Genomic DNA, 72,089 nt, shown 5'->3' on the forward strand with positions numbered 1-72,089 from the left:
GCTCAGTCAATTACTAAAAATGCTGTGGTGATGGAGAAAAGCATATTATTTTCAGCTTAACTGCATGATATAACTCTTCTTTCACTGTACCTAATCTTTTAGTTCCTGTTAAAGAAAGACTTGTATTTTTTTATCACCTTTCATAACCTGAGGGCATCCCAAAGCACCTTACAGCCAATGAAGTTCAGTGACAGTAACTGTAATACTGACCAGATCATCTGTTTTCAGAGGCTGTTTAAGAAATAAATATTGCTATTATTAGAGATATTGCCCCTCTTTGAAGCAGTGCCAAGGGATCTTTTATATCCATCTGAGAGGGCTGATGGAGCTTTGCTTTAATGTCTCAATCAAAAGATGCCACCTCCAACAGTGCAGCACTCTGTCTGTACGGTAGTGCAGGAGGGGCAGATGACTTGGTTCCAGGCCTCGGGTAGTGGCATCAGATGCCAAGTATAGGATGGCATTTTGGCTGCTGTAACTGTATAAACCTGTCAGTGCCAGTGGGAGCCTCATCTCTGACAGCACAGTGGTTAGCAGTGCTGCCTCACAGCGACAGGAGCCCAGGTTCGATTCCGAAACTGTGTGGAGTTTACACTTTCTCCCCGTGTCTGCGAGCGTTTCCTCCGGATGCTCCAGTTTCCTCCCACAGTCCAAAGATGCGCAGGTTATGTGGATTGGCCGTGCTAAATTGCCACTTAGTGTTGAGGGATGCGCAGGTTAGGTGGGGTTATGGGTCCTTGCACCAACAGCGCTGCAGTGGACAGAAGAGGAACTACAAAAACTTGCCTGCGCTCAAGTGTCAGAGTCACAGGCCAAGGTAAGCGTGAGGGGTCTCAGGGCAGGGAGGGTGGGGAAAGCCTTGGGGGATGGGTCTCAGGGCGGGGAGGGTGGGGAAAGCCTTGGGGGATGGGTCGCAGGGCGGGGAGGGTGGGGAAAGCCTTGGGGGATGGGTCTCAGGGCGGGGAGGGTGGGGAAAGCCCTGGGGGATGGGTCTCAGGGCGGGGAGGGTGGGGAAAGCCTTGGGGGATTGGTCTCAGGGCGGGGAGGGTGGGGAAAGCCCTGGGGGATGGGTCTCAGGCCGGGGAGGGTGGGGAAAGCCCTGGGGGATGGGTCTCAGGCCGGGGAAGGTGGGGAAAGCCTTGGGGGATGGATACGGGGTTTTCGGGTCCTGGGAAGAGGCCAGTTGGGGGCAGGAGGTCCCAAGATCACTGGGCCTTAAGAGGATTGTTCCCCCAGTTAGAAGGGAGCTCTGATGGAGGCACTCTCCAGTCTTCCTGCCTGAGATCCAAATTTGATTTTTTTTCCCCGGACTTTCCCCACAGAGGTTCAATGTTTCCACCAGCCTAAAAATTGAGGCGGGGGAGTAAATAACGGCCCTTAAATTACTATTAATTGGCCAGTTAAAGGCTTCAATTGAGGCAAGGGCGGGCTTCCTATCCGTGGCCTTATCCGCACGAGCGTTAAATCTCTACGAGGTCAGGGCAGGCAGGAACCCAAACGGAATCCTGTCCCTCCAATTTCATGTTCCCCCTCCCCAGCGACAAACCCATCGGTGGGGGGAGGACAGTTGTGGCCAGTATTTTATTGGCCTGGGTTCTGCCATAGGATTGTGGATTAAACTGTCAGCATTTGCCACCAGTGCTCCTCTGAAACTGACAAGCCAGCTCTCGAGACTGGCCCTGAATAACCAAACAGCAAAATCCAGAAGTTCCTGTCAGTGACTCTGTATTTTCCCACAGGGTACACGGCTGAATTTCCTCGCAGACTGCAATCAATTAGAAATCACTGCACTGATGTGTGCCACCCTTTTAAACACTTTGGGCATAATTTTGTTGAGGGGTCGGGAGCCTCGCCTGCTGATTGGAGAGACAGCAAGAAACCTGCACTGCCTCATTTTGGGAAGGAAAATCACCTGCCAATTAGGCAGTGGTAAGACAAGTGGCAGGCCTTCCCATGGAATCAAGACCCTGGGGCACAGGTCTCACTTATTGAGAGCTGCCAGCCAGACGCCAGCAGCTCTTGTATTTAGATGTGCCTGGCGAGGTTATGGCTACTGCACGAGGACAGGCACCTGGGTCCCAGGTTCATGGAGTGATCCAGGCCCCAGGTAAGTAGAGATGGGGATTGGGGGGGGGGGGGGGGAGAGGAGGAGAGATGGGGGGGAGGGGGGGTGGTTTGTGGGGTGAGGAGTGCAGGAAGGTTGGTAGCAGGGACAGGGGGGTGGGGCAGAATGGTAGCACAGTGGTTATCACTGTTGCCTCACAGCGCCAGGGTCCCAGGTTCGATTCCAGGCTTGGGTCACTGTCTGTGTGGAGTCTGCATGTTCTCCCTGTGTCTGTGTGGGTTTCCTCCGGGTGCTCCGGTTTCCTCCCACAAGTCCCAAAGGCGAGCTGTTAAGTAATTTGGACATTCCGAATGCTCCCTCTGTGTACCCCAACAGGCACTGAATGTGGCGACTTGGGGCTTTTCACAGTAACCTCCTTGCAGTGTTAACGTAAGCCTACTTGTGACAATAAAGATTATTATTATTATTTTCAGTGGGTCCCCCACCTCCTGATGTCAAGTCCCTCAATCAGGTATTGAATGTCTTTGGCTGAGGAACCCGAAATATGTCACATTGGCCACACATGGTTTTAGGTGCTGTGCACACCACATGGCGGCAGTCTGCCTGCCATAGGTTAATATCAGCAGGTGGTTATTAATTGGCCACTTAAGGGCCTCAATAGGCAGTGGGGCAGGAAAGTCAGCCATGGGACCTCCCACGCAAAGCTTAACTCTGGCAATGGTGGGGATGTGGCAGGGTTCTACGAATGCCATCACCCTACCTAAGTAAATGCCCTTCCTTCCTCCAAGCTTGTCAACAGTGAGAGCTGAAGATCCCATTCAGCCTCACTGAAAAGGTTGAACCTTGTTCAATGAGGTCTAACTGAGATTTTAACAGTGTCCTAAACATAAATGCAGCTAGTCACCCTCGCAAGCCCTGAAATCTTATATTGGTGAAATGCGAATGTTTTGCATTATAATCAAAAAAAATCCACGTTTCAAAATAACTTTTTTTTAAATATTGCTAATGATGTTTCAGCTTCCAGTTTAATCCTGTGCGTTTGTCCTAATCATTTGTTTCACTCCCACTATCATTTTATTTACACTGAGAGATATTCAGTGCTTTTAACATCCTGGTTTGCTGTCTGTGGGAATTCTCCAAAGTGGTTGGTTGCTTCCCCTGCTCAATGGCATTATTGATACTGGACAATTGACCGTCTGTTTGACTTAGCACCGGAGTCAAGCTAATGTCAGGAAAGGTAAAAACCCATGCCAACGAGACTACTAGATCAACGGAGAACAAATCGAGTTTCTCCAGAGTATCCACATAGCTGAAGTCCCTCATTGCTCTAAGTATGTATTTATAGGCGGAAATATATATACCGTTTTGAAAAAATAAAATTGCAGCACCACATTTTAGGACGCTTTCGAGAAGAGGCAGGACAATTGCACAGCAATGATTCCTTGCTTTGGGGGCAGGGGGGAGGGATCTTGTTAATATTCTTCTTTGTCATGTGAAACCTGTTATCAGGGTACCGCTTAACATTCGACTTCCTGTCATTGTCATTCTTTACATTGCACAGGACAAAGTGCGTGACAAAAGGGAGGCAGCAATCTTGCACCACTTGGTACAAGTGCTTTATCAGTATCCTTCTCCAAACCCTCCACTCCCACAAGTCTGAGGAACCAGCCGCAGCCAATTTACTGGCATATCAAGTGGCCTTAGCTATGAATAACTTGAGCTGAAAGTGTAGAGAACACCAATGTTATCTGATGCAGTGGAGGCCATTCCTTCAATGTAAAATATTCCTTGTATTGTTGTGTCAACGTTTTGAATTACGGCACTGACACAGGAATGCTCCCAACCCCAGCCAGGTGTACACAGAACAATTCAATTATTTAGTGCCATAGTCCCATATCCTATAAGCATCATCAATAATTAACTAAATAAATAAATACAGAAACCACAATGGGAGTTTCAACTCCAGCAAGTGACCCAGCGACTTTGTCACTTGCTGATTATCAAGTCAGTAGTGTAACAATAATCCAACTCTTGCCTCTGTATTCTTTAATTTGTTCCGGCCATCCTTTCCTTCTTTACAGTGGAGCAGCCCATTGACATTAACCCGCAATGCGCTGGAATTAATCCCCTGTTTACTGAAATTAAGGCCTGAAGTTTCGGTAGGATGTGCACACACAGCGGGCAGGACCTGAAGCAGTTCCCGGTCCCCCACAAGATCAATTAGCAATCGCAAAGTGGAAGCCAGCGTGAAACACGTCTTCAGATAGGATCAGCGGAGGTGAGAGTGTGGTAGGCGTGCATCCAATATTGGCCCAGCATAAAGTTTAAAGGCAGGTGGCAGAGGCTGCTGAATACAATAGAGGAGAAACAGAGAGGATTGCATCATTGGAAGAAAACGTGGCGAGTCTGATTAGCAAGTTTGCGAATGATACTAAGATTGCAGGAGTTTGCGGATGGTGATGAAGATTGTCAGAGAATACAGCAGGGTATAAATAGGCTGACCAATTCTGGTCACCACACTACCAGAAGGACGTGGAGGCTTTGGAGAGAGTACAGAAAAGGTTAACCAGGATGTTGCCTGGTATGGAGGGTATTAGTGATGAGGAGAGATTGAATAAACTGGGATTGTTCTCCCTAGAGAGACAGAGGCTGAGGGGCGACCTGATAGAAGTTTATAAAATTATTAGGGGTATAGATGGGGTGAACATTTGGAGGCTTTTTCCCAGAGTGGAATTTAAAATTACATGGGACACAAGTTCAAGGTGAGGGGGGGGGGGAAGGTTCAGTGGAGATGTGCGGGGGAAGTTTTTTTTACACAGAGGGTGGTGGTGGCCTGGAATGCACTGCTAATTGAAGTGGTTGAGGTAGATATGTTACCGACCTTTAAGACTTATCTGGATAGATACATGAACAGACAGGATATCGAAGGATACAGGCTGTTGGTCTAGATAGGACACGTGATCGGCGCAGGCTTGGAGGACCGAAGGGCCTGTTCCTGTGCTGTACTGCCCTTTGTTTATATTACAGCAACACCAGGAAGACACTGCCAGCAGAAGGGCACTTCAGGTGGGCAGCACACCCCCCCCCCCCAACCCCCACATACCACCACCCCCCGGTTTTCTGATGAGCACCTGCTTGCCCTTGTGGAGGTGGTGAGAGTCAAGAGGGACATTCTCGTGCTAAGGGATGGAAGGAGGAGGCAACTCCACTCACCATGGAGGCATGGGCACAGGTGGCAGCTGAGGTTAGCAGGCACAACCTGGTCCGACACATGTCTATCCAGTGCGCTCAGCAAGGGTGAATTCTAAGTTAGCATCGTCCAGTTTGGGGAATTGAGGAAGGGACCCATCTATAGCTGCAATAGTGTAGGATTCAGGGAGTCTCAGAACGCAATTCTGCCCATGTGTGTTTAAGGCTGGAGAGAAGAGCTGGAGCTCTGAGTCCACCAAAGGACCAGGTATGCAAAGGGGTGGGGAACGTCCACATGGTCTGTGGGATTGATGGCAGGGAGGGGGGAATGCGACAGCATGATATGGGGGTGGGGGTTGAGTCCTCAATGGAGCTCTGCACCTACTTACAGGAGAAATGTAACCATAGTAACACTGAGAGAGCTGCCACTGGAGGTGGAGTGGCTAATCTGGCAATCCTCACCAGCCATGAGCTGGGAGCCTTGGAGCTCACGTGTGAGTGAGGAAGGAGGTCAGCAGGACCTGGAGAGAGGAAGGTAAGAGCCCAGTGGGCAGAAGAGAGACAGGTGGAGACAGAAAAGGATGTATGGGCGTCTTATCTGTCAAGAGAACTTCAGTGTTGCACCAATCACTGAGCCACTGGGATGTCAGTGATACCAATCACACTACGCCACATATCATGGATGTTGACTCTGTGCAGTATGACTAATGGGTCTAACCGTTTGTTTTCATCCCTCAGATGATCCACCTCCAGAGCCAGCCAGAAGCCCGATGATCCTCCATTGACACAGGAGCAGATACCCATGGAAGATGTATCCATAGCACACCCTCTCTCTCAGCGGCAAGAACCAACGCAGATATTGCCGTGTCGGCGGGCAATGGTGCATTAGCTCAGTTGGTAGTGCATAGTGGTGAGGCCACATCATGCTCACTGGAGCAGATATTGGAGACAGGGAGTGCTCAGGGTGCTGGCAGTTGGAGGAGTGCTGGAGACCAGGACCATACTGAGAGTCCAAGGCAGATGATGAACCTCTGGAGTCGTCAATCAAATGGCAAATGCTGCATGTCCAGCAGGATGTGTGGGGAGATCTGGCAGAGATCCCTGAGGGTCTGAGCACAATGGTATTTGCCATGGAGGAGTCCATGCAAAGCATGAGCTCCGCATTGACCCTGAGCTACAAGTGCACAGCCTTATCCATTGAGAGTGGCAACTCTGATGAACAGGCAGCACCAGAGATAGATTGAATGGTTTAGACTTCAGGAGGTCACTGCCAGTACAGGAGACGGATGCGGCACCCAGCCTCTTAGAGGTGTGCCCACCCTTCAATAATGAGCTTGGAGATCCAGGCACATCTCACAATGGCAAATGAGGGCGGCACGTGGTGCAGTGGTTAGTAATGGGACTACGGCGCTGAGAGCCCAGGTTCGAATCCCGGCCCTGGGTCACTGTCCGTGTGGCGTTTGCACATTCTCCCAGTGTTTGCGTGGGTTTCACCCCCACAACCCAAAGATGTGCAGGGTAGGCGGATTGGCCACACTAAATTACCCCTTAATTGGAAAAAAAAATAATTGGATACTCTAAATTTAAAAAGAAAACAATGGCAAACTGTTACCCCTCAGTATCTCACAGTACCCCAGATGAGGGCAGCAACTCCTCTACCTCTCTGGCAGATACCACGCCATCCTCCGAGTCCATGATGACTTAACAGTGCCCAGTCTTATCGCTGAGCTAAGCCTCTCAGGCGGAACCTGCTGAAGCCCCAGTGGCCAGAGGATCACCGCCAAGGACCTTGGAGCCAACAAGTCAGCACACTCAGCAATTTTCCTCTAATGCCATTGTCAGTGAGGGAGTGTGGGGGGGGAGGGGGGGGGGGGGGGGGCACCAAGACATAACAGCCACAAAGGTAAACCTAAGACATAGTCAGCACAGGAATGGGTTACACTGGAGGCTGATGTTTTTTATGTGTTTAAATCAATTCAGATTGGATGTTTTTTGTTTGTTTCAATTAAATGTCATAAAGAGAGCTGGCTACTTTTCTCACAAGTCCAGAGTATAGAACATAGAATGATACAGCACAGTACAGGCCCTTCGGCCCTCGATGTTGCACCGACATGGGAAGTCCAAAAACTAACGGCCATCTAACCTACACTATGCCCTTATCATCCATATGCTTATCCAATAAACTTTTAAATGCCCTCAATGTTGGCGAGTTCACTACTGTTGCAGGTAGGGCATTCCACGGCCTCACCACTCTTTGCGTAAAAAACCCACCTCTGACCTCTGTCCTATATCTATTACCCCTCAATTTAAGGCTATGTCCTCTCGTGCTAGCCACCTCCATCCGCGGGAGAAGGCTCTCACTGTCCACTCTATCTAACCCTCTGATCATTTTGTATGCCTCTATTAAGTCACCTCTTAACCTTCTTCTCTCTAACGAAAACAACCTCAAGTCCATCAGCCTTTCTTCATAAGATTTTCCCTCCATACCAGGCAACATCCTGGTAAATCTCCTCTGCACCCGCTCAAAAGCTTCCACGTCCTTCCTATAATGAGGCGACCAGAACTGTACGCAATACTCCAAATGCGGCCGTACTAGAGTTTTGTACAACTGCAACATGACCTCATGGCTCCGGAACTCAATCCCTCTACCAATAAAGGCCAACACACCATAGGCCTTCTTCACAACCCTATCAACCTGGGTGGCAACTTTCAGGGATCTATGTACATGGACACCGAGATCCCTCTGTTCATCCACACTACCAAGAATTTTACCATTAGCCAAATATTCCGCATTCCTGTTATTCTTTCCAAAGTGAATCACCTCACACTTCTCCACATTAAACTCCATTTGCCACCTCTCAGCCCAGCTCTGCAGCTTATCTATGTCCCTCTGTAACCTGCAACATCCTTCCGCACTGTCTACAACTCCACCGACTTTAGTGTCGTCTGCAAATTTACTCACCCATCCTTCTGCGCCCTCCTCTAGATCATTTATAAAAATGACAAACAGCAACGGCCCCAGAACAGATCCTTGTGGTACGCCACTCGTAACTGAACTCCATTCTGAACATTTCCCATCAACCACCACTCTCTGTCTTCTTTCAACTAGCCAATTTCTGATCCACATCTCTAAATCACCCTCAATCCCCGGCCTCCGTATTTTCTGCAATAGCCGACCGTGGGGAACCTTATCAAACGCTTTACTGAAATCCATATACACCACATCAACTGCTCTACCCTTGTCTACCTGTTCAGTCACCTTCTCAAAGTATCCTGTGTGTTTGATGGGTGTTCGTCTTATCAGTTCCTGTTGAAAGATGTTTGGGGCAGTAAACATTATTACTAAGGCAGTGATGTGTCATTGGGCTCATGGCAGGGTTTTATGTGAAATGTTTGGGAGGGAGGCAGTGTCTTTGTTCCAGACGGAAGGCAGGCCTGGGCAGTCTAGCTGAAGAAACATTGAATCAAGGCCTCATTGGTATCCCTGCCTCCCTGAAGGTTCCTCATTTCAGCCTCTTCGGCCTCACCATCAGCCTGCCCAGGATCTTCATCTGGATTCCCCCTATGAAGAGGGTGCACCTGACAGGAAAACTATTTTGGGATAGTTTGAAAAATAGTCTCTGATCATTGAATAATCCTTCCCTCATGTGAAAGAGATCCAAAGCTACTTTCTGCCATGGTGCCATAGGTAAATCAGATATTTGCATAGGTTCCCTTGTTTGCATGCAATGATGCTGTTGGCATGTGTCACAACAATTGGCCATCCTGTCAATATCCTGGTTTATACCTGGCTTAAGTGGGTCAGTGCAGATCCGATGGGCCGAATGGCCTTCTTCTGCACTGTGTGTTCTATGTTCTATTTACCTGGCCAGTAAACAGAGTCACGAGCTCTCCGTTTACATTTTTCAATCCTGAGATATCTTTCCTGTCTCCTCTTAAGTACATCCTTGTGACTGGATTGCGGTATGACTATAGTGTTCAGACGAAGCACCACTCCATTAATGATACTGAGTTCAGATCTTATATTGTAGAACTTCATACATTGACCTCGGGGCCAGTGTGTGTTGATGTTCCTCATCACCTCTTGAAGAGTTTGATCCTTCCTAGTCTCTTCCTAGATCTCACAAAGTTTCGCATCTGATACTGGTAGTAGTGTTGAAATAAGATTGACATGCAGATCTACATCATCAGCAATCTCACCACCAGTAACTTGCATCGCCACTCTCTATAATGCATCTGCTAGAAACAAATATTTGCCTGGCGTGCAGATGAGATTGAAGTCAGAGCGTTTTAACGTGATCATCAACTTCTGAATACGTGAAGACATCTGGTTGCGATTTTTTTTGATGATTTTGACCAAAGGACGATGATCTGTCTCAACTGTGAAAGTTGGAACCACATAGACATAGTCATGGAATTTCTCCAAGGCATTCTTTTTCAATTTGAGCGCTCCTCTGCTTCCAGATCATCTTTGTACACGTCTGTTGAAATTTTAGATGGGTTTAGATGGGTCAGAAACGTGCGAACTGGTGTGGTGGTTCGTGAAGTCTGAACCTTCTTCCACACTTATTCATGTTGCTCAGTCCAAGTGAAATCTGTTGTCTTGTGCGCGAGAACATGTAGATGTGTTCTTTTTGCTGACAGGGCTGGAATGAATTTCCCTATAAAATTGATCATGCTCATCACTCTTAAGATGGCTTTCTTGTCGTGTGGTTTTGGCATGTTGAGAATTGCTTGTATTTTGTTCTGGTCATATTTAATGCCATGTGATGAGAGCTTGTCACCTGGGAATGTGACCTCAGTTACTCCAAATTGGCACTTTTGCTTGTTGAGCTTCAAACCATTTCTCCTGACGCTCGTTAGAACTTTGAGCATCCTCTATTGGGCTATTCTATGGTTGAGGCCCAAACGATGATATCATCCACACACACGTACACTTTTGATGCCTTCGATAATGTGCTCCATGGCACAGTGAAAAATTCTGATGCTGCAATTATGCCACACGGCATTCTCCGAAAGCAGTACCATCCAAACGGAGTACTGAAAGTGCAGTATTTTGTACTTCCTCTAGCTTTAGTTGCCAGATACCCTGAGAGGTGTCAGGTTTTGTAAAGAATTGTGCACCAGCCATCTCAGATGTGATTTCCTCACGCTTTGGTATTTGGTAATGTTCTCTCTTGATATTCTTTTTAAGATCTTTATAATAATAATAATAATAATAATAATCTTTATTGTCACAAGTCATCTTTATGGGCAGCACGGTAGCATGGTGGTTAGCATAAATGCTTCACAGCTCCAGGGTCCCAGGTTCGATTCCCGGCTGGGTCACTGTCTGTGCGGAGTCTGCACGTCCTCCCCGTGTGTGCGTGGGTTTCCTCCGGGTGTTCCGGTTTCCTCCCATAATCCAAAGATGTGCGGGTTAGGTGGATTGGCCATGCTAAATTGCCCGTGGTGTCCTAAAAAAAGTAAGGTTGGGGGGGGGAGGGGGTTGTTGGGTTTCGGGTATAGGGTGGCTACGTGGGTTTGAGTAGGGTGATCATTGCTCGGCACAACATCGAGGGCCGAAGGGCCTGTTCTGTGCTGTACTGTTCTATGTTCTATGTTCTAAGTAGGCTTACATTAAAATTGCAATGAAGTTACTGTGAAAAGCCCCTCGTTGCCACATTCTGGCGCCTGTTCTGGTACACAGAGGGGGAATCCAGAATGTCAAATTACCTAACAGCACATCATTCGGGACTTATGGGAGGAAACCGGAGTACCCGGAGGAAACTCACACAGACACAGGGAGAGCGTGCAGATTCCGCACAGACAGTGACCCAAGCCAGGAACCGAACCTGGGACCTTGGCGCTGTGAAGCAACAGTGCTAACTACTGTGCTAACATGCCGCCCACGGGATCCATGCATATGTGAATATTGCCATTCTTTTTCTTTGCACAAACCATGGAGTTTACCCAGTTTGTAGGTTCTTCTATTTTTCTGATTACTTTTAATGTTGACATCCTGTCCAGCTCCTTTTTGAGGCGATCCCGAAGAGGCGTGGGTATTCTTCTTGGTGCCTGTATCACAGGTTTTGCAGCCTCTTTGAGTTGTATCTTGTAGGTGAACGGGAGTGTACCAAAACCTGTGAGCACATTGCTGAATTTCCTGATAATGTTCTCAGAATCGTTGGAGTGTTGAACCAATCCATTAGGGATGCTATATACCAAATCCACTGGATTTAATTCTTCACAGGACTAATCACCTAACAATGAATCCAAGCCCTCAGATACAATATAGAATGAGACGGAATAAACTGTGTTCTTCACCACCACATTCAGGTCACAAGCACCATAACATTTAATGCTTGAACCATTATAATCTCTGAGATATTTTCTGATTTCTTCTAATCGGCTGAATTTTTAGATTTTTAAAATCAGTCACGCTGATTAAATTGGCTTTAGCACCAGTGTCTAACTTCAATCAGACCACTGTATTGTGCTGACTGGTCTAGGGTTGAGATTAGAGTAACAATTCTGAGCAAAGTGAGTTTTTCCTTTGCATCTGGAACAAAACTTGCCAAACGCAGGACACTGCCTTCATTTGTGCCTTTGACCACATCTTTTACACAGAAATAGTTTGTCCTGATCTTTTTTTTTTACAAACAATTTTATTGAGGTATTTTAGGCATATAGAAAAAGTGACATTGTACAGTACAAAAGAAAAATCAAGACACAAATTAAGCATAGTGCAAACCACGGCTCTGTTCACGCACGGACCTGTCTCAATATCCCCCTACTCTACTCTACCCTTGCCCCCCACCCCCTGCTGACGCTTACTCCTCTCCGAAGAAGTCAATAAATGCCTGCGACCTTCGGGCAAACCCTAATAGCGAACCTCTCAAGGCGAACTTGACTTTCTCTAGGCCAAGAAAGCTCGCCATGTCCGATAGCCATACCTCAGCCCTCGGGTGCTTTGAGTCCCTCCATGCTAACAGTATTCATCGCCGGGCTACCAGGGAAGCAAAGGCCAGAACGTCAGCCTCTCTCTCTCTTCCTGGACTTCCGGGTCCTCCAAAACCCCAAAGATTGCCACCTCAGGGCTCATTGCCACCCCAGTTTTCAATACCTGGGACATGACATCTGCGAATCCCTGCCAATACCCCCTGAGTTTAGGGTACAACCAGAAAATGTGTACATGGTTAGCCGGCCCTCCGGCGCATCTAGCACACTTATCCTCCAGCCCGAAGAATCTGCTCATCCGGGCCACCATCATGTGGGCCTGGTGTACGACCTTAAACTGGGTCAGGCTGAGCCTGGAGCATGTTGCGATCATGTTTACTCTGCTCAGGGCTTCTGCCCAGATATTGTCCTCCATCTCCCCACCGAGCTCCCCTTCCCACTTAAGCTTCAGGTCCTCGGTCTGCGTATCTTCAGCTCCCTTTAGTTCCTTGTAGACGTCTGAAACTCTACCCTCTCCCACCTCTCCGCTGGAAACTACCCTGTCCTGCCTCCCCTTCGGCGGGAGACGTGGGAAGGACGGCACCAGTCTGCGTACAAAATCCCGCACCTGTAAGTATCTAAAGTCGTTCCCTCTCACCAGCCCGAACTTCTCCTCCAGCGCCCTCATGCTCGGAAAGCTCCCTTCCAGGAATAGATTCCCCATCCTCACAATCCCCGCCCTCCTCCGTCCATGTTACCCGGGGCAAATCGGTGTTTGCCGCAGATTGGGGTCCACACCGATGCTCTTACCTCCCCTACATGCCTCCTCCACTGGCCCCAGATCCAAAGAGCCGCCACCACTATCGGGCTGGTGGAGTACCGTGCCGGCAGAAGCGGCAGAGGCACTGTGACCAGGGCTGCTAAGCTAGTGCCCCTGCACGAAGCAGCCTCCATTCGCTCCCAAACCGACCCCGCACCCACCATCCATTTCCTTATCATCGCTATGTTGGCCGCCTATAATAGTTGCTGAAGTTCGGCAACGCCAGCCCCGCTTCTTCTCTGCTCCTTTCAAGCATCACCCTCTTCACCCACGGGGACTTCCCTGCCCATACAGATCCCAGAATAATTTTATTCAGCCTCTTAAAGAAGGACCGTGGAATAAAGATGGGGAGACACTGAAAAACAAACAAGAACCGCAGGAGAATCGTAATCTTAACAGTCTGCACCCTCCCCGCCAATGACAACGGGAGCACATCCCACCTCCAGATCTCCTCCCTCACTCGTTCCACCAGTTGGGACAGGTTGAGCTTATGCAACTTGCCCCAGTCCCGTGCCAGCTGAATCCCCAAATATCGGAAACTCTCCCCCACTAGCCTGAACGGCAACCCCTTCAGCCTACTCTCCTGCCCCCTCGCCTGAATTACAAACAACTCGCTCTTCGCCATGTTCAATTTATATCCTGAGAACTGGCCAAATTCCCTCAGGATTTCCATAATACCGCCCATCTCCACCATTGGGTCCGATATATATAACAGCAGATCGTCTGCGTTTAACGAGACTCTATGTTCCATTCCCCCCCGGATGAGCCCTTTCCAGCCCCTAGAAGCTCTCAGTGCAATTGCCAGCGGCTCTATGGCAAGCGCAAACAGCAGAGGGGAGAGAGGGCAGCCCTGTCTTGTCCCACGGTGCAGCCTAAAGTAGTCCGATGTCGTCCTGTTCGTCCTTACACTCGCCTCCGGGGCCTGATATAATAGCCTAACCCAGTCGATAAACCCCGCCCCTAACCCGAACCGTCCTAGTACCTCCCACAGATAATCCCACTCGACCCAAAAGCCTTTTCAGCATCCATGGCTACCACTTTCTCAACCTCCCTACCCTCCGGGGGCATCATAATCACATTGAGCAGCCTTCTTAGGTTGGCCACCAGCTGCCTCCCCTTTGCAAACCCGGTTTGGTTCTCCACAATTACATCTGGTACACAGTCCTCAATTCTGGTTACCAAGATCTTGGCCAGTAACTTGGTATCTACGTTGATCAAAGAGATCGGCCTGTATGACCCACAAGCCTCCGGGTCCTTATCCCATTTCAGAATAAGCGAGGTGGTGGCCTGTGACATCGTCGGGAGTAAACTCCCTCTGTCTCTTGCCTCGTTAAAGACCCTGACCAGCACCAGCCCCACTCTAACGGCAAATTCTTTGTAAAACTCCACCGGATACCTGTCCGGCCCTGGGGCTTTACCCAACTGCATGACATTCAGGCTCCCCAATACCTCTTCGATCCTGACCAGGGCCCCCAGTCCATCCACCAACCCCCTCCCACTCTTGGAAAGGTCAGTCCGTCCAGGAATCGCCTCATCCCCCCGGGGGTTCCGAAGTGTACAGCTTCCTATAAAAGTCCCTAAAGACCTTGTTCAGCCCTGCCGGGTCACCCACTAGATTACCCTCCCCATCTACTACCCTCCCTATTTCCCTAGCCGCTTCCCTCTTCCTTAGTTGTTGCGCAAGCATTCTACTGGCCTTCTCCCCATGCTCATATATCACACCTTTTAACTTTCTAAGCTGCTCTATAGCCTTGCCTGTAGTCAGCACCCCAAATTCGGCCTGCAGCCTCTGTCGTTTCCTGAGTAACTCTGGCCTCGGGGATTCCGCGTAACTCCTGTCTGTAGAATTTCCTTAATCAGTCAGTCTGTCTCTGCTCTCTGTCCTGTCACTGACCGCCCGGATTGAAATCAGCTCCCCTCTCACCACTGCCTTCAGCACCTCCCAGAGCACCGCTACAGAGACTTCTCCAGTATCGTTCACCTGCAGGTAATTCTGCATGCATTTCCTCAGCCTCTCACATGTTACAGGTGTTAGATGCTGTGGTATGAAGAGGCAAGAGTTCAGCTCCTTTTTCACCAACACACCTTTAATGGTTCAAACTCACTCTGCACAGAACTCTACAGATCATCACAAGCTCCAGAGTCCACCTGAAGCCCCTTTACATATCAGTGTCAATCATTGAACACTTAACATAAATGAGACAATCATTGAACACTTAACATAAATGAGACAGCTAATTGCAATGTCTCTTAACCCATTACTTAACATCACACGCCGCCTCGTCCGCGAGTAGTCCAACTTCCAGCCTCCATGGTGGGCGCTAAAAGCTGTCCTTACAAAACTGCAGGTCTACCCAGTGTGGATCATGGTCCGATATGGCAATTGCTGAATATTCTGTCCCCACCATTCTGGCCAGCAGGTCCCTACTCACAACAAAGTAGTCAATTCGGGAATACACCTTGTGGACGTGGGAGTAGTACGGGAACTCACTCGCCGCCGGCCGGCTAAATCTCCACGGATCACTTTGTCCTGATCTTTAACCTGTTTGTTGGTGTTGGCGTGTAAGGAGCTGCAGGAACTTTCTTGCCTTTTTTCGGATGTTTCCCGCCTTTTTGGAAAAAGGGCGCCAACCGGAGTTTTCTCCTCCAAGAAGACGCCGCCACTTCTATGAAACATTTTAGAATGCTGTGCTGCCAGCTCATGAGCCTGACAAATTTTAACTGTTTTTTCCAAAGACAGCTCTGCTTCCCTCAGTAACTGTTCCCTCAGCTTATTTTCATTCACACCAAACACAATCTGGGCCCGAATCATGGAAGATTCCACCACAGACAAATTAAAGGACGGCAGGGCAGCACGGTGGCCTAATGGTTAGCACAACCGCCTCACGGCGCTGAGGTCCCAGGTTCGATCCCGGCTCTGGGTCACTGTCCGTGTGGAGTTTGCACGTTCTCCCCGTGTCTGCGTGGGTTTCGCCCCCACAACCCAAAAATGTGCAGAGTAGGTGGATTGGCCACGCTAAATTGCCCCTTAATTGGAAAAAATAACTGGCTAATCTAAATTTTAAAAAAAAAATTAAAGGACGGGTAAAGCCCCGGGGGCCGGACAGGTATCCAGTGGAGTTTTAGCTTTTAACTTTAAATCAGCGATGAAATGATCTACGAACTCTCCTGTCTTCTGCAAATGTGATCTAAACACATAGCGGAAATTTCATTCTTGCTGGGGATGCAATGGGCATCAAATCTTCGAATTACTTCATTAAAATTTTTACTATCTTCACCATTTGCAAATGTAAACGTATTAAACACAACAATTGCTTTGGGCCCTGCCGCTGTTAGGAGCACTGCTCCCTTGCACGCATCGGATTGATCTTCTAAATTTACTGCAGTAAGTAACAGATTAAATTGTTGTTTAAACACTTGCCAGTTGCGATCCACATTACCATGAAGGCTGAGATTCTTTGGTGGGTTCAACAACTTCATGGTGTTAATTCTGCAGTCTGCAAAACCTTCAAATCTCTGTGGCAGACTTTCTCAGTATTTAATACCATCCAGCCCTAATACTATGTAATGTTCTTGCCGGATGGTCTGATTTATTACAAGAACACTTTGTAGCTAAAGCTATAAACGATTTATTAACATTAACTGTGGGTAAACTATATTCAAGACAACAGATGAATGACAGTAAAATCATGCACAAACAACATCTCTCTTCAGCTTCCTCCAGCCAGTCTGAGGTCAGCTGACTTTAAAATTCACTTCTATACTAGTGAGACTCCTAATGGTCTGTTGGCGGATTACAACACAGCCATGATATCACTGCACTCTGCCCCTGTCTTCAGACGCCAGAGAGGTGTCATCAGCTACCTTTTCAAAGGATAACACTGGTCAGCCAGCAACCATCCATCAAGGCAGGCTGGTGACATGAACAGCAGAGTGTCGTAATATGTAGGCATCGTGGGAACTGCCAGGGTACCTTTCACAGACCTGTCGAATCTGCGCACTGTGGTCACAAACTATCTGAACATTCATGGAGTGAAACCCCTTCCTGTTGACAAAGTGGCCGGCTGGCACCTTGGCAGCCACATGGGTGCAATCAATGGCATCCCGGACCGGGGGGAATCATGCAATTGTAGTGAAGCCTCTGGCCCACACAACCTGGATTACTTCATCCATCCTGAAATAAAGGAATATTCTGACTTGCCATTCACAGCATCAGTCACCAGCTCGATACAGCTGTGTGCAGCTGACTGGGAGACTCGACAAACAACATCTATGCCTTCATCAGCTGGAGCATCGAGTTTAAAAATTGGTAAGTCATGCTGCAGCTGTATAGAACTTTAGTTAGGCCACACTTGGCAAACAGTGTTCAATTTTGGTTGTCACACTATCAGAAGGATGTGGAGGTTTCAGAGAGGGTGCAGAAGAGATTTACCAGGATGTTGCCTGGTATGGAGGGCATTAGCTATTAGGAGCGGTTGAATAAACTCGGTTTGTTCTCACTGGAATGACGGAGGTTGAGGGGCGACCTGATAGTACGACATTATGAGTGGCATGGACAGAGTGGATAGTCAGAAGCTTTTTCCCAGGGTAGGGGGGTCAATTACTAGGGTGCATAGGATTAAGGTGCGGGGGGTAAGGTTTAGATGAGATGTGCGAGGCAAGTTTTTTTACACAGAGGGTAGTGGGTGCCTGGAACTCACTGCCGGGGGCGGTAGTGGAAGCAGCTAAGATATTGACTTTTAAGGGGTGTCTTGACAAATACATGAATAGGATGGGAATAGAGGGATACGGACCCCGGAAGTGTAAAAGGTTTTAGGTTAGACAGGCAGCATGGTCGGCGCAAGCTTGGAGGGCCGAAGGGTCTGTTCCTGTGCTGTACTTTTCTTTGTTCTTTGTTGTTCAATCAGACACTGAGCCCTGGAAAGATCTGGAGGCACGAAGTTCAAGTGTTAAGTGCAACGGTGATCTTGAGAGCAACAGGCACTGGGTGTCCACCCACACATTTGGAGGTTGCCGCCAGCCCAATCAGCTGTCAGATGTATGCGACGGCTTCCCTTGAAAAGCAGCGCCTCCTGGAGCACTGAACCTCATTGTAGGCAGTTGCACATTGATGTTAACTCTCTGTGCGCTGACGTTAACTCTCTGTGTGCTGACGTTAACTCTCTGTGTGCTGACGTTAACTCTCTGTGCGCTGACGTTAACTCTCTCTGCGCTGACGTTAACTCTCTGTGCGCTGACGTTAACTCTCTCTGCGCTGACGTTAACTCTCTCTGCGCTGACGTTAACTCTCTGCGCGCTGACGTTAACTCTCTGTGCGCTGACGTTAACTCTCTCTGCGCTGACGTTAACTCTCTGTGCGCTGACGTTAACTCTCTCTGCGCTGACGTTAACTCTCTGTGCGCTGACGTTAACTCTCTCTGTGCGCTGACGTTAACTCTCTGTGCGCTGACGTTAACTCTCTGTGCGCTGACGTTAACTCTCTGTGCGCTGACGTTAACTCTCTCTGCGCTGACGTTAACTCTCTGTGCGCTGACGTTAACTCTCTGTGCGCTGACGTTAACTCACTGTGCGCTGACGTTAACTCTCTGTGAGCTGACGTTAACTCTCTGTGCGCTGACGTTAACTCTCTGTGTGCTGACGTTAACTCTCTCTGTGCTGACGTTAACTCTCTGTGCGCTGACGTTAACTCTCTGTGTGCTGACGTTAACTCTCTGTGTGCTGACGTTAACTCTCTCTGCGCTGACGTTAACTCTCTCTGCGCTGACGTTAACTCTCTCTGCGCTGACGTTAACTCTCTGTGCGCTGACGTTAACTCTCTGTGCGCTGACGTTAACTCTCTCTGCGCTGACGTTAACTCTCTGTGTGCTGACGTTAACTCTCTCTGCGCTGACGTTAACTCTCTGTGCGCTGACGTTAACTCTCTGTGCGCTGACGTTAACTCTCTCTGTGCGCTGACGTTAACTCTCTCTGTGCTGAAGTTAACTCTCTGTGCGCTGACGTTAACTCTCTGTGCGCTGACGTTAACTCTCTCTGCGCTGACGTTAACTCTCTGTGTGCTGACGTTAACTCTCTGTGTGCTGACGTTAACTCTCTCTGCGCTGACGTTAACTCTCTGTGCGCTGACATTAACTCTCTGTGCGCTGACGTTAACTCTCTGTGCGCTGACGTTAACTCTCTGTGTGCTGACGTTAACTCTCTCTGCGCTGACGTTAACTCTCTGTGCGCTGACGTTAACTCTCTGCGCGCTGACATTAACTCTCTGTGCGCTGACGTTAACTCTCTGTGCGCTGACGTTAACTCTCTGCGCGCTGACATTAACTCTCTGTGCGCTGACATTAACTCTCTGCGCGCTGACATTAACTCTCTGTGCGCTGACGTTAACTCTCTGTGCGCTGACGTTAACTCTCTGTGCGCTGACGTTAACTCTCTGTGCGCTGACGTTAACTCTCTGTGTGCTGACTTCCGGTTGCGGCTATGACCAGCTAAGTCGCACGTTTGGCTGCTCCTGCTACAAAGGTGTTTTCGGGCCGATTGGAGGGCCCCAACGGCGCTGTAAGGACAAATCCCGGTGGGGGAAGGCTCCCTGAAGAGAACCAGACCAACTTTATGGTCGGTACCCGGAGTGGGGTGGTAAAGAAAGCAACAGCAGCTCCCAAAAAAAAGCGGGGGAAGAAGACCAAAATGGCGGCCGCTGGCGCACCCGAGGAATGGAGGAAATGGGCGGAGGAGCAGCAGGCCGCTCTCCTGCGCTTCTTTACGGAGCTGAAAATGGAGCTCTTGGAGTCAATGAATGCGACGACCACCAGGCTGATGGGAGCCCAGGCGACCCAAGAGGCGTCGATTCGGGAGCTGCAACAGGAGATGACTGTGAGGGAGGAGGAGGCCACGGTCCTCGTGGAAAGGTAGAGGTGCACGAGGCACTCCACCTGAAATGGCAGAGCCGTTTTGAGGAGCTGGATACCCGAATGAGGCGGAAGAACCTGAGGATCTTGGGCCTGGCAGAAGGCCTGGAGGGGTCAGACCTCCCGGGATATGTAGCAGAAATGCTGAGCTCCCTGATGGGGGCAGGGGCCGTCCCTTCGCCCCTGGAGCTGGAAGAGGCCTACAGGGTCATGGCTAGGAGGCCAAGAGCAAATGAGCCCCCGAGGGCGGTGCTGGTGCGGTTCCAGCGACTCAGCGACCGTGAGAGAGTGCTGGAGTGGGCCAAGAGGGAAAGGAGCAGCAAGTGGGAGAATTCGACGGTGAGGGTCTACCAGGACTGGAGTGCGGAGGTGGCAAAGCGGCGGGCCCGGTACAACCGGACGAAGGCGGTGCTACATGCAAAACGGATCAGGTTCGGAATGCTGCAGCCAGCGCGCTTGTGGGTCACCTACAGGAACCAACACCACTATTTTGAGTCCCCAGAGGAGGCGTGGGCCTTTGTACAGGAAGAGAAACTGGACTCGAATTAGACCCAGGGGATACTTGGCGGCCGTAGCCGCTCGGGTACTTTCAGCTGAATTCTTTGTTTGGATTTTGAACTCTTGCTGTGGTTTTTCTTCTGATGTTTTTTCCCCCTTTGCCAACTTCCCTTAGTTATTGTTATTGTGGTTATTCATGGTTATTTATGGTTATTTATGCTGTTTGGTAGAGGGCGACTGTTAAGTACATTGTTATTTGTTATTTATCTGTTATTTATAATGTTAAGTTGGGGAGGTGGGACGGGGGGGAGAGCAGATCGGGGATATGGGCCCCTAGGGGGGGTTCTTTTACAGGCTTGGACGGGGACGGGGGTGGAACTGAAGATGGCGGGGTGGGGTGTGGCAGGGCGAAAGCGCGGGCTTTCCTCTGTTTTCCCGCGCGCGGGGCAGAGGAGGGGGGAGGGAAGGAGTGCCGGGCGTGGCTAGCAATGGCGACCTTTCCCGCGCTGGAGCGGGGCCAGGGAGGAGTGGCAAGGGGGGGGAGGCCCCCCCCCCCGAGCCGGGGGGAGTCGGAGTGTGGCAGGAGCAGCCGGGTCAGCGTGAACCAGCTGACTTCCGGGAGTACGATGGAGGGTACATCGCGGCTAGGAGGGGTCCTAGCCTGGGGGGGGGGGGGGGGGGGGGGGGGGGTTAGGGAGGGACACCGGGTTGCTGCTGAAAAGACCAGAAACGGGAAGTGGAGGACTGGAGAGGTGGGGGGAGGGGGACATCGCCATGGGGAGCGGGTCAGAAGGGGAGGATCGACCCGGGGCGAGCAGGGAACAGGACATGGCTAATCGGCAGGGGAAGGGGGCGGGTCGTCCCGCGACCCGGCTGATCACTTGGAACGTGAGGGGGTTGAATGGGCCGGTCAAGAGATCAAGGGTATTCTCACACCTGAAGGGACTGAAGGCTGATGTAGCAATGTTACAGGAGACCCATTTGAAGGTAGTGGACCAGGTTCGCCTGAGAAGGGGGTGGGTGGGACAGGTGTTCCACTCTGGATTGGACGCAAAGAACCGGGGGGTGGCGATTCTGGTGGGAAAGAGGGTGTCGTTCGTGGCGGAGGAGGTGGTGGCGGATAAGGAGGGTAGGTATGTGATGGTGAAGGGTAAGCTGCAGGGGGAGAAAGTGGTGATGGTCAACGTATATGCCCCGAACTGGGATGACGCGGGTTTTATGAGGCGCCTATTGGGCCTCATTCCGGGACTGGAGGCAGGGGGCTTGATCATGGGGGGGGACTTTAACACAGTGCTGGACCCCGGGCTAGACAGATCGAGCTCAAGGACCAATAGGAGGCCGGCAGCGGCAGAAGTGCTGAGGGGGTACATGGAGCAGATGGGAGGAGTAGACCCATGGAGGTTTGGTAGGCCGAGGACGAGGGAGTATTCCTTTTTCTCCCACGTCCATAGAGTGTACTCCAGAATCGATTTCTTCGTGTTGAGCAGGGGGCTGATCCCGAGGGTACGGGAAGCTGAGTACTCGGCCATTGCGATCTCTGATCATGCACCGCATTGGGTGGATGTGGAAATGGGGGAGGCGCGGGACCAGCGCCCGCTGTGGCGGCTGGATGTGGGGCTGTTAGCGGACGACGAGGTGTGTAAAAGGGTCCGGAAGAGCATTGAGAGCTATCTGGACTTGAATGACACGGGTGAGGTGCAGGTGGGGATGGTCTGGGAGGCCCTGAAGGCAGTGATCAGGGGAGAGCTGATCTCCATAAGGGCGCACAGAGAAAGAAAGGAGAGGCAGGAGAGGGAGAGGCTGGTGGGGGAGATATTGGAAGTGGATAGGAGATATGCGGAGGCACCAGAGGAGGGGCTGCTGGGAGAACGGCGCAGCCTGCAGGTCAAGTTCGACCTGCTAACCACCAGGAAGGCAGAGACGCAGTGGAGAAGGGCACAGGGCGCGGTCTATGAGTATGGGGAAAAGGCGAGCAGGATGCTGGCACACCAGCTTCGCAAACGAGATGCGGCTAGGGAGATTGGGGGAGTGAAGGAGAGGGGCGGGAAGGTAGTGCAGAAGGGGCAAGAAGTGAACGGGGTCTTCAGGGATTTTTACAAGGAGTTGTATCGGTCTGAGCCGCCGACGAGGAGAGGGGGAATGGAGGACTTCCTAAACAAATTGAGGTTCCCAAGGGTCCAGGAGGGGCTGGTAGAAGGGCTGGGGCGCCAATAGGGCTAGAGGAGCTAGTCAAGGGAATAGGTCAGATGCAAGCGGGGAAGGCGCCGGGGCCAGATGGGTTCCCGGTGGAATTCTATAAGAAAAATGTGGACTTGGTGGGACCGGTACTGGTACGAGCCTTTAATGAGGCGCGAGAGGGGGGGGGTTCTGCCCCCGACAATGTCGCAGGCTCTGATCTCCCTGATATTGAAGCGGGATAAAGACCCCGTGCAGTGCGGGTCCTACAGGCCTATCTCGCTTCTGAACGTGGATGCCAAGTTGCTGGCAAAGATCCTGGCAGCTAGAATAGAGGATTGTGTGCCAGGGGTAATCCATGAGGACCAGACGGGGTTCGTGAAGGGGCGGCAGCTCAACACGAACGTGCGGAGATTGCTGAATGTAATTATGATGCCGGCAGTGGAGGGGGAGGCTGAGATAGTGGTAGCGCTGGACGCGGAGAAGGCATTCGATAGGGTGGAGTGGGAGTACCTGTGGGAGACGTTGGAACGGTTTGGGTTTGGGGAAGGGTTTATTAAGTGGGTGAAGTTGCTCTACTCGGCCCCGACGGCGAGTGTAGTGACAAACGGGAGGAGGTCGGAGTATTTCGGGCTCCACCGAGGGACCAGGCAGGGATGTCCCCTATCCCCCCTACTTTTCGCACTGGCGATTGAACCGTTGGCGATGGCACTGAGGGGTTCAGGGGGGTGGAGAGGACTGACTAGGGGAGGGGAGGAACATCGAGTATCGCTGTATGCGGATGATCTACTGCTGTACGTGGCAGACCCAGAAGGGGGAATGCCGGAGATAATGGAACTATTAGCAGAGTTTGGGGACTTTTCGGGGTACAAACTAAATTTGGGCAAAAGCGAGGTTTTTGTGATACACCCGGGGGACCAGGGAGAGGGTATTGGGAGACTCCCCTTCAAGCGAGCAGGAAAGAGCTTTAGGTACTTAGGGGTGCAGGTGGCAAGGAACTGGGGGACCCTCCACAAGTTGAACTTTTCCAGGCTGGTGGAACAGATGGAGGAGGAATTTAAGAGGTGGGACATGGTACCGTTGTCGCTGGCGGGGAGGGTGCAGTCAATCAAAATGACGGTCCTCCCAAGGTTCTTGTTTTTATTTCAGTGCTTGCCCATCTTCCTCCCTAGGGCCTTCTTCAAAAAGGTGACGAGTAGCATCATGAGCTACGTGTGGGCGCATGGCACCCCAAGGGTGAGGAGGGTCTTTTTGGAGCGGAGTAGGGACAGTGGAGGGCTGGCACTGCCCAATCTCTCGGGGTACTACTGGGCGGCAAATGTGTCAATGGTGCGCAAGTGGATGATGGAAGGGGAGGGGGCAGCTTGGAAACGAATGGAGAGGGCGTCCTGTGGCAACACAAGCCTGGGGGCCCTAGTAACGGCACCATGGCCGCTCCCCCCCACGAGGTACACCACGAGCCCGGTGGTGGCGGCCACCCTCAAGATATGGGGGCAGTGGAGGCAACATAGGGGGGAAATGGGAGGTCTGTTGGCGGCGCCAATAAGAGGGAACCATAGATTCATCCCGGGGAACATCGACGGGGGATTTCAGAGCTGGTACAGGGTGGGCATACGGCAGCTGAAGGACCTGTTTATAGAGGGGAGGTTTGCGAGCCTGGGAGGGCTGGAGGAGAAGTTTGAGCTCCCCCCGGGAAACATGTTCAGATATTTACAAGTGAAGGCATTTGCTAGGCGGCAGGTGGAGGGGTTTCCCCTGCTCCCCAGTAAGGGGGCGAGTGATAGGGTGCTCTCGGGGGTCTGGGTCGGAGGGGGGAAGATATCAGACATCTACAAGATAATGCAGGAGGCGGAAGCAGCATCAGGGGAGGAGCTGAAAGCCAAGTGGGAAGGGGAGCTGGGAGAGCAGATAGAAGACGGGACGTGGGCGGATGCACTGGAGAAGGTCAACTCTTCCTCCTCGTGTGCGAGACTGAGCCTCATTCAATTTAAGGTGCTGCATAGAGCTCACATGACGGGGACAAGGATGAGCCGGTTCTTTGGGGGTGAGGACAGGTGTGTCAGATGTCTGGGAAGCCCAGCGAACCATGTGCATATGTTCTGGGCATGTCCGGTGCTGGAAGGGTTCTGGAAGGGGGTGGCAAGGACGGTGTCGAAGGTGGTGGGGTCCAGGGTCAAACCAGGATGGGGGCTTGCGATCTTTGGGGTCGGGGTAGAACCAGGGGTACAGGAGGCTAGGGAGGCCGGAATACTGGCCTTTGCGTCCCTAGTGGCTCGACGAAGGATATTAATTCAATGGAAGGACGCGAGGCCTCCAAGCGTTGAAACTTGGATTAACGATATGGCTAGCTATATTCAGCTAGAAAGGATCAAATTTGCCCTGAGAGGGTCGGTACAGGGATTCGCCAGGCGGTGGCAACCTTTCCTTGACTTTTTAGATCAGAGATAGACGTTCGGGGTCGTGGCAGCAGCAACCCGGGGGGGGGGGGGGGGGGGAGGGGGGGGGGAGGGGAGGGGGGGGCCGCAAGGGTCGTGGGGGGACATGCACGACTGTAACGCGGGCAAGTCTGCTCGCTGCTCATGTCTGAAACTGTAGGCTGCCTGTTTGTTAAGGTTGCCTGGGGGGGGGGGGGGGGGGGGAGGACTGGTGCGCGCGAGGAGGGCGGGCAAGGGAGGGACATTTGCCTAGAGGGATTGTGTTGTAAATAATTTAAAAATTAGTAGGGGTAAATGTCTGTATGGAAAAACTCTTTCAATAAAATTATTTTAAAAAAAACTCTCTGTGTGCTGACGTTAACTCTCTCTGCGCTGACGTTAACTCTCTCTGCGCTGACGTTAACTCTCTCTGCGCTGACGTTAACTCTCTGCGCTGACGTTAACTCTCTCTGCGCTGACGTTAACTCTCTCTGCGCTGACGTTAACTCTCTCTGCGCTGACATTAACTCTCTGTGCGCTGACGTTAACTCTCTGTGCGCTGACGTTAACTCTCTGTGCGCTGACGTTAACTCTCTCTGCGCTGACGTTAACTCTCTGTGTGCTGACGTTAACTCTCTCTGCGCTGACGTTAACTCTCTGTGCGCTGACGTTAACTCTCTGTGCGCTGACGTTAACTCTCTGTGCGCTGACGTTAACTCTCTGTGCGCTGATGTTAACTCTCTGTGCGCTGACGTTATCTCTCTGTGCGCTGACGTTAACTCTCTGTGTGCTGACGTTAACTCTCTGGACTACTCGTCGCGCTGACGTTAACTCTCTCTGTGCTGACGTTAACTCTCTGCGCGCTGACGTTAACTCTCTGCGCGCTGACGTTAACTCTCTCTGCGCTGACGTTAACTCTCTCTGCGCTGACGTTAACTCTCTGTGTGCTGACGTTAACTCTCTGTGCGCTGACGTTAACTCTCTGTGCGCTGACGTTAACTCTCTGTGCGCTGACGTTAACTCTCTGTGCGCTGATGTTAACTCTCTGTGCGCTGACGTTAACTCTCTCTGCGCTGACGTTAACTCTCTGCGCTGACGTTAACTCTCTCTGCGCTGACGTTAACTCTCTCTGCGCTGACGTTAACTCTCTGTGCGCTGACGTTAACTCTCTCTGCGCTGACGTTAACTCTCTCTGCGCTGACGTTAACTCTCTCTGCGCTGACGTTAACTCTCTGTGTGCTGACGTTAACTCTCTGTGTGCTGACGTTAACTCTGTCTGCGCTGACGTTAACTCTCTCTGCGCTGACGTTAACTCTCTCTGCGCTGACGTTAACTCTCTCTGCGCTGACGTTAACTCTCTGTGCGCTGACGTTAACTCTCTGTGCGCTGACGTTAACTCTCCGTGTGCTGACGTTAACTCTCTCTGCGCTGACGTTAACTCTCTGTGTGCTGACGTTAACTCTCTCTGCGCTGACGTTAACTCTCTGTGCGCTGACGTTAACTCTCTGTGCGCTGACGTTAACTCTCTGTGTGCTGATGTTAACTCTCTGTGTGCTGACGTTAACTCTCTCTGCGCTGACGTTAACTCTCTCTGCGCTGACGTTAACTCTCTGTGCGCTGACGTTAACTCTCTCTGCGCTGACGTTAACTCTCTGTGCGCTGACGTTAACTCTCTGTGTGCTGACGTTAACTCTCTCTGTGCGCTGACGTTAACTCTCTCTGTGCTGACGTTAACTCTCTGCGCGCTGACGTTAACTCTCTGCGCGCTGACGTTAACTCTCTCTGCGCTGACGTTAACTCTCTGCTGCGCTGACGTTAACTCTCTCTGTGTCTGACGTTAACTCTCTGTGCGCTGATGTTAACTCTCTGTGCGCTGACGTTAACTCTCTCTGCGCTGACGTTAACTCTCTGCGCTGACGGTACTCTCTCTGCGCTGACGTTAACTCTCTCTGCGCTGACGTAACTCTCCTCTGCGCTGACGTTAACTCTCTGTGTGCTGACGTTAACTCTCTGTGTGCTGACGTTAACTCTGTCTGCGCTGACGTTAACTCTCTCTGCGCTGACGTTAACTCTCTCTGCGCTGACGTTAACTCTCTCTGCGCTGACGTTAACTCTCTGTGCGCTGACGTTAACTCTCTGTGCGCTGACGTTAACTCTCTGTGTGCTGACGTTAACTCTCTCTGCGCTGACGTTAACTCTCTGTGCGCTGACGTTAACTCTCTGTGCGCTGACGTTAACTCTCTGTGTGCTGACGTTAACTCTCTGTGTGCTGACGTTAACTCTCTCTGCGCTGACGTTAACTCTCTGTGTGCTGACGTTAACTCTCTCTGCGCTGACGTTAACTCTCTCTGCGCTGACGTTAACTCTCTGTGCGCTGACGTTAACTCTCTGTGTGCTGACGTTAACTCTCTCTGCGCTGACGTTAACTCTCTCTGCGCTGACGTTAACTCTCTGTGCGCTGACGTTAACTCTCTGTGCGCTGACGTTAACTCTCTGTGCGCTGACGTTAACTCTCTGTGCGCTGACGTTAACTCTCTGTGCGCTGACGTTAACTCTCTGTGCGCTGACGTTAACTCTCTGTGTGCTGACGTTAACTCTCTGTGCGCTGACGTTAACTCTCTCTGCGCTGACGTTAACTCTCTCTCTGCGCTGATGTTAACTCTCTCTGCGCTGACGTTAACTCTCTGTGCGCTGACGTTAACTCTCTCTGCGCTGACGTTAACTCTCTGTGCGCTGACGTTAACTCTCTGTGTGCTGACGTTAACTCTCTGTGCGCTGACGTTAACTTTCTCTGCGCTGACGTTAACTCTCTGTGTGCTGACGTTAACCCTCTCTGCGCTGACGTTAACTCTCTCTGTGCTGACGTTAACTCTCTCTGCGCTGACGTTAACTCTCTGTGCGCTGACGTTAACTCTCTGTGCGCTGACGTTAACTCTCTCTGTGCGCTGACGTTAACTCTCTCTGTGCGCTGACGTTAACTCTCTCTGTGCTGAAGTTAACTCTCTCTGCGCTGACGTTAACTCTCTCTGCGCTGACGTTAACTCTCTGTGTGCTGACGTTAACTCTCTGTGCGCTGACGTTAACTCTCTCTGCGCGCTGACGTTAACTCTCTCTGCGCTGACGTTAACTCTGTGCGCTGACGTTAACTCTCTCTCTGCGCTGACGTTAACTCTCTGTGCGCTGACGTTAACACTCTGTGCGCTGACGTTAACTCTCTGTGTGCTGACGTTAACTCTCTCTGCGCTGACGTTAACTCTCTGTGCGCTGACGTTAACTCTCTCTGCGCTGACGTTAACTCTCTGTGCGCTGACGTTAACTCTCTGTGCGCTGACGTTAACTCTCTGTGCGCTGACGTTAACTCTCTGTGCGCTGACGTTAACTCTCTGTGCGCTGACGTTAACTCTCTCTGCGCTGACGTTAACTCTCTGTGCGCTGACGTTAACTCTCTGTGCGCTGACGTTAACTCTCTGTGCGCTGACGTTAACTCTCTGTGTGCTGACGTTAACTCTCTGTGAGCTGACGTTAACTCTCTGTGTGCTGACGTTAACTCTCTCTGCGCTGACGTTAACTCTCTCTGCGCTGACGTTAACTCTCTCTGCGCTGACGTTAACTCTCTCTGCGCTGACGTTAACTCTCTCTGCGCTGACGTTAACTCTCTCTGTGCTGACGTTAACTCTCTCTGCGCTGACGTTAACTCTCTGTGCGCTGACGTTAACTCTCTGTGCGCTGACGTTAACTCTCTCTGTGCGCTGACGTTAACTCTCTCTGTGCTGAAGTTAACTCTCTCTGCGCTGACGTTAACTCTCTCTGCGCTGACGTTAACTCTCTGTGTGCTGACGTTAACTCTCTGTGCGCTGACGTTAACTCTCTCTGCGCGCTGACGTTAACTCTCTCTGCGCTGACGTTAACTCTGTGCGCTGACGTTAACTCTCTCTGCGCTGACGTTAACTCTCTGTGCGCTGACGTTAACTCTCTGTGCGCTGACGCTAACTCTCTGTGTGCTGACGTTAACTCTCTCTGCGCTGACGTTAACTCTCTGTGCGCTGACGTTAATTCTCTCTGCGCTGACGTTAACTCTCTGTGCGCTGACGTTAACTCTCTGTGCGCTGACGTTAACTCTCTCTGCGCTGACGTTAACTCTCTGTGCGCTGACGTTAACTCTCTGTGCGCTGACGTTAACTCTCTGTGCGCTGACGTTAACTCTCTGTGTGCTGACGTTAACTCTCTGTGAGCTGACGTTAACTCTCTGTGTGCTGACGTTAACTCTCTCTGCGCTGACGTTAACTCTCTCTGCGCTGACGTTAACTCTCTCTGCGCTGACGTTAACTCTCTGTGCGCTGACGTTAACTCTTTCTGCGCTGACGTTAACTCTCTGTGTGCTGACGTTAACTCTCTCTGCGCTGACGTTAACTCTCTGTGCGCTGACGTTAACTCTCTGTGTGCTGACGTTAACTCTCTGTGTGCTGACGTTAACTCTCTCTGCGCTGACGTTAACTCTCTCTGCGCTGACGTTAACTCTCGCTGCGCTGACGTTAACTCTCTGCGCGCTGACGTTAACTCTCTGTGTGCTGACGTTAACTCTCTGTGAGCTGACGTTAACTCTCTCTGCGCTGACGTTAACTCTCTCTGCGCTGACGTTAACTCTCTGCGCGCTGACGTTAACTCTCTCTGCGCTGGCGTTAACTCTCTGTGCGCTGACGTTAACTCTCTGTGCGCTGACGTTAACTCTCTGTGCGCTGACGTTAACCCTCTCTGCGCTGACGTTAACTCTCTCTGCGCTGACGTTAACTCTCTGTGCGCTGACGTTAACTCTCTCTGTGCTGACGTTAACTCTCTCTGCGCTGACGTTAATTCTCTGTGCGCTGACGATAACTCTCTGTGCGCTAACGTTAACTCTCTGTGCGCTGACGTTAACTCTCTGTGCGCTGACGTTAACTCTCTGTGTGCTGACGTTAACTCTCTGTGTGCTGACGTTAACTCTCTCTGCGCTGACGTTAACTCTCTGTGCGCTGACGTTAACTCTCTGTGCGCTGATGTTAACTCTCTGTGAGCTGACATTAACTCTCTGTGCGCTGATGTTAACTCTCTGTGAGCTGACATTAACTCTCTGTGTGCTGACGTTAACTCTCTGCGCGCTGACGTTAACTCTCTGTGCGCTGACGTTAACTCTCTCTGCGCTGACGTTAACTCTCTCTGCGCTGACGTTAATTCTCTGTGCGCTGACGTTAACTCTCTGTGCGCTGACGTTAACTCTCTGTGTGCTGACGTTAACTCTCTGTGTGCTGACGTTAACTCTCTCTGCGCTGACGTTAACTCTCTGTGCGCTGACGTTAACTCTCTGTGCGCTGATGTTAACTCTCTGTGAGCTGACATTAACTCTCTGTGCGCTGACGTTAACTCTCTGCGCGCTGACGTTAACTCTCTGTGTGCTGACGTTAACTCTCTCTGCGCTGACGTTAACACTCTGTGAGCTGACGTTAACTCTCTCTGCGCTGACGTTAACTCTCTGTGCGCTGACGTTAACTCTCTCTGCGCTGACGTTAACTCTCTGCGCTGACGTTAACTCTCTCTGCGCTGACGTTAACTCTCTCTGCGCTGACGTTAACTCTCTCTGCGCTGACGTTAACTCTCTCTGCGCTGACGTTAACTCTCTCTGCGCTGACGTTAACTCTCTCTGCGCTGACGTTAACTCTCTGTGCGCTGACGTTAACTCTCTGTGTGCTGACGTTAACTCTCTGTGCGCTGACGTTAACTCTCTCTGCGCTGACGTTAACTCTCTGTGAGCTGACGTTAACTCTCTCTGCGCTGACGTTAACTCTCTCTGCGCTGACGTTAACTCTCTGTGAGCTGACGTTAACTCTCTCTGCGCTGACGTTAACTCTCTGTGCGCTGACGTTAACTCTCTCTGTGCTGACGTTAACTCTCTGCGCGCTGACGTTAACTCTCTCTGCGCTGACGTTAACTCTCTCTGCACTGACGTTAACTCTGTGCGCTGACGTTAACTCTCTGTGTGCTGACGTTAACTCTCTGTGCGCTGACGTTAACTCTCTCTGCGCTGACGTTAACTCTCTCTGCGCTGACGTTAACTCTCTGTGAGCTGACGTTAACTCTCTCTGCGCTGACGTTAACTCTCTCTGCGCTGACGTTAACTCTCTGTGAGCTGACGTTAACTCTCTCTGCGCTGACGTTAACTCTCTGTGCGCTGACGTTAACTCTCTCTGTGCTGACGTTAACTCTCTGCGCGCTGACGTTAACTCTCTCTGCGCTGACGTTAACTCTCTCTGCACTGACGTTAACTCTCTGTGCGCTGACGTTAACTCTCTGTGTGCTGACGTTAACTCTCTGTGCGCTGACGTTAACTCTCTCTGCGCTGACGTTAACTCTCTCTGCGCTGACGTTAACTCTCTGTGAGCTGACGTTAACTCTCTCTGCGCTGACGTTAACTCTCTCTGCGCTGACGTTAACTCTCTCTGCGCTGACGTTAACTCTCTCTGCGCTGACGTTAACTCTCTGTGCGCTGACGTTAACTCTCTCTGCGCTGACGTTAACTCTCTCTGCGCTGATGTCCGGTGGTGGCCATAGTGTGAGTGGTCGCACACAGAGCAGCTCCGGCTTGAAGGCGCAGGAAAGACCTCCTTTTAACCGATACTGGGTGGAATTTTGATGAAAAGGCATGGTGAAGGTTGGAGAAGTAGTTTCTCCCGGGGATGGTATGCCCACTGGTTACCAAAGCAACAGAAGACGATGAGAGACCTTGCCAAAGAGTTGGAGGAAACCTGTGCTGCCACAGGCTGTGTAAGAATGGCTCAGGGGGAAGGGCCGGTGCAAAGATCCCAGGTGGAGCAGTTGATGGCTTTTATTAAGGAAGAATTCCGAGCGTGGAAGGAAATGTGGGAGGATGGCTTGAAGGCCATCCAAGGGGCTATGGCACCCCTGAATAGTTCGATGGAACGGGTGGAAAGTTTGGAGGTGCGGGGGTCACAGAGTCGGAAGATCAAAGGAGTGATCTTGGACTACAGCGATCGTGTGGTGGCTCTGGAGGCAGAGCTCCGAGGGGAGCTGTGTAAAACATTGAGGGCAAAGGTGGAGGAGCAAGAGAATACCTCGAGAAGACAGAACCTGCGAGTATTGGGCCTGCCTGAAGGAGTGGAAGGTGTGAGTGCCACAAGATATGTCTCAAAGATGCTGCCGAGGCTGGTGGCGGAAGGCGTGCTAGATACGGCCCATGAAACGGGCCGAGCACATAGGTCCCTGAGGCAGCAACTTACAGCTGGGGAGCTGCCGTTGGCAGTGATTGTGAGACGCCACAAATTTGTGGAAAAAGAGAAGATTTTGAGTTGGACCAGGGAGAAACGTATCTGTGAATGGGAAGGGAACAAGGTCCGAATTTATCAGGACATCGGAGCAGAGTTGACGAAACGGCGGGCAGGATTCAACAAGGCCAAGGAGGTGCTGTACTGGCGGCAGATCAGGTTGGAGTGATTTACCCGCCGTTATCATGGGCGACGTTCGGAGACTGGGAGTATTATTTCGAGACCCCAGATGTGGCCGAAGACATGATTAAGGAGCATAAACTGGGGGAGAGCTGAGCGGACAATGCTTGGGAACCAGGTGCTTGCACTTCGTAATGGTTGGGAACATGTTTGAAGTGGGGGTAGGGCTTGGGGGACTTTCGTCCCCTCTGGTTTTATGGGGGTTCATTTTTGGGTTTGTTGTTTACTGTTGGAATGGTAAGGGTGAAACGTTTATGTGGGGATGGATGTTCCCATCCCCTCCTCCTGTTTTATGGGACATTTTGTGTTTCGTATTTGTTTGTTTGCTTTTGGGGAAGTGATGTGTCTTTGTTTGGATGGGGAGGGTAAGGTCAGCAGGGAGCCTTCTTCCTTGAGCTGAGGAGTGGGGGGGGGGGGGGTCGTTGGGAGGTGCCTTTGGGCAGGGCTGTCACGCTCGCAGGTGATGCTGGTGAATGGAAGTGGGGGGGGGTGAGTTGTTGCGACGTGGCGGGGATGACAGTTGACATGATCAGGGGCAGAGAAGGGGGCCACCTGCGGATGGGCTAAGTATAGGGTGGAATTAAGGGGGCGGGAGTTAAGTAGGGAAGATGACGGACAGTAGAGGGGATTGGAGGTGTAAGCCTCCGTTAAGGCTGGTAACATGGAAAGTCCAGTGACTCAATGAGCCGGTTAAAAGGTCGCGGGTGTTCGTGCACCTCAGGAGCTTGAAAGCGGGTGTGGTCTTTCTGCAGGAGACGCACCTCCGTGTGAAGGAGCAGGTTAGGTTAAGGAAGGGGTGGGTCGGGCAGGTTTTTTGATTCGGGTTTTGATTCGGAATCGAGGGAAGTGGCAATTTTAATGAGCAAAAAAATGGGCTTTGTAAGTGCGAAGGAGGTGAGGGATCCGGTTGGGAGATATGTGATTGTGAGTGGGGTATTGGAAGGGCAACCGGTGGTGTTGGTAAATGTGCATGCCCCAAATTGGGATAATGTGGGTTTTATGAGGGGGTTGCTGGCAGCGATCCCGGATTTGGCCACACACCAGTTGATCATGGGAGGAAATTGAAACTGTGTCTGAGAGCCGAGGGTGGATAGGTCAAGCCCCGGATCAATGGGTAGGGTACGAATAGCAAAGGAGCTGGGAGGGTTTATGGAGGAGAGGATGGGTCTGGTGGATCCATGGCCTTTCAGAACCCAGGGGGAAGGGTGGAGTCCTTCTTTTCACACATCTATAAGGTGTATTCGAGGATTGATTACTTTGTCGTGAGTCGGGGGCATTTTGGTTTGGGTGGAGGAGGCAGAGTATGAGGGGGTAGTTATCTCAGACCATACACCCCACTGGCTGGAGATTCGATTTCGATCAGGATAAGAGCAGAGGATGGGTCGGAGATTTGATTCGGGGTTGTTGGCGGATGGAGGTTTTTGTGATTAGGTGCGGGCAGCGATTAAGGAGAATCATAATGGGAGGTGTCGGCAGCCATTTTTTGGGAAGCACTGAAGGCGGTGGTCCAGGGGGAAATTATTTTGTTTGAGGCTCGTGCGGATAGGTAAAGGAAGGAGGAACATAACCGTCTAGTGAGCGGGATAATAATAATAATCTTTATTGTCACAAGTAGGCTTGCATTAACACTGCAATGAAGTTACTGTGAAAAGCCCCCAGTCACCACACTCCGGTGCCTGTTCAGGTACACAGATGGAGAATTCAGAATGTCCAAATTACCTAACAAGCACATCTTTCGGGACTTTTGGGAGGTAACCGGAGCACCCGGACGAAACCCACGCAGGCACAGGGAGAACATGCAGATTCCGCACAGACAGTGACCCATGCCGGGAATCAAAGTCATCCAAGACATTTATATAAATGATGAATAATATGGGACCCAGCACAGATCCCTGTGGTACATCACTGGACACTGGCTTCCAGTCACTATAGCAGCCACTTGTCATTATCCTCTGTTTCCTACAGCTCAGCCAGCTCTGAATCCACTTATCAAGTTCCCCTGTATCCCATGTGCTTCTTTATAAGTCTCCCATGTGGGACCTGTCAAATGCTTTGCTGAAATCCATGTAAACTACAACTGCCTTCATCTACACTCCTGGCCACATGCTCAAAAAATTTAATCAAATTTATTAACCATGAACTCCTTCTGACAAAGCCATGCCGACTATTCCTGATCAAACCATGCCTCTCCAAGTGGAGATAGATTCCCTCCTTCAGAATTTTCTCCATTAGTTTCCCCACCACTGATATGTGACTCACTGGCCTGTAGTTCCTTGGCTTATCCCTACAGTCTTTCTTAAATAGTGGGACCACATTCGCGGTTCTCCAGTCCTCTGGCACCTCTTCCGTGGCCAGAGAATAATTAAAAATTTGGGTCAGGCCCCCTGCAATCTCCTCCCTCGCCTCCCACAGCAACCTGGGACACTATTCGTCCGGACCTGGAGATTTATCCACGTTTTTTTTAAATTTAGAGTACCCAATTCATTTTTCCAATTAAGGGGCAATTTAGCGTGGCCAATCCACCTGCACTGCACATCTTTGGGTTGTGGGTGCAAAACCCACACAGACATGGGGAGAATGTGCAAACTCCACACAGACAGTGACCCAGAGCCCGGATCGAACCTGGGACCTTGGCGCCATGAGGTAGCAGTGCTAACCACCGCTCCACCGTGATGCCCTGATTTCTCCACTTTTAAGCCCGCCAACCCCTCCAATACCTTGTCCCTCCCTATGACAACTTGTTCAATAACCTCACAGTATCTCTCCCAAAGTTCCATATCTGCCTCTTCATTCTCTTGGGTGAAGACAGATGTGAAATATTAATTTAACACCTTCCCAACGTCCTCCGGCTCCACCCAGATCCCACCTTGATCCCTAATGAGCCCTACTTTTTCCCTAGTTACCCTCTTCCCTTTGATATAATTATAGAATACCTTGGGTTTTCCCTTGCTGTTGCCAGCTAGAGATTTCTCATATCCCCTCTTTGCTCTCCTAATTGCTTTCTTAAGCTCCATCCAGCACTTTCTGTGCTCCACTGATGCCTCTGTTGATTTGCTCCCCTTGTACTTATTAAAAGCCTCTCTCTTCCTTCTCATTGTACCCTGAATATCTCTGGTCATCCATGGTTCTCTGGGCTCGTTACTCCTTCCTATTGGCCTAGAGGCAATGGTGGGCACGTACTTTCCTCATTGAACAACCCCCCCTCCCCCCACTCCCCCTCAGCTCTTCTGTAAATCTCCCCACCAGTAACTTGTTCCAATCTACCTTGGCCAGATCCAGCCTTATTTTACTGACGTTTGCCCTCCCCCAATCCAATTTTTCTGCAATTTGTCTATTTCCTTGTCCATAACAAACTTAAATGGCAATAGGGATTCCTATACTGACTGCCTACCCTTTCTGGCGGTCACCCATCTGCCTGCCTGCACCGTGGGTGTGACCACATCTCTGTAAATCCTGCTTTTCACCATCTGCATGCTCTTAAGTGCATCCAACTGCTGCTCCTAAGAAACCACATGGTCTGTGAGGAGCTGCCATTGGGTGCACTTCCTGCAGATGTAGTCATCTGGAACACTGGAAGCATCATGGACTTCCCACATCTCACAGTTAGAGCAATGCACCTTACTGACTGACATATCTAGCACTGATTAATTTAGTCAAAATAAATAGTTATTCGATTTAGTACTAATTAAATAATTGCATTAAAATAAATAGTTATTAAATTTAAGTTAAAATTAACTAAATGGTCCTTTGCGCTAGATTTCTCTGATAAATATCAAATGCTAAATGCATCAATCTCCAACTTACTCCTCTACTTAGTTAATTACTCTATTTTTTTAATTTCAGAACAGTTTCCCACCCAGCGAATCAGGTCACAGATTTACTGTGATGCCACTTTTCTATTTTTTCCCCAATGTCCAACAGGTGAGTTATATAAACTTACTGTTCCAAAGTTCCTCCTCCCGTGTTCGTGCCAACTCCGCTCCTTCCTGATCATAGAATTTCATAGACTTTACAATGCAGAAGGAGGCCATTCAGCCCATCGGGTCTGCACCGGCTCTTGGAAAGAGCACCCTACCCAAACCCACACCACCCTATCCCCATAACCTAGTGACCCCACTCAACCAACACTAAGGGCAATTTTGGACACTAAGGGCAATTTAGCATGGCCAATCCACCTAACCTGCACATCTTTGGACTGTGGGAGGAAACCGGAGCACCTGGTGGAAACCCAAGCAGACACGGGGAGAACGTGCAGACTCCGCTCGGTACATACAGTGACCAGCCAGGAATCGATCCTGGGAACCTGGAGCTGTGAAGCAATTGTGCTAGCCACTATGCTACTGTGCTGCCCAAGATAGCATAGTGGTTGATTTAGATTTAGATTAACTCCAATTTTCGATGGCCCTCTTTGTTTGACCTTGTTACAATTCAATCCCCGCTCAACTTCAAATTCCCAAGTTTAAAGCTTAAACCTCACTCTGCCTGTGGCCTCACTCTGCCTGTGGCCTCTCTCCTATTGCTCGTACACAAAGCTCATTCTGGCGTCACCTTGCCCTCCTAACACACTCATTCTGGGTTCATCCAGTCCACCCCCAATACTCATTCTGGGTTCATCCAGTCCACCCCCCAACACTCATTCTGGGTTCATCCAGTCTACCCCCAACAGTCATTCTGGGTTCATCCAGTCTACCCCCAACACGCATTCCGGGTTCATCCAGTCTACCCCCAACACGCATTCTGGGTTCATCCAGTCCACCCCCAACACTCATTCTGGGTTCATCCAGTCCACCCCCCCAACACTCATTCTGGGTTCATCCAGTCCACCCCCCAACACTCATTCTGGGTTCATCCAGTCCACCCCCAACACTCATTCTGGGTTCATCCAGTCCACCCCCAACACTCATTCTGGGTTCATCCAGTCCACCCCCAACACTCATTCTGGGTTCATCCAGTCCACCCCCCAACACTCATTCTGGGTTCATCCAGTCCACCCCCAACACTCATTCTGGGTTCATCCAGTCCACCCCCCAACACTCATTCTGGGTTCATCCAGTCCACCCCCCAACACTCATTCTGGGTTCATCCAGTCCACCCCACACTCATTCTGGTGTTACCTAGCAGCCCCCCCCCTTCCGCCCACTCATTCTGGGGTCACCCAGCCTGCCTCCCAGAGAACCTTGCCAGCCCCAGACTGAAAATCACAACTTGCGGGGCACTTTCTCCAAGGTCTGAATTGTGGAGCTGGGAAAAGTTCCAACTGGGCACCTGACCAGGGGGTGAACATTTAGGCCCAAGTGTAAACATTGGGACTTTGTGCAATCATAAAAACCAAAACTCCTTGGACATAGGGAAGTACCATCATCAATCTGTGCAGTACATTACTGTCATATTCCTGTTTAGGGTAAACAAACAACTCTAGCCAAATGGAGCATCACTAATCAATTCCACACACCAGGCCCATGTCTCTGCTCATGGGAAAAACAGGAAATGGGGATGAAAGATTATCGGGAGGTCAGCAGTAATGTGGAGTTGAGGTCATAATCAGATCAGCCATGAACGTTTTGAATGGAGGCGCAGGCTCAAGGGGCCAAGTGGCCTGCTGCACCTAATTCATATCTTCCTATGTTTGTATCACTCATGGTCAGCAGAAAGATGCTGAGGGGCTGTATCCTTGGTTAGGGAGTCACTTGCTGGATTTTCCAGCCGTTCTCACCAGCAGGATCTTCCAGTCCTGCCAACAGCAAACCCCCACCACAAGTTTTCCAGCAACCTGGATTCAGTAGAGATCCCATTGACAGCAGCGAGACCTAAAGATCCCACCTCTGGCCAACCACAGGCTACCTTTCACCATTGAGAAACACACCGTGGTGGGCACGGAAAATTTCCCCCCCCCCCCCCCAAAGTCTCAGGGAAGAGATTGGCTAGTTCCGGCTAAAGTGAGGAGAAATCTCTTCACCCAAAACGGTTGGGTGTTGAGCCATAGTTCAGTTAGAAGCACTCATGACTCAATAGGTTATGAGTTCAAGTCCCACTCCAGGACCTGAATACAACAACATAGACTGAGACTACAGGGCATGACTGAGAGAGTGCTACACTATCAGAGGTGCTGTCTTTTGGATGAGACATTAAATTGATGGCCTGAATGCCCTCTTAAAGATGGAGGCTGTCTAGCCCATGGCAATACTTCAAAGCAGAGCAGGGTAGATATCTATAGGTGCATTTTTTTTTTAAACTGAAAAGTTCGAAGCAGCAGCATTCTCCCTAAAAGAGGAAGAAAGCTGGTGTGGCTTTTTTCCACAGAGTCTTGAATTTGAGATCTATCTGAAGGAAAACAAACGAGCAACAACAAAAAAGCCTTTTGTTTTGACAGTAGCACAGCAATTCCCAGATACACTGACAAAAGTTATTTCCTGATGGCTGTTTTCTCATTAATGTTTTCCACCAACCTTGCAAAGTCATCAACAATGCTTCTGCTGCAGCCTAGTACTTAATACGGGCTGCAAAATTCCTTAACAATGCAGACACCTGGCCTGCGAGCAATAGCATTGAGAAGGGTCCAAGATGAGAGCCAGCATTCTAGCTGGCATTTAAAGCTGGGCATCTAAGTTTAGGTATCTTTCCGGGTAGCACGATGGCACAGTGGTTAGCACTGTTGCCTCGTGATGCTGAGGACCCGGGTTGGATCCCTGCCCCGGATCACTGTCCGTGTGGAGTTTGCACATTCCCCTGTGTCTGCGTGGGTTTCACCCCCACAACCCAAAGATGTGTAGTGTAGATTGATTGGCCACGCTAAATTGCCCCTTAATTGGAAAAAAAGAATTGGACACTTTAAGTTTTTTTTAAAGTTTAGGTATCTTTCCGCCAAGTCTATCGCTAGAGCTTCCCGTGTCTGCATGGGTCTCACCCCCACAAACCCAAAGATGTGCAGGATAGGTAGAGTAGGCCATGCTAAATGGCCCCTTAATTGGAAGAAGAGAATTGGGTACTCAAAAAAAAAATTTAGTCTATAGATGGAGTAAACCTCCCACTGTACAGCAATGCCTGGTTAGATAATCATTGGCATGGGTTTCATTGAAGCTTGAAGATTTATCAATACAGCCCACCACTACACCAGCTATTCATCCCACTCCAAATTCCCAAGCCCTTCATACATGAAAGCAAGAGCAAACTGGCAGAAAGTGTTAATATTCACAGATAGTATATAATTGAGGAATTATACAGCAGCTTGTATTTTACCTACAGCAAGTTTATTCTGCCTCCCACTCAACAGAAATCCAAACCCTCACCCCAACTATTCCAGCAGTGTCCATTTAGACTCTTTTGGAACTTGAACTAATAACCATTACCTTTAATCAGACAATTACCTTAACAATGTCATTGTCAGAGCATGTACTTGCTGGCACTTGACACATTAACAGGGAGGTCAGCATTGCGAGCCACAAGAGGTAACTAAATTTAAAAATTCAGTGCATTTAAAATTATTTTTGATGTCTCCCTTCAAATAGAAATAGAAAATTCAATGCACTTCCAAAATAAATGATTTATTATATGTGTTGATGGGCTAGACTTTTAGACAACGTGAATGTTTTTCAGCTTTGTTCTACAGAAACCTGTGCTCTGAACTATTACACAGTCCCCCGATTGCTGTGTAAAAGCTGTTCTGCTACATGTACAAGATCAAAGTAGTCAAAAACTCAAGACTTGTATTCAAGATTGTGCCTGGGAATATTCAAGGCAATCTGATACAGTGCCATTGAGCTCAGTAAGTCAGTTGGTTACCGTATGTGGCGCGACATCCTGTTGAAAATTATTCCTTGCAAAGTTGTTTTTTATAAATTTAGAGTACCCAATTCATTTTTTCCAATTTAAGGGGCAATTTAGCGTGGCCAATCCACCTGGCCTGCACATCTTTGGGTTGTGGGGGAAAACCCACGCAAACACGGGGAGAATGTGCAAACTCCACACGGACAGTTACCCAGAGCCGGGATCGAACCTGGCACCTCGGGGCCATGAGGCAACAGGGCCAGCCCACTGCACCACAGTGCTGTCCCTCTCCTTACAAAGTTATCAAAGTTTATTAAAGAAAGACAAACTACTCAGCTACATAAAGTTAGCCGATGTATTTATTATACAGCAGAAAAAAAGACTGGTATATAACCTTTCATTAAACTTGGAATAACATTCCCCGAACATCAGTCATTTTAAAAGCGACAGAAGCCACGGTCTGCTTTGCTCCTGAAAATCGTGTTCTAATTTTTGTCAGGACCGTGTGCTGCTCTGCCAAAAAAGAATGCAACCTGAAGGATTTTCCAAAATAATGATTATTAATAATCAAAGCGGTTATTTCATATTTTCTCTCTCTTCACAAGCCCCAGTAGCCATCAAGGCAAAATCAGACTCAGATTTATCTGATTCCCATACTGACTACAAGATCAAGCCAGAAGAAAATTGCTGCCAATTTGTCGGTAACACTAGCTGCAGCAGTAACTTCAGTGCACTCAGGTTTCTATCTCAAATCCTTCATGGCCTCTTCCTTTGCTTTCTCACCATATCTGATCCTTTGTGACCTGTTACAGCTGTTCCCAATTTAAGTAATTTGCTCCAAAGGTTCATATATTTTTATTACTCTTTTCAAGATTGATTTGCTGAGCTTTCCTGCAACATATTGGACAAAGCAGAAAAAGTGAGTGGTACTTATCTGTTTTTATTCTGTTGCAATAGCACTTCCTAACAGATGGTCAGGGAACGCCAGTGAGGACAATTAGAAGCATTTCTGTGACCCAGATATTCCCAGCTTCCTGGCTGCAGGAACATGTGCTATACCGATTGACATACGAGGGCCAGACCAAAACATGAGTTGACAAAGAAACAATGGGAATAACAGGCCTGGGTGGGATTCTCCGACCCCCCGCCGGATCAGAGAATCGCTGGGGGGGGTGGCGTGAATCCCGCCCCACCGCTCCGACGCTGGCTGCCGAATTCTCCGGTGCCGGTTTTTTGGCAGGGGCGGGAATCGCGCCGCGCCGGTCGGGGGCCGTTAGCAGTGGCCTTCCCCCACACCCCCCCCCCCCCCCCCCCCCCCACCCCCCCGGGCGATTCTCCGTTCCCCGATGGACTCAGCGGCCGTCCGTTTTCAGTCAGTCCCGCCAGCGTGGATTAGACGAGGTCCGTACCAGCGGGACCTGGCTCTGAGGGCGGCCTGCGGAGTCCGCGGAGGGATCCAGCCCCGGGGGGAGCCCCCACAGTAGCCTGGCCTGCAATCGGGGCCCACTGATCTGGGGGCGGGCCTGTGCCGTGGAGGCACTCTTTCCCTCCGCACCAGCCTGTGTAAAGCTCAGCCATGGCCGGCGCGGAGAAGAAACCCCCTGCACATGCGCAGGAATCACCGCAGTGGTTCTGGGAACACGCTGGTGCCCCTGCGCATGCGCCAACTCGCGGCGGCCGGCGGAGGCCCTTCGGCGCCGGTTGGCGCAGCATGAACCACTCCAGCGCCGGCCTAGCCCCCGAAGGTGCGGAGGATTTTGCACCTTCTGGGCAGCCCGACGCCAGAGTGGTTCACGCCACTCCTTGGCGCCAGTACAGCCAGCACCGCCGGATACCGGAAGATCCCGGCCCAGGGTCTGTTCTGGGAAGTAGCAATCACCCACATTAGTCTGCAGCTTCATGAGAATTAGCATTTCTTGTCTCTCTGAAGATGTATTGCCTCGAGATTGCCAAGATCCAGAAACATATTCACCCAGAGACTGCCGGGACCCACACATTCAGTAGAAAATAGCAACAACCTACATTTCCATTCTTTTATTAATTCAAGGGACATATGTGTCAGTGGCTAGGCCAGAATGTATTGCTCACCCCTAATTGTCCTTCAGAAGGTGGTGGTGAGTTATTTCTTGAACCACAGCAGTCCCAGTGGTGCAGGTACAGCCACCGTGCTGTTAGGGAGGGAGTTCCAGGATTTTAACACGGCGACAATGAAGGAACGGCAATATATTTCCAAGTCAGGATGCTGATAGCTTGGAGGGGAACCTCCAGGTGGTGCTGTTGCCAGGTATCTGTTGCCCTTGTCCTTCTAGATAGCAGTGCTCACAGGTTTGGAAGGCTCTTTCTCAAGAGCCTTAGTGAGTGACATCATGCCTTTAACTTAGTAAACATCCTAAGACTCATCACTGGATCATTATCAAATTAAATGTGGCACAGAATCCTGTAAGGGTGTACTTGGACTGATGACCAAATCTTGGTCAAAGAGATCAGCTTTAAGAAGCGACTTATAGGAGAGTGGTGGGAAGGCATAAAGGTTTAGGGAGAGAATTCCAGAGATTAGGACCTGCACGTTTGAGCCTCAGACACATAAAGCTGGATTTTAACACCATCACCAGGGTAATATTCAAGGCAGGGTGAGAAAGGGATTAGGATAGAATCAGATGATTGGATTTTCCCACCAGTGTTTTTGATGACAGAGCAGCTTCACAAATACAGCAAGAAGTCTGCTCCCTCACTTTCCACCCGCTCCTGCTCCCACCGCACTTATTCAGGCAGATGTTGGGCCAATTATGTCACTTAAGTGGACAATTATTTCCCATCGAAGGGCCTCATTCCACTGCAACGAGGGTTTAACCAGTGATACCAAGTGAACAACCTGGCAGTTTTTCCTGTGCATGCTGGGGGCAGGTATGGTGTCCCTCCTTAACTGGCCTCCAGGGATCAACAGAGGATCCCCCCTCAAAGTTTTATCCTCCCATGTGGCCTTTCCCCTGTTGGCCTCTCGAACCCACCACCCCCCCCCGTTCACCCGACAAGATCCCCAGTCCCTTACCGAAATCTTGATCCAACATCGCAAGCCGCTATCCCAAAGTGCTAGCGAGCTGCCGGCCTCTGATTGGCCAGCACATCTCTGTGGTGTGGCTTCTTGTTCCGGAAGAGTGGGAATCCCACCTCCAGCTTATCACTGACCAAAATCGCCGCTAAATAATTGTGGAACAGCCGGTGTTTCCTTTGGCAGGCATTCCACCGCTCCAACCCCCCCCCCCCCCCCCCCCCCCCCCCCCCCCAAAACCACAGTTCTAGCTGCAACAGTGGGGTGGGGAATCTGGCACCTCATATAATTCAACCTATAGAATCGTAGAGCACAGAAAGAGGCCATTTGTTCCAGTGTGCTGCTGCCAGTTCTTTGAAAGAGCTATTTAATTATGTCCAATTCCCCCATAACACCCCCATGTTCCTCTCCCAACCCTCCCTACCCACCCACCCATATTAACCTGCCCGAACTCAGGCGAGCCATGGCTAAATTTAAGGCCTTTATTGCCCGTGACAGATGCTGGTAACAATAATCCAGGCCACACGAGGCATGGGTAAATGGCTTTTAATCAAAAAACGTAAAGTTCCTTGCAGGCCCAGAGGACATGAGTGTTCAACAAGCAGCTTTTTAAAAAAATGTTTTTAAATCATTTTTATTGTCACAAGTAGGCTTACATTAACACTGCCACGAAGTTACTGTGAAAAGCCCCGAGTCGCCACATCCGGCATCTGTTCGGGTACACAGAGGGGGAATTCAGAATGTGCAAATTACCTAATAACACATCTTTTGGGACTTGTAGGAGGAAACTGGAGCACCTGGAGGAAACCCACACAGACAGGGGGAGAACGTGCAGACTCCGCACAGACAGTGACCCAAGCCTGGAATCGAACCCTGGAGCTGTGAAGCCATAGTGCTAACCACTATGCTACCATGCTGCCCAGCTACTGTGCAAACTTAGAATGGCAGAACTAAGTGGGATCTAGAAGTCTGTTTAAAATGATGGCGGGTTCAGTGATAATGAATCAACTATTCCCTCTGATTGAAGAGTCAATGGTGAGAGATCATTAGGATACCATTGGCACCAAGTGAATGAGGTGAGAGGTTTCTTCAAAAATGTACAGGGAGTGGCTGTGGCAGAAATCATTGCATCATTTCAGGAAATGTTAGACAAATATTTGAAGAGGAGAAATAGACTGAGCTCTGGTAGAAGAGTGGGATTTGTTTTGTCTAATTTAGCATCAATAGGATTGGCTGAATGACCTCATATTATGATTTGTTGTGTTGTGTGTAGACTAATAGACTGACAGATCTCAGACACAGCCAGGCTGTTAGGATCTGCTTCCTCCAAGACATATTTACCATTCTCCCAACAGCATGTAGTAATTTCTAGAGAATTCAAGCAACACGCTCCCAAAAGTGGAACAATGCTGCAATGGGTTGGAAACAATCCAACTCAAATTCCTGCCCTTCAACCCCACCGGTTGGGAAACATCCCATATAAACTCAGGACAACTGGGACTCAGATCAATACAACTTCTTTCAATCTTTGTCTGGCTTTCCCCCATCTCTGATGGCGATTCTGTCACCTTTCCAGAATAAACCTTGGCAGATCAACGACAGACGGGGTTACCAAAGAACTTCTGGAACCATCTGTCAAATCGGACGCCTGGCAATTTATTTGTGAAATGTGTCCTTACTTTAATACTGAGGCACACAGTGTCCTTTACTATCACCCAGCAGTGGATTTGCAATGGAAAAGATAAAGTATTATAATGCTTTGTATGTTGACATCAGAGTGAAAAATAATTTTGGACTTCCTTGCCACTGATGTGGCTTTGAAACTTTGTATATTTGGTCTTGGCGTGCTGGCATGCTGGCCTTGTAGTCAATCATTGATCGAATATGATGTAAAATACATCAGCTCCTAACAATTAAGTTAATTGCAAAGGCATCATGGACTATGGAGCCATTGTGTTCCACGGATGGTTGAAACTGGACAGGAATTTGATTCCATGGTTTAAAAAAAAAACCTACATGAGTGACCACGGCCATCAAAGCGAGGCCCTGCGAGAACTGAAAATAATGAAAGGGCAGACAAGATTAAATCGGCAAGTAGCTAGATAAAACTAAGCTTGGGTTTAAAAGTGTGACGATTATACTGGAAAGCAAACATTGGCTCAGAATTTGCAGATGTAATGATGGCGAAACTGTCAATGTATGTTATGTCACATTACTGTTAGAACACTGACAGCAACTTCAGACATGTGTAGTTAAAGATGAAAATCCAGACATTGCTGTCAATGATTCCTTGCTCTTCTGCAGGGTGCATTGTTGCAGTTTACATGGATACAATCAGCACAGGATCACTGATTTTATGTGGACTTCCAACTTGTTACAATATATTCTCGCTTTAAAAACCATAGAAAAAATTAAGCCTTGTTGATTGAGGTGTAACTGAGTGTTAATCACTGATTACCGATGAACAACCCATTAGCACTGAAAAGCTCATTTTAAAAATCTGGAGTGTCATTCCCTCCGTTCCATAATAGAATTTACATAGACTTCTAAAGTTACAAAAAAATCATTATTTCATTATTTTCAAGTTTGCTTACGATGTTTTAATGTTTCCCTTAACCCATGTATATGTTCCAATATTTATTTTACTCTCTTTAAAATAGTTTGAATAGTGAAAGATAATCAATGCTTTTACTTCCTGGTTTGTTGCCTATGAGAGTTCTCCAATGTGATTGGCTGCTTAGCTTGCTTGGTGACATCGCTGTAGATCCTGTACAGCTAGCAGCAGAATGAATTGATGTTGTAACAGAGGAAATTGACCGCACAACACCTGATAAATCTTTTTGAGCATCTTTCCTCAATGTTAGCAGTGAGCACTATGTGACTACCACTTACCTCTAAATCCAGCCCATTGTGTTTTGCAGGTGGCCATGTCCCATGTACAAATACACAGAAATGGGCACCTAAGACACACTGGGGATAATTGTGGCTTTGAATAATCATGTAAAACAGTGAAATTATTCAGTCACCTATTATACATCTCATCCATGCCCTCCACTTTCTTAGTAATGGGGTAACTAAGCATAGGTCGAAAAACAAAAGTAGAGTACAGTCACACAAAAATTGTTTGTAAAAGGTGTATTATTACATGTACAAGTAAGCCACAATGGTGATAACAGACACCATGAAAACAAAGCAGACACTACAAAATGAAGTTAGAAAAATATGTGCAGTGCACATTCACAAATTCAAATCATTATTTTGATTATTAGGTGTCACGGACGTATGGATCTAAAATCACATTTTTCCATACGCGTAGAAGAGTTTAAAATACAGGAAAGGAATGGAAAGGTATTATATCCATAAATCTGTTTCTCAGATTAATGCAGTGTAGAGGAAGCACTGGGACCTGTGTGTATGGACATCTTCAAGGGCCAGTTCCGAGATTTGACAGGGGTCAAAAAACAAATGATGAATTCAAATTGCATTCACTGAACAGGCTTCTGGTATAAAGTTCGATTGTTACCAACATGACTGGCTTTTTTTTTGTGGAAGATTAACTTTGCAGAAGTCCAATGGATTCCTCAGGACTGAGTTAAAGGAAAGACCGCAAGGCCAATTCAACAATGATAGTACTCATTGTATACTGGGCCAAGAAGACATCTGCTTTTGCAAGACATTTAGCTACATTTGCACGGATTTTTAAATATATATTTTTATTGAGAAAATGTTTTGTTATAAGACAGTAGAATAGGGCAGCACAGTGGCCTAGTGGTTAGCACAACCGCCTCACGGCGCTGAGGTCCCAGGTTCGATCCCGGCTCTGGGTCACTGTCTGTGTGGAGTTTGCACATTCTCCCCGTGTCTGCGTGGGTTTCGCCCCCACAAAAATGTGCAGAGTAGGTGGATTGGCCACGCTAAATTGCCCCTTAATTGGAAAAAATAATTGGGTAATCTAAATTTATAAAAAAAAAATAAGACAGTAGAATGGGCGACACAGTGGTTAGCACTACTGCCTCACGGCGCCGAGGGCCCGGGTTCGATACCGACCCCGGCTCACAGTCCTTGTGGAGTTTGCACATTCTCCCCTCACCCTCACAGTAGAAACACAGTAGAAACACAAAACAAATACCATCCCAAACTTATTCTCCCTCCCCTCCCACCCCCAAAATGAAAGCAAACCAAAACCAAACATCCCCCCCCCCCCCCCCCCCCCCCCCCTGCTTACCTAACATTTGACAGTGACCAATTCCCTGTCCACAACCTAATTTGTCTCACCAACACCGGTAAGTTTAAAGTCATCATTACTTCCTAAGGCATCAGTAGGAACGTGGAGCTTATGGGTAACAGGAGATAGCCCAAGGCATCGGCGTGATACAACTGGGCCCCAGGCCAATGCTCCAAGGCGTATTCATAGGCGGACAGTAGCAACGCCCAGCATTGTATACGGGCCGAGGTAATAGCCTTCTCCTCCTTGAATAATCCTAACAAGGGTTTGTTTGTTTTTTATTCATTCATGGGACATGGACGTCGCTGGCTGGGCCAGCATTTATTGCCCTTCCCTAATTGCCCTTGAGGGGGCAGTTAAGAGTCAACCACATTGCTGTGGGTCAGGAGTCTCATGTAGGCCAGACCAGGTAAGGATGGCAGATTTCCTTCCCTAAAGGACATTAGTGAACCAGATCTGTTTTTATGACAATCGACAATGTTTTCATTAGACTTAATTCCAGATTTTTATTGAATTCAAATTTCAACATCTGCAGTGGTAGGATTTGAACCCAGGTCCCCAGAGCATTACCCTGGGTTTCTGGTTCACTAGTCCAGTGACAATCACACTATGCCACTGCCTCCCCCATGATCCGTCACCAACGTGAAATGCCATCCATAGACGCATTGGTGGAATTTCCCAACACTGAACACGAGCAGGGAAGACTGAGGGGCGTTCTGATTGGAGTGTTCAAGATTATGAGGACCATGGACAGGGTGGATAGGGAACAGCTGTTCCCCTTAGTTGAAGGGTCAGTCACAAGAGGAAAGTTCAAGGTCAGAGGCAGGAGGTTTAAGGGAGATGAGAGGAAAACGATTTTACCCAGAGGGTGACGGTCTGAAATGCAATGCCTGGGAGCTGGGAGAAATGGGTTGCCTCACAGCCTTTAAAAAGTACCTCCATGAGCTATTGGCACGTCATAACATACAAGGCTGTGGACAACGTGCTGGTAAATGGGATTAGGTAGGTAGGTCAGGTGTTTCTCAAATGTTGGTGCAGACTCGAAGGGCCAAAGGGCCTCTTCTGCACTTTATTTTCTGCGATTCTGTGAAAGGCTGCCACTTTGAGTAGAACTCTTCTGCCGACCTTCTCAGGATGTACTTCTCAAAGTACAAAAACTCCATAAGGTCACTCAACCAAGACGAAGTACTGGAGTCCTCCACCCAAGCAGAACCTGCCTCCAGGCTATTAACAAGGCGAAGGTTAGCATCCACCTTCACCCCCGTCTCAGTTCGGGTAAGTCTGAGACCCCAAAATCCGCCACCAGCGGGCAAGGCTCCAGCTTAATGCCAAGAATCTCGAACATGGGGTTGAAGGAGATCCAAAAGCACACAAGCTTAGGACAAGACCAGAACATGTGTGTTTGATTTGCCAGCCCGCCTGAGAACAGTGCTCACATTTATCCTCCAACCCGGAAAAAACACACTCATTCGCACCCTGCGCATTACCTTGAACCGATGAGGACGTAGAGGTTTCTTTTTATAAATTTAAAGTACCCATTTCTTTTTTTTTCCAATTGAGGGGCAATTTAGAGTGGCCAATCCACCTACCCTGCACATCTTTGGGTTGTGTGTTGAGACCCACGCAGACATGGGAGAATGTGCAAACTCCACATGGACAGTGACCCAGGATCGGCATCAAACCTGGGTCCTTGGCACCATGAGGCAGCAGTGCTAACCACTGCACAACCGTGGCACCCCCCCCCCCAATGAGGTGGTAGAGTTGACCCTGTGAAGACCCTCACTCACTCAAAAACCTGACCTTATACAGGAGTATGTTATAGCACCGTTGTATTGCTAATTGAGGCTATTCTGTCTTCTCCATCTCCCTGAGTTTAATGACTCAGCTGTAATACATGTCCATGAGCACCGGCCACTCCACAATCTCTCCTTATGTCAACTAAGACAGTAAATGTCAGAAAACTATTCCACAGTGGAGGAATCGCACTTGAACACATTCATATCCTTACATCTTCAACAAGAGGTTACATTACAGATTAAAGGCACAAACCTCCTTGTTATGCTTACTTTCTAACTGTGGGCAATTATAGCACTTCGACTGCTGTTCCAGGTCGATTAGCTGTGTCCACAGAAAACAATACTTAATTTGGCTCTATGTGTGTAAAGCTCGCTGTTACACCAGACATTATTCCATTAGGAGTTGATGGGTGGAGAGCCAGTTCATGCTTCCAACCACAGTTCTTTTAGTCAGCTAACACTGGTTTGTTTTTGTAACACATTTGAGATTACAGCTTCAATGTGACTTTCTACAGTGTGTTTTACCTCCCTTGGCTTCTCCAGTCAATTGTGCGGTTATGAAAGATTTCCGTTCAAAACTGGTAGACACAGCAGAATGATTATTAGATAAATGTATTACTTTTTCTCCAGTTATAACTGCAGGTGTAGATGTGCAAAATAACCTCACATAGATTCACACTCATCGCTGAACCAACAACATCTGTACTGGCTCAGCCACGTTCATGGCCCACATGCCCGAAGACCTTCTGTACAATGAACTGGCCACTGGGCCACAACCTCCTGGTTGTCCATACCTCTGCGACAAGGGCACCTGAAAAAGATATGAATGTGGTGAACATTGACATTGAATTGGGAGACAATCACTAATGGCCATGACCTCTGCAGGCTGACTGTTTGGAAGGGCATTGAAAGAGGCAAGCAGAAATGAAAATCTCAGTTGGCTGAGGAGAGGCCCAGAGAAAACAGAGGCCAGTGAATCGTGCACCTTCTCGGCCACTGTCTTCATCGGCAGTGACTGCGGCAGACACTGTCATGCTCGGAAGGCTCTCCTGAGCCACACCAGGGGATGCTTAACAGAGAGATTTTTTAAATAGAAATTTAGAGTGCCCAATTCTTTTGTTTTCCAATTAAGGGTCAATTTAGCGTGGTCAATCCACCTACCCTGCACAGGGCAGCAGGGTAGCATGGTGGTTAGCATAAATGCTTCACAGCTCCAGGGTCCCAGGTTCGATTCCCGGCTGGGTCACTGTCTGTGTGGAGTCTGCACGTCCTCCCCCTGTGTGCGTGGGTTTCCTCCGGGTGCTCCGGTTTCCTCCCACAGTCCAAAGATGTGCGGTTTAGGTGGATTGGCCATGCTAAATTGCCCGTAGTGTCCTAAAAAAAAGTAAGGTTAAGGGGGGGGTTGTTGGGTTACGGGTATAGGGTGAATACGTGGGTTTGAGTAGGGTGATCATGGCTCGGCACAACATTGAGGGCCGAAGGGCCTGTTCTGTGCTGTACTGTTCTATGTTCTATGTTCTATCTTTGGGTTGTGGTGGTGAGGCTCTGTCTGCTCTCTCAGGTAGACGTAAAAGATCTTATGGCATTATTTTGAAGAAGCGCGAGTGATCTCTCCCAGGTGACCCGGCCAATATTTATCGCTCAATCAACATCATAGGAACAGAATATCTGGTCATTATCACATTGCTGTTTGTGGGATCTTGCTGTGCAGAAATTGGCTGCCAGTGTCCTGTGATACAACAGTGAGTACACTTCAGAAGTACTTCATTGACTGTAAAGCATTTTGTGACTTCCAGTGAGGTGAAAGGTCCTATATAAATGCAAGTCTTGCTTCATTACTTTTAGTTGGTCCCAAGTAGCATGTCAGACAGGATGGATAAAATCTGTTACACCACATGGCCAAATTTCAGCCTCTTGGTTCCAACACCGCACCCCCCCCCCCCCCCCCCAACCTGGGGTTCAATCAATTCTCTACCAATATCATTGAAAGGTGCTGCGAGAGGCAGAGGATTGCCGCTAATTTCATTTCTGTTGTGTGAACCTCACACCGAAGTCACATCAGTCAGGAGAAGTCCAGAGGAAGTTAATGGCGCATGCCATGGACTATTGGGAGTCCAGCCGACCCCTATCCTGTGAATGCCCTTAGGAAGGAGAAAACTGGCTGACCTGAGGATGAGAAAACATACCGGAAGTGAAACTGGGCCCCGGAGATGGGCAAAACTGAACAGGCAACTCATCTTACAACGTAAATCAGACAGGCTCTAAAACAGCCGGGCGATGCACCATAACTCCTTGCACACTTCTCCACAGTCTTATTTCACCCCCATCTCACCAGTCACTTTACCATCCGGCAGTCTTAATATGTTGCCGCAAGAGGCCCATGAGTAGTTTTTTCTGTTCACTTGCTGTGGATGGCATCTAGCACATGGCAATGAAAAGGGGGAAGCCAGGAGAAAATGGGCCATAGAATGGAGAAGGAGAGTCATTTCTGAGTGATTTGTTCTCTTCCTTTGATTAATGAACTTCTAATCTTGATTTCATTTGATTGCCTTGGCTAGCATAGATCTTACACTTCCATAATTTACTATGGGTTTACAGCAGAATTATTCACTGAGGCAGTTGAGAATGGTCTGAATATTTATCGGCACTGTGTAAATCTAACCAAACTAGTAGCAACTGGCACAGTTGAACTATTTTGACCTGTTCTGATATAATTCCACCATTTAACATCAGTTGATCAGTAACTAGCAATGCACTAAATCTTATTTCTAATCATCAGACATTAAATCCCGAACAATGTGGAGACCATGTAAGATCAACTCTGATAAGATTTAATTCCATTTAAAATATATGGGATGAAAAATTAATTGGTATGTTTTATATGCATTCGAGTAACATTCCACCATTGAGGAACAGCATATAGAAATCCACATCAGAGAAGAACATGCCATGCAATTGTGAAAAATGCGGAATAAAAATGCCTTAATCTTCAGCTCCCAAAGGTATTGAAATTCCAACAATTTGCTTGTCTGAAAATACTTCACACGGGATAAACGTACCTGGCAGTTGCTAACCGACCAAAGAGGTTTGTGTCCCTGATATTTTTTTTAAATTTAAGTAATTTAGTCTGCAACAAGCAAATTGTGTTTAGATCACACCTCATCACTTCTTTCAGAAATACCCTGGCATATTTCACCGACAATTAATCAACACAGCAGCCACTTTGAGCACAGTAAGATCCCACAAGTAGCGATGAGAAGAATTAACTATTTAAGAGTAATAAGTAGTAATCTATTTTGAGAAGAATCCTTTTTCATCAGCTAATTCAGGCAGTTAGTTTTAGGCACTAATCAAAGGGTTAAACTCTTTTAGGAGGGAAAGAATTTGAATTTGACAATCTCAGGATCACAGAATCATAGACTCCCTACAGTGTAGAAGGAGGCCATTCAACCCATCGAGTCTGCACCAATCCTCTGAAAGACCCGATCCGCTTAACCCCAGAACTCCACATAACTTACACACCTTTGGAAACAAAGGGGCAATTGATCATGGCCATCCCATTTAAGCTGAAGTTCTTTCGACTGTGGGAGAAAACCGGAGCACCCGGAGGAACCCAGGCAGACACGGGGAGAACGTACAAACCCCACATAGACAATCATCCGAGGCCGGAATGGAACCCGGGTCACTGGCGCTGTGAGGCAGCAGTGCTGATCACTGGGCCAGTGGACTACCTTCGAGGGGCAGTCACTCTTGTAATGTGGGGAAACACAAGCCACCCAACTTGTGCGCAAACACAGATGATCCATCCTGGTGATGGAATAAATGCTTGAGGGCCTTGGTTTAGCATCTCATTTCAAAGAAAGGCCTCTGACAGTGCAGCACACCCGCACTGCTGGAATAGAGTGACTTCCGCTGGAGAACATTGATTTCCATGTTATAGATTTTTCCTCACAAAACCCTTATATGTTGCATTTTCCCTCTTGGAACACAAATTGGAAATATGACCGCGTTTCTGATTAAACGATCTGCAACAACCCAATGTAGAAAACAATGGAAATTTCCACCTGAATCCTGTGCTAAATGAACAGGTTAATTCAGCTCCAATTCCTTGCTACATGGGGAACTGTAGACATTATAGAGCCCATCATTCCGAATATCCATATCAGGAGGGATAGTCTGGAGGAACTCACAACCTTAACAGCATTACTACCTTATTATATTCCACTCGGACACATAAATGTGCTTGCCACACTATAGAGGGAATAAAGTTGCTAAAGGCTTTGGTCATAACCACAGTATTATTGACAGACAGGAGAAAAATGGGGCCTGGTAATAGTGTGCAGTTTGGTGTCAATTGAATATACTGTAAAAATGAAAAAATACAGCAGTGGTGACACAATTCACTGACCATTTCAAACGCTCCTTTATTGCTGGTTAGGTTGTGTTTATTCCCATCATGTAAAAAAAAGCTCTACCATATAACAGCAATAAGTCAATTTTATTCTCAATGTACACGCAATGATCCACCCAAAGTGCGCACAGCTCGGTCTCACAAAATTACCTACTCGCCTCATCGTACATCTGGAATTAATGTGAGTTATACTCTAATTACACAAGGCTGAGTCTCAACACAACGGACAGGCCAATTTAAAGAGCGATGCCACCTTTTTCTCAGTCTTGTCAGCCCAGTGTTTATTCATTGGAAACTTCAATAAGCTCAATGAGTGTTGCTACTTTCCGGGCAGTAATTCTCATTTAACCCTCCGCCCAGGTGCTGTCATATCACTGGGGCAATGTTACTTTATCTCACTGCTCTTTCAGCCCTCTTGATATATTTAGATAAAAGAAATAAACAGCAGCGAGAAATATCAAACTGTTAATGGCAATGAATGTTTCTTCTGAACAGTCTCCTTATGACCACGGGATTTAGATGAAAAAATGCTAATAGAGGCCTTTTAAAAAGATTTCTAATATTAGAATGTTCATTTACTAAGAAACTGAGTTCAGTGCCCCAGTGAAATCAATAAAGAGTTCTGCACAGCTTTTAAAAATGATTTCCCACTTATTGAAAATCAGGTTACAAGTAGACCGACACACTGATTAAAAATGCTCATTTTTGGTGAGAAACACATTTTTAGCTGTGTTTTCTTTTAAGTATTTTTATCGTGGGGGAGGGCGCTGGGTGTCCTCGCCATTTTACTTGATTTCGCTTATTGCCCTTTGTCCACTTCGATCACTCCCTCTTATTTGCCTTGCGTTTACTTTGGTGTATCCCCCTCCCTTCCAGTCCTCCCCCCTTCCCCCTGACCACCCTTCCGCCCCCTCCGGCCTATCTACCCCCCTTTCTCCTTTCCATATTTCTCCCCTCCCTTTCCTCTCTTTTTTTTGTGGTCTGTTCTGGCGCCCCCTCCCCACCACCCCCAGCACTTATTGGTTGCTGGTTATGAACAGGTCTTAGAAGATGCGGTTTAACAGCCTCCAGGTTCTGTTGAAGCCTTCCTCTGATCCTCTAATGGCGTATTTTATTTTCTCTACTTTGAGAAATTCTGCCAGGTCGGACAGTCAATCTGCAGCTTTAGGTGGCGCTGCCACTCACCAGCCAACCAGGAGTCTCCGGTGGGCGATCAGGGAGGCAAAGGCTTGGACATCTGCCCATCTCCCATGAAGAGCTCCAGCTGATCAGATACAGAAGACCGCCACTAACGAGCAAGGCTCTACCCTCACCCCCACAATCCTGGTCATGGCCTCAAGGAAGGACGTCCAGTACCCAACAAGTCTGGGGCAAAACCAGAGCATGCGGGTGTGGTTGGTCGGCCTCCTTGGCACCTTGCACATTTGCCCTCCACCTCCGGGAAGAACCCACTCATTCTTGTCCTCGTTAGGTGCGCCCTGTGCACAACCTTTAACTACATTAGGCTTAGCCCTATACACATGGAGGTGATGTTTGCCCTGTGCAGTGCTCCGCTCCAAAGTGCTCCCCCTATCTCCCTTGCCTCATCCAGGGGTGAGCGTACCTCCTCTAGTCGTTGTCTATACATATCAGCACAGTTCCTGTCTCCTAATTCGCCAGCGGTCAGTAGTCTGTCCAGTAGTGAGCATTGTGGTAGCCGGGGGAATATCGTCGTCTCTTTGTGGAGGAAGTTTTTGATTTGGTTGTATCTCAGCTCATTCCCTTTCAGGTGTTGGAGCTTGTCCGTGTGTTCCCCCAGGGTCGCTACTCTGCCTTCAACGGACATGTCTCGTACCATCAGTGTCCTTTCGTCCTGTCTTTTTTAGCTGTGTTAATAGAATTGCACCAAGTTCTAGCTCTTATATGCATCAGGGAATATTCATTAATGCAAAAAAAAGATACTTTGAAAGCACTGCCCAATCAAGCTGCTTCAAGGAAGGTTGTATGGTTGGTGATGTGCGTCTATCTTGGAGCATAAATGTGAGCAAATAATCCAATTCCAAAAACTAGCACAATGTTGAATGCAGTTTTCTTCAAAAGCAGAATGCTTACTGCCCTTTCCCTCACAGCCTTTCCTTCCTCCCACATCGCTCTCTGCCCACCAAACAGTTTTCATGTCTATAAACCTGGCATCACAAACTCCTGATTTAATCTATTTTCACCTTTAGCTCAGAGGCCTGAATCTTAACAGGGCCTGGTTACGCTGGCAGAGGTGGGGGAGTGCGTAATCGAGGTGGATGGCAGTGGGGAGGGGAGAGGGGGGGGGGGGGGGGGGGGGGGAGGGGGGGGGGGGGATTTATGTCAGGAATCCTACAAAGAGGGCGGCATGTGGCGCAGTGGTTAACACTGGGACTGACCTGGCCCTGGGTCACTATCCATGTGGAGTTTGCTCATTCTCCCCATGTCTGCGTGGGTTTCACCCCCACAACCCAAAGATGTGCAGGTTAGGTGGATTGGCCACACTAAATTGCCCCTTAATTAGAAAAAAAAATAATTGGGTCCTCTAAATTTTTTTTTTAAAGGAATCCTACAATGGTGGGCTTTCCTGTATAACTCCACACCATGATTCTTTTGTCCTTGGCAAGTTCCCCACCCAAAAACCAACCTGATTGATACAATTGACAGGCTTATCTTCCGATCAGTCTGGGAGGCCCTCAGAGGAAGCCACAGGACTAGCTCAGTATGATCCACAACCCAGTGGGAGTTGAGCCACTGATGTGATGTTGTCCTCACCTCTCCTCAGCTGCCGGGCTTCCTGAAGCCTGGGTAAAATGAGAGGCTGCTATTAAGCTATTCAAATTGCCAAAACACTTCTTGGGAGCGGATTGGCTATCCAACCATGGTCCCGTCTCCAATAACCCCAGAATTCGGCGGGCTGAAGGCAGGTGGGGAGTCAGGATATGAGGTTTGTAAAATGTTTGCCTCTGATCTGACACTAACCTATTGCTTTTGGATGTTTAAATCCCACCATTTGTGATTACTATGAGATAGATGTCATTTTAATCCACTTTTCAGATATTACAGTGGAACTACTACTGAGAAAAAGTTATGTTCAAACAGCTGCATGAAAACCCACCACAAGCTGCACACTACCCAGCCCCTCAATCGTGCTGTCATTTTCCTGTAAATTAAAAACAACTGCTTCCTAATATTTCCTCGGCACCTTCTAAAGAAGCTGTTTTTTTGGGTCGGGTTTCTTGTCTAGGTCAAACGGTTATGGTCCACGTGAATGGCCACAGGTTATTCCAGTGAATAACTGAGGCTGCTCTGAGCCCTCGATTCGGCATTTGACCGTCGTGAATTCAACTTGTGTTTAAGAACTTTACTTTGTAACCACTTCCCCTATTTCTCTCAGAGAGCAACTGTTGGTGATGAGTCTGCTATTCCCAGTCACACCTTCTCTACCCTGGGTCATACACACCTAGATTCTGCCATTCACACGTCCTCCAGACCCTGCCATTCACACTTCCTCTAGACCCCGCCATTCACACCATCTCTACATTCTGCCATTCACACTTCCTCTAGACCCCGCCATTCACACCATCTCTACATTCTGCCATTCACACCTCCTCTAGACCCCATCATTCACATCACCTCTACATTCTGCCATTCACACCTCCTCTATACCCTGCCATTCACACCTCCTCTATACCCTGCCATTCACACCTCCTCTAGACCCCATCATTCACATCACCTCTACATTCTGCCATCCACACCTCCTCTATACCCTGCCATTCACACCTCCTCTATACCCTGCCATTCACACCTCCTCTATACCCTGCCATTCACATCTCCTCTATACCCTGCCATTCACACCTCCTCTAGACCCCATCATTCACATCACCTCTACATTCTGCCATCCACACCTCCTCTATACCCTGCCATTCACACCTCCTCTATACCCTGCCATTCACACCTCCTCTATACCCTGCCATTCACACCTCCTCTAGACCCCATCATTCACATCACCTCTACACTCTGCCATTCACACCTCCTCTAGACCCATCTTTTGCTTCTTCACTTGTCCCATTACCATCTCCTGTTGCCTTGCACCATCACCCCTTTTGCTAATTGCTCTCTCTTGATTTCAGCACGATGGCAGGCCTTCCTTTGTGATTTCCCCCTCTACCCATCCCCATACATCCCCTACCATAGTAATTGCTGATAACCTATTACATTTCTCACGTCCCCACTTTTGATGAAAGGTCATCGACCTGAAACATTAACTCTGTCTCTCTCCACAGATGCTGCCTGACCTGTTGAGTATTCCCAGCATGGACAGTATTTCACTTTGGTCCTGGTCCGACCTTTTCCTGACATTTGTACAAAATAAATTTCCAACTTGGCTCGAAATGGAAAATGCTGGAAAATCTCAGCAAGTCTGGCAGCATCTGTAGGGAGAGAAAAAAGGCTAACGTTTCGAGTCCAGATGACTCTTTGTCCAACTTGGCTAATTGGAAAGTGATTAGAAACAAAAAACATTGTTGATTTTTCCCCATTTTGATCCAGAAACTGCTGATAAGGGTTTTAAGTCTTTGTGGATAAAATAACTTATAATTATTTCCTTTCGATATGATACAAATTGTGGCTGAAGAAAAGGTATCCTTTAAAAATAATGATGTCAATTTTTATACTATTAAAAAAGGCGTTTTAATTAACAGCCATTTCCTCAATAATTGTAAAATTATTTAAGCAAATACAATTGTAACTGAGCACAATTTTAAAATAATCTCTTATCTTTTCGAGCATGTCTGAATTTAAATTATTTGCATTAGATAATGTGCTGCATGTTAATTAATTTAAATTTACTTTGAACTTCAAACTAAACATTTCCACTTTAACCAGTTTACTGCAACAGACTCCGTCTGTTCTTCCAGAAAATGCCCAAATCGATGAATCAGCACTGATTCCAACTGCTATTCCACAGCAAATAATTCTACAAGGCAAGTTGTACCGTCAGCATTCACAGGTAATCCGCTGCAGGCTTATTTGGAAACAGGAACAGGCCTAACTCACTGTATTCATTCGCATTTGAACGGGAGTCTCTCTGGGAGTATAGCAACTCATTCAAACATCTTGTAATTGTCATAGAAAATCAAAACGGGGCAAAAGAGTTCGACATGATAAGCTGACTGTGCCCTCTGGGGATTTTGATGGTAATCCCTTTCAGTTAGAGACCTCTATCTAAACATGCGATCTTGAGATAGGTCATTTATCCTTCTTTACACAGAACGAGTGGCCCCTGAGGAACAGCAGTCCGTCTTGTTTGGTATGTACGAGGCCAGATACCACGTGAGAGCTAAATTATACAATTGCATTCTCTGGAGAGGGAAGAAACGTCCTTAAAATCTGTTCACTAGATAGCATTCCCTAGATAATAAACTGCTTTGAAAAGGTTAAAAGGAGATTAATTAATTGTACTGAATAGAACAGTTTCAACAGTGTCCAAACCTCACATCCCATACACTTAATGTGATTGTAAAGGCAGAAACCTTCATTATGGCAATGGGCAAATATAGTTCACGGTTGTGTCCTTGTGTGTTGTAATTTATTTTAAACACATTCTGCAAAGTGTTGATAGTGGCAATACTTTCCATTAACCCTCTATAGCCCATCCCTCTCTGCCTCTGTAACCTTCTCCAGCCTCACAACCCTCTGAGATCTCTGCGCTCCTCTAATTCTGCACTTTTGAACAGCCCTCATTTTGATCGCTCCATCACTGGGCACAATGCCTTCGGGTCCCTGGGCCTGAATTTCAGGAATGATCTCCCTAAACCTCTCCACCTCTCAGCTTCTTAAAACTCACTTCCGTGATAAACGTTTGGTCACCTTTCCTAATATCCCATTGCTTGCTCATTGCTCCTGTGGAGTGTCCTGAGATATTTAACAATGCTAAAAGTTGCAATAAAAGTTCAAGTTGATGTAGTTAATGCTCTGCAGATACTTTTATGAAATTGGCACATTGGTGACAAGCATTCTAGTTGGGCAAAGCAAGTTGAAGATATTTTAATTCTTGCTCAGGGAGGTGTTTAGTCTCCAGATGACTTAAAATTAATTGAAATGCAACACATTATCTAATGCAGATAGTTTAAATGCAGACACACTCAAAAATCAAACCAAAGAGATTATTTTAAAATGACATTCATCTTCGATTGCATTTGCTAAAATTATTTTACAGTTATTGTGGGGGGGGGGTGGAAGCTGTTAATTAAAATGCCTTATTCAATAGTATAGAAATTAAAGCAATGTTCAGTTTGTTTCTGTGAGGGGCCAGGGGTGGTGCAGGGATACAATGGAACTAGCTTCATTTTACAAAGTGCTTCATGCAAGTTGCTGTTTGCTGCCCTCTGCTGCTTACCATCTTCACTGCAGCTCCAATGCTGCAATTATCAACACAGTCATAGAATTATTTTAAAGCAGTTAAACTGTAATTAAAACATAAAACCTATTTTCAATATATATTTCTTTCCTGAACCCCCCCCCCCCCCCCTCCCCCCCCCAACACACACACACACAATCCTTTACAATCACATAAAGACTTACAGAATGGGACTTTTAGAATACATGTTGCCCTCACTAAAGACAGATTAGGTAGTGTTTTGGGAAAGAAAGAGTGGAAAATATTGGGAAAATATTATCTTTTTTAGTCTGTCGTATGAGAATTCAATTAAAGATAAGGAGTGAGTTTCAGAATTAGACTTCCCCATTGCGTTTTGATTGTGTTTCAGCTGGTGGTTAGCACTGCTGCCTCACAGCTCCAGGGACCCGGGTTCAATCCCGCCCTTGGGTAACTCTCTGTGTGGCGTTTGCCCTTTCTCCCCATGTCTGCGTGGGTTTCCTCCGGGTGCTCCGGTTTCCTCTCATAGTCCAAAGATATGCAGTTTAGGTGGATTGGCCACGCTAAATTGCCCCTAAGTGTCCAAGGAAGTACAGGTTGGGTTACGAGGTTATGGGGATAGGGCGAAGTGGGAAAGGGAGCTGAACTGGATGGGGTGCACTTTCGGAGGGTCGGTACAAACAAGATGAGCCAAATGGCCTCCTTGTGCACGATAGGGATTCTAAGAATTGGACTCTATCATTTTCCACACAAGATTCCCAAACAGCCAATGAAACCCATGATCAGATCAATATTGAAAAGCACCTGTTAACTTTTCAATCCTAGTGCCTCTATTTTATTTAGTATTTAGCTGATTGATGTGACATCTGTAACTGGAATAAGTTTAAATATCTTGTTTAGATGGTGCTGCAACTCTGACTGTGCTTCACAATCTCAAGCTTCCAACATTCTGATGAGCTTCAATCCACAAATGTATGTTATTTAAAAAATATTTTATTGGGTTTTATACATGATATAATTACAAATATACACACATAAAAACAAAAATACACAAATGATGTAGAAAACACATAACAGGAAAGGGGGTCTTCCCACCCCCCCCCCTTTTCTTTTTATAAACAAAGCCGAGTGGAAGGGGCACCTGGGTGATGCCCCTGATGCTATTTACATGTCTCAGTCAGTTTTTAAATCTCTGTGCAGTTGCATCACATCGGCCAATGGTCATTCCTTCTTCCCGTTCTTTCTTTCTTTCTTTCTCTCGCCGTCTTGTGCTTGTTGTGGCCATTGTCTTCCCCTGCGCTCTCCCCTCAGTTGGTGTTCCTTCCTCTTTACTCCCTTCTGGCTCTCCTCTATTGTTCTCCCCCCCCCCCCCCCTCCCTGCCCCCCCCACCCCCCTTCTCTACCCCCTTCTTCTCTGCTACCCCCTTTTCTTTCCTGCTGGGTTTGGCTACCCCTTCTTGCTCCCCCCCCCCCCCCCCACCCCACCCCCCCAGATCCTCCCTCACTTCCCTCTCTTCGCTTGGCTACTTTCCCCTGGCTCTAGGCTACTTGTTTATATATTTATTTCTTTATTTCTTTGTTGGCCACAAACAGGTCCCGGGTGAATGGCTGCCATGTTTTGAGAAAGCCATCTTCCGACCCACTGAAGCAAATTTGATTTTCTCCATTTGGAGAAATTCCGATAGGTCGGACAGCCAGTCTGCAGCTTTGGGTGGTACTGCTGAAACTGCCATAGAATCATAGAATTTACACTGCAGAAGGAGGCCATTCGGCCCATCGGGTCTGCACTGGCCCTTACAAAGGGCACCCTACTGAAGCCCACGTATCTACCCTATCCCCGTAACCCAGTAACCCCCCACTTAGAAGCCAGACAAGCAGGATTCTAAGGCGGGCAATCAGGGAGGCAAAGGCAAGACGTCAAGGGTTGCATTGTGGTTAGCACAATTGCTTCACAGCTCCAGGGTTCCAGGTTTGATTCCGGCTTGGGTCACTGTCTGTGCGGAGTCTGCACATCCTCCCCGCGTGTGCGTGGGTTTCCTCCGGGTGCTCCGGTTTCCTCCCACAGTCCAAAGATGTGCAGGTTAGGTGGATTGGCCGTGATAAATTGTCCTTAGTGTCCAAAATTGCCCTTAGTGTTGTGTGGGGTTACTGGGTTATGGGGATAGGGTGGAGGTGTTGACCTTGGGTAGGGTGCTCTTTCCAGGAGCGGAAATTGTGTCGGGCTTGTTTAAATGGCAGTCCCACCAGTTCTGCCCCTCCCTCTTGCGGGTTCACCGGGAAGATCTCACTTTTGCTCATGTTGAGTTTGTAGCCCGAGAAGGCACCAAACTCTTTCAGGAGCGTGACGATACCTTCCAAGCTGCTCTGTGGGTCCAGGATGTAGAGAAGCAGGTCATCTGCAAAAAGCGGGACTCTGTGCTCTCTGCCTCCTCTTTGGATCCCCCTCCAGTTCTTTGCTGTTCTGAGTGCGATCGCTAATGGTTCGATCGCTAGGGTGGACAGCAGGGGGGACAATGGGCATCCCTGCCTGGTGTCCTGGAAGTACTGGGAGCTGGTGTTGTTTGTCTGTACGACGCCATGGGAGCATTGTACAGGAGCTTCACCCATGAGGTGAATCCTGTTCCGAGCCTGAACCGCTCCAGTACCTCTATGAGGTACTTCCACTCGACTCTGTCGCAGGCCTTTTCTGCGTCCAGGGAGATGAGCACCTCAGGAGTTCTCTCCCAGATGGGGGCATTATCATGTTCAACTGACGCTTGATGTTCGATGTTAGCTGTCTACCTTTGACAAACCCTGTTTGATCCCCTGCGACCATCTCTGGTACGCAGTTCTCCAGCCTTTTGGCTAGTATCTTGGCCAATATTTTGGCATCTCCCTGCTGCTTCATGGCGCTGAGGTCCTAGGTTCGATCCCGGCACTGGGTCGCTGTCCGTGTGGAGTTTGCACATCCTCCCCGTTTGCGTAGATTTTGCCCCCACAACCCAAAGATGTGCAGGCTAGGTGGATTGGCCACGCTAAATTGACCCTTATTTGGAAAAAATTAATTGGGTACTCTAAATTTTTATTTTTTTTAATTTTTGGCATCTATGTTTAGCAGCGAGATGGGTCTGAAGGGCCCACAATCTGTTGGATCTTTGTCTTTCTTAGGTATCAGCGAGATTGCCAGCGTAGGCAGCAGTGTGCCCCTAGATAGCAAGTCTGTGAACATCTCCCACAGGTGCGGGGCCAGTGCGGTCACAAATTTTTGTAGAAGTCCGCCGGGAACCCATCCGGTCCCGGTGCCTTCCCCGCCTGCATTAAGTAAAATTCTCCATTGTGTCTCCTTTTTAAAATAAATTTAGAGCACCCAATTATTTTTATTCCAATTAAGGGGCAATTTAGCGTGGCCAATCCACCTACCCTGCATATTTTTGGGTTGTGGGGGCGAAACACACACAAACATGGGGAGAATGTGCAAACTCCACACGGACAGTGACCCAGAGCCGGGATCGAACCTGGGACCTCGGCGCTGTGTGGCAGCAGTGCTAACCACTGTGCCACCGTGCTGCCCTGATTGTCTCTCCTAATTCTGCCGGCACTTCCAGGCCCCGTTTACAAATTTAGTTTATTAACTACGCCACGTAACATATCATTCAACTCTGTTCCCCACTTGGTCAATACAACCTCTCGTCAATGTCCTTGTCACTGGGGTGGCACGGTGGCGCAGTAGTTAGCGCTACTGCCTCACGGCACTGAGGTCCCAGGTTCGATCCTGGCCCCTTGTCACTGCCTGTGTGGAGTTTGCACATTGTCCCCGTGTTTGCGTGGGTCTCACCCGCACAACTCAAAGATGTGCAGGGTAGGTGGATTGGCCTCACTAAATTGCCCCTTAATTTTAAAAAATGCATTGGGTACTCTAAATTTATTTTTTTTAAATGTCTTTGCCACCGTCAAACCAGACCTTTCCAACTCTTCCCATGGCAGATCGCCAAGTTCCACTCGACGTCAATTTCAACTCATCCAAAACTCTATTGTTCACATCCTATTTCTCACTAAATGCCACCCGCCCCGGACCTCGCCATCCTTCACCACCTCCTGTCCCTTATCTACAAATTGCTCTCCACCCCCTCACCCTCCCCAAACCCCTTCCTCCAACTCTCCACCCTGATAGTTCTCTGACTCACAGCTATTATAAATTCCACCCACCCCCTCCACTATCTGTGGGCGCAGCCTTCAGCCACCTAACCCCGGCATTCTGGGTGGATGACTGACTGAAATCAGCTCATTCAGCCCATTTCGCCAGGATCGGGGAGCTCTTTGATATTAGCAAGTTTCCATTCCAAACCAGGTATGAGACAGACTAAACAGTCACCATTAGAAGTGGTTCTCAATGTTTTGTGTGTCCGGACATGTTGGAGAAACACTGCAAAGTCTGCCTTTCCTCCAGCACTTACATCACAACACTAACATCCCAGTAAAACAACTGACTCTTCTTTCTGTCCAGTTTCTTCTTGTTAAATGGGGCCAAGTTGCCTTGAGAAACAAACTGCTGTAGGAAGCAGCTCTTTAGTTTTATGACAATGGAATGCACTGTTGATTGTAAGAGTGAAATCCCATAAATGAAATAGTAAACCGTGCATTGATTTTAGTGTTTACCTCGATTACGCCACTGTTGCAAATATATACATATATATATAAACTTATAATTATATATATACTATATATTTGTCATTTACTGTAAAATCACTACAAACTATTAAAGTTCCAGCGAAACAGTGATACGAGCATCAATTTTTCCCGCAGGCGATTGTAAGGATTAGCTGCTTATAACTCATTAGCAGCCAAATCAATACAAAGATAAGAAAATGTTACAGTAAAAATAACAAACATTAGAAGAGTATAATGGCAGGAAGAGTGGGTGACTTCAGTTCCTATCTACCACACAAATACAATAACTTCCCACTGGTCAATAACACCCCTCAGTGTTCGGGCAGACAGTGAGCTGCTGTTTCCCTGAAGCTACCAGTTGCGAGGCACTGGATTTAAATCCTCCCCCCCCCCCCCCCCCCCCCCGCCCCTGGGTCCCTGATCTTCCGACACTCCAAATATTCACCTCTGGACTCGGAGTCACCCTCCCTTCCAGGACCTCTGACATGACATCTGAAAATCCATGCCAAAATCTCCTCAGCCTCCGACACGCCCAAAACATACGCATATGGTTCGCAGGATTCCCTCCCCCCACATCTCCCACACATTTCTTCTACCTCCTCAAAAAACCTATCCATCCGGGCCACAGTTATATGAGCCCTGTGGACCACCTTGAATTGGATCAGGCTAAACCTGGCACACAACGAGGATGCATTGACTCTCCTCAGGGCCAGGAGCCATAGGCCAACTTCCAACTCCCCTCCCAGCTCTTCCCCCCACTTCTTCTTCACCTCCCCAATTCCCAAGACCCTCCCCTACCCATCCCCTGTTTTTGACATCACCTTATCCTGTAGCCCCCTTAGTGGGAGGCGAGGGAAGCCCGGGACCTGCCTTCGGACAAATCTCACAATGGCAAGTACCGGAACCCATTCCCCCGGGCAACCCAAGCCCTTCCTCCAGCTCCTCCAGGCTTGGGAAACCCTCCTCCATGAAGAGATCTCCAAATCTCTCAATCCCTGCCTGCTGCCACCTCCTGAAGCCCCGTCCAGCCCCCCCGGACCAAACCGGCGATTATCACAGATCAGTGACCACACCGAAGCCCCCTCCAATCCCATATGCTGCCTCCACTGCCCCCGCACCCTCAGGGCTGCCACCACCACAGGGCTTGTGGAGTATCGAGCCGGCGAGAACGGCAGAGGCGCCGTTAACAAAGCCTTTAGACTCGTGCCCAAATAAAACCTGAGATCACCGCATTTATCGTCCTAATAAATGCCTCAGGGATGAGAATTGGGAGACACTGAAAACCAAACAGCAATCTTGGGAGGACCGTCATTTTCACAGTCAGTACACTCCCCGCCAATGACAACAGGAGTGCATCCCACCTTCGGAAGTCCCCTTTCATCTGCTCTATCAACCTGCCCAAATTTAATTTATGAAGCTGACCCCAGTCCCTGGCCATCTGAATCCCTAGGTACGCAAACCTCCCTCCCACCACCTTGAACAGCTCCCTCAGTCTCCTCTCCTGCCCCCTTGCCTGGACTGCAAAAACCTCACTCTTGCCCACATTCAGTCTGTAACCTGAGAACCGGTCAAATTCCTCCGATATCCCCATAATTCCTGCAATCCCCCCAACGGGTCGGTTATATAAAGGAGCAAATCGGCCGCATAGAGTGAGACCCTGTGTTCCACCCCCCTCTCACTATCCCCCGCCAAATGTTCAATGCTCTCAGTGCCCTTGCCAAAGGCTCTATGGCCAGGGCAAACAGTAGTGGGGAGAGTGGGCATCCCTGTCTCGTCCCCTGACACAGGCTGAAATATTCCAACCAGACCCGGTTTGTCTTTACATTTGCCACCGGTGCCTGATACAGCAACCGGACACAATCCACAAATCCCTGTCCGAACCCAAACCTTCCCAGGACCTCCCACAAATACTCCACTCCACCCGATCAAAGGCTTTTTCTGCATCCATGGCCAACACCACTCAACCTCGCGCCCCTCCGCAGGCATCATTATTACATTTAGGAGCCGCCTAATGTTGGACTTCAGGCGACGTCCTTTCACAAATCCCGTCTGGTCCTCCCCATTACCTCTGGAACACAATCCTCTATCCTTGTGGCCAAGATTTTTGCCAGCAATTTTGCATCCACATTTAAGGGGCTGTTTAGCACAACGCTAAATTGCTGGCTTTGAAAGCAGACCAAGCAGACCAGCAGCATGGTTCGATTCCCGTAACAGCCTCCCCGAACAGGCGCCGGAATGTGGCGACTAGGGGCTTTTCACAGTAACTTCATTTGAAGCCTACTCGTGACAATAAGCGATTTTTCATTTTTTCATTTTCATTTTCAACAGGGAGATTGGCCTATATGACCCACAGCTCTCCGGATCTTTATCCCGTTTCAAAATAAGGAAAATCGATGCCCAGCGATAATGTCAGGGGAGCACTCCCAGCTTCATTGACTCATTAAAAGCTTTACCAAAAGTGGCCCCAACAGCGCGGAAAACGTTTTATAAACTCAACTGGGTATCCATCTGGTCCCGGGGCTTTACCCGATTGCATCGCCCCCCAATCCATGTATAACCTCCCCCAGCCCAATTGGGGCTCCCAGATCCTCTATCAACTCCTCATCTATCCTCGGGAACTCCACCCCCCCCCCAAGAAATCATTTCATCCCGTCCTCCCCAGCTGGGGGTTCTGATTTATGCAACTTACTGTAAAACTCCCAAAACACATCACTCACCCCCGCTGGATCCAGAACCACCTTCCCCCCTGTATCCCTCACTTTCTCAATCTCCCTTGCTATCTCCTGTTTCCGCAACTAATGCGCCAGCATCCTGCTGGTTTTTTCCCCATATTCACACATCGCCCCCTTTACCCTCCTCAGCTGTCCCTCCGCCTTACCTGTGGACAGGAGCCCAAATTCCAGCTGCAGTCTCTGACACTCTTTCAAAAGCCCGTCATCTGGAGACGCCAATACCTCCTGTCCACCTGTAAAATTTTGCCTACCAGTCTGTCTAACTCCTCCCGCTCAGGCTTCTCCTTATGGGCCCGAATTGAAATGGAATCTCCCCTGACAACCATCTTCAGTGCTTCCCAAACCACCCCAGCCGAAACCTCACCCGTGTCATTGATCCTTATATATCCCCGAATGGCCTTCCTCACCCGCTCACACACCTCCTCCTCCGCTAACAGCCCCACATCTAACCTCCATGGCGGCCGCTGGGCCTTTCCTTTGCTAACCTGCAAGTCCACCCAGTGCAGGGCGTTGTCTGACCCCACTACTGCTGCATATTCAGCATCTGCCACCTCAGCCCGCAGCGTCTTGTCCATAATGAAAAAGTCTATCCGGGAATACACCTTGTGCACATGGGAGTAGAACGAACATTCCTTACTCCTCGGCATCCCAAATCTCACAGATCGACACCCCCCCCCCCCCCCCCCCCCCCCCTCACATGTGCTCCATGAACCTTTGCCATCGCTGAAACCTTCCCAGGCCTAGAACTCGACCAGTCCAGCCTTGGATCCAGGAACATATTGAAATCTGCCCCCATAATCAGTCAATGTGAATCTAGGTCCGGGATCTTCCCCAGTACTCATCTAACAATCTCCACATCATCCCAGTTTGGGGCACAGATATTTACCAATACCACGGCCATTCCCTCCAGCTTCCCACTAACCATAACGTATCTACCCCCCGGGTCCGCGTCTATATTCCCCACATGGAATGCCACCCGCTTATTAACCAAGATCTCCACTCTCCTCATTTTAAAGTCTAACCCCGAATGGAACACCTATCCAACCCATCCCTTCCTTAACCTAATCTGAACCCCCACCTTCAAATGTGTCTCCTGCAACATAGCCATGTCCGCGTTCAGTTGCCTCAAGTGCGCAAACACACGGGGCCCATTTTGACCGGCCCATTAAGTCCCCGAACGTTCCACATGACCAGCCTGGTTGGGGGCACCCCGCCCCCCTCTCCTGCCGATCAACCATAACCTCTCCTAGGCCAGTCTGCAGCCCATGTCCCGCACCGCCCCTGGCCTGCCCTGGGGCAACTACCGTCATCAACCCTCCTCCTCCTCCACTTTGAAAGTCCCTCCCCGTTAGCAGTATAGTACCCCCCCCCACCCAAAACTCCCACTCCACCTCTAACCCCCCCATAGATCTTTAGCTCACCGCCCACTTCGCCTCCTTGAACTAGCCCACCCAGCTAGCCTTGCAGCCCCTGCCCATGGCGCCTAGCATCCTACTCCCAATTGAATCCCCCCCCCCCCCCCATTCACTTTCATGAAGTCCACTGCCTCCTCCGCCAAGCCAAAGTACTACTCCCGGCCCCCATAAGTCACCCATACGCGGGCCGGGTACAGTAGTCCGAACTTTACGGCTTTCTTGTACAGGGCTGACTTGACCTTATTGAGGCGCGCCCTTCTCTTCGCCAGCTCTGCCCCCAGGTCCTGATCCTGAACCTCGCGCCTTCCCAGTTGCCCACCTCATAATACGTTCCTTATCCAGGAACCGATACAACTGAAGTACCATCGCCTTCGGCGGCTCGCCTCCCTGGGGTTTGCGAATCAGTGCCCTGTGGGTTCGTTCCACCTCCAATGGCCAGTCAAACGCACCTTCCTCAAGCAGCTTCTCCAGCATTTTCCAACATACGCACCCACATCTGTTCCTTCATTCCCCTCTGGCAGGCCCATGATCCGGATGTTCTCCCTCCGAGAACGGTTCTCCAGGTCCTCCATTTTCTCCAGCAGTCGCTTCTGCTGGTTACGCATCAGCCCAATCTCTGCTGCCATCGAGGTGGACTGTTCCTCACTCTCCCCCGTCAGCTCCTCTAACCTCTGGATAGCCTGTCCCTGGGCTGCCAGGCTTGTCTCCATGCGGTCAACCACCGCCTTGATCGAGTCCATCGTCTGGGCCAGGTCCTCCGAACTCTCCTTCCGCTGCTGGGTGAACTTCCCATTCAGTAAGCTCACCAACTGGTCCATCGACCACTAAGCCGGCAGGGCCGGACCCTCCCCCTGCCAATCCGCCATCTCCGCCTGCGTTGGCAGCTCCTCAGCCAACTGGTTTGCTTTTTTCCGGGCACTTCTGATGCACGGCTCCATAAACTAGGGGCTAATCTCTCTTCTGCTCTCACTTCTATGCCTTTTTCCTCCAAAATTCCTGCTGCAAACTGGGGTAAAGGCCGGAAAAAGACTACCACGAGCGGGAGCTGCCAAATATGCGACCACTCACTCCATGACCGTCACCGGCATTCCCGCTGCTGGAACATTTACACATAAATGATCACAAGTACCATTTGCCTCACTGTGATTTTGATTGCAAATTAAGGGACCCGCCCGCTTGAGAATATGGTGACTCCTGCTGGAGTAAAGACTCAGTTTCCCTCCAATACGTCGCTCATTCTTCTTACTCCCTGACCATCGTTATGTGACAGACTTTGGCTGCGATCTAACGGAAACGTTTCTAAGTGTCATTTCAGGCGGATTTGGTTGGGAATTTCTCTCTGGCTCTGTCGGTGAGTTCTCCATCGCTATCTAGCCACACTTGGTCACTTTTTCAGGCCCTGTGGAGTTTCTCACAGGTTTAGCCCACACCTAGAATTTTTTCCATCACTGGGGAGCTGAACCTGCTGGCCTGAGAGATCGGGCCACCATTTTGAAAGGATGCCCCGATCTCTAAGTGAACTCGAGGGTCCACCACAACCCCCACCCACAGGCAATGTCACCCCCCACACACATGGGCACTACCCACACACACCCCAAGTGAGGACACCATGTTATAGGGTCGCTGACTGCCCCCTTTCCAGGTCTTCCACGTCCCCTTTTGGGCCACCGCTCTTCCAGGGCCACCATCCTACCCCCACCCCCCAATCTCCCGGAGGCCCTTTCATACCCGCCTTCACTGCCCCAACCTTCATACTACCTCTCATCTCTCCTTTCATGGACATGGCGACCCTCAGGCCCTGACCCTTGGCAATGCCACCCTGGCACCCAGGCAGTGCTCCTGCCAACCTTGATGTGCCACCCAGGCACTTTGGCAGTGCCAGGGTGTCAGTGCCAAGGCAGCAGGGTGCCAGGGGGAGAGTCAGGCTGCCACCAGGGCCCTCCAATGGTCTCAGACAACCCCACTCCCAGGTGCCATTCTGCTTCAACCATGTTTGCATGGACTAATACTTATCGGCAATGGCGCCGGCTTGGGTCTCCCTGGGGAAGCCGGTAGATGCTGGGAGCCGGATAGATCCGGCATCTGCACAGTCAAATGGATTCGGAAACCCACTTAGCCAAGTAAGACTGGGTCCCACCCATCGGGACTCCCGGTGCAGGCCTCTCCTGGCATTCAGGCGGATCACGGCCAATAGATCGCACCCTTTGTTTATTTCCAACAAACGTGGGTTAGACCAGATTTCTGATCGGTCGTCTTGGAGAACAAGACCCTCCCAGCCATTTGCCTGGAATGGTGATCTGAAACAAAACTTAGGCCACCTCTCATCTCTCCTTTCATGGACATGGCCACCCTCAGGCCATGGTTAAACATATGCACAGGTGCAAATCAGATGTTCCAGCAAAGGGATGAACCACAAACGGTTGGACATGTGCTAATTAATGGCTGATATGCTTTGACGTAATCACTCCGCTTTTACAAACGTTGGTCTTATTTGTCTGGTCATTGGATATTTTAACTATGTTTGGGTGGTGGACGTATTCACTTGTCCTCCTAAATATAGAAACAGACTGAAACTGTGCTGGCTGGGTTAAGAGACGCATGTGTGCACCGTGCGTTTCTGTAAATAAAAGATTCTAGAAGGTCTAGTATTAGGCTCCAGTTCTACCCTTCACTGCCTGGCTATCTAGAATGGAACAGTAGTGTGGATGCACCACAGCTGTGACATTTCTCATGTATTACCTACACACGCACACACACATGCATGTGCATGCACACACACATGCATGTGCATGCACACACACGTGTGCAGACACACACATGGCCTGGAGATATAACTGAATAGTGACTGGGAGTGGTAACTCTGCCCGATGGATGATTTGCTCTTGAATTAGAGAACTGAGGTAATTGTGCTGGATTTACTGTCACTAAAGCTGACACAGGTGGGCAGCACAGTGGCACAGAGGTTAGCTCTGCTGCCTCAAGGTGTCGAGGAGACGCGTTCAATCCTGGCCCTAGGTCACTGTCCATGTGGAGTTTGCACATTCTCCCCGTGGCTGCGTGGGTTTCGCCCCCACAACCCAAAGATATGCAGGGTAGGTGGATTGGACACGCTAAATTGCCCCTTAATTGGAAAAAATAATTGGGTAATCTAAATTTATTTTTTAAAAACAAAGCTAACACAGCGCAGACTGCGGGTCAAA

This window comes from Scyliorhinus canicula, chromosome 1, assembly GCF_902713615.1.
Source record: "Scyliorhinus canicula chromosome 1, sScyCan1.1, whole genome shotgun sequence".
Lineage (NCBI taxonomy): Eukaryota > Metazoa > Chordata > Chondrichthyes > Carcharhiniformes > Scyliorhinidae > Scyliorhinus > Scyliorhinus canicula.